The sequence below is a fragment of the Monodon monoceros genome, unplaced genomic scaffold (assembly GCF_005190385.1).
Source record: "Monodon monoceros isolate NGI ecotype Baffin Bay Population unplaced genomic scaffold, NGI_Narwhal_1 Super_Scaffold_3, whole genome shotgun sequence".
Taxonomy (NCBI): Eukaryota; Metazoa; Chordata; class Mammalia; order Artiodactyla; family Monodontidae; genus Monodon; species Monodon monoceros.
Window position 1 is genome coordinate 27,029,519 of NW_021703780.1, and position 72,089 is coordinate 27,101,607.

Here is a 72,089-nt window from a genome sequence, read left to right on the forward strand (position 1 = left end):
TGTGGGAAGGAAGGAAGTTAGAAGGAATGGATGAGGGTTGAGCCTGAAGTTTTACCTGTGGAAATTAACAGAACATTTTGTGATGGGTGAGTGGAAAGAGATGGTTTAGAAAACAGGTTGTGTAAATGTATTTAAAATATCTGTCTGTGTTTAGTGTTATCTTTGGCATAAATAGGCAGTGAGATTTTACTCAGTTACTCATCTTCATTGTTTCTCAACCTAGATTTCCAGGATCCTACAAGAATTCAGGATGTCTGTGAACCTTCTGGAATTGAATGGCAGGTTTTTCTTGTAAGTTTATTTTGCCCCCATCACAGAACCCATAGTATTCACCAGATTCTCAAGGAGATGAATGTAACTGATGCATATAGGTCTAGCTTGTTGACCTGCACACAAACATTCAAGCTAGTATATATCTTGGCACCTCTTCAAAGGAGTCTAAAACGTCTGTATAGAGTGCATATTTATAGCGGGGGTGGGAAGAAAGGCTCAGAAGTCTTTAGAAAGCCTCCAAAGCTGTGCTTACATGGTTTCTGGGTTATATAGACAAAGGTGATGCTTACCAGTGGAACAAGACACAGATGAATACAGACACACATTACAGAGTACACCTGAATATATGTAACATGTTTACCCTGAGGACAATTCCATCGAGGACTTCCTGGTCTGGAAACTTTATTTACAGGAACGCTTTATTAAGCTACCCCTAAATGTATGATCATAAAATGTTAAAACATTTTCTAGAGTTAAAGCTTCCATCTTCGTTACCTTTCTGACTTTGTCAGTAAAAGCTAGGGATTGAATATCTGATACCTCAAATTCACATCTCAATCATTTCCTTGAAAATAATAAGAAAAACAAATGGGAATTTAGTGCACATAGGATTTATTTTCTATTTGTTCAGCAAGCATTTGTAGAACACGTAGCATTTTCTAGCAACTGAGTTTGTGGCTGGGAGTACAAAGGGGAACACGACACAATCTCTGTCTTTATGGAGCTCCTAGATTAATGAGTCTGGGGGTTGAAGGACACAGTGTCTACTGTTTTATATCAAACTCTCTTATCAACCCATGTTCGAGATTGGAATGTAAACAAGCCTGTTTACAGTGGAAGGTAAACACGTCTGACAGTGTTCAATCGGTGGGTATTTTAGTGATTTGCAGCCTTTGGTGCCCACTAAATTACCCTGTAGCATTTAAAATATACAATTGCCTGGGGCTGCATGTAGACCTAATGAATCAATAGTCCTGGGGATGGGGTCCTGGTGTGTACATTTTGAAGAGCTCCACAGTGTTTCTGATGTGCCCTAGATTGAGATCCTCTGAAGTTTTATGAAGTGTTTATTATTTGATCAGAAATATGCATCCATCACATCAGTATTTAACAAGTCAGCCCAGTTACTGCGAGCCACAAGCCAGTTAGACTTTTGTCCTCTCCCAGTATCCTGCATATTGTTATGTGTGTTAAACCTTAGATCAGGAACAGACATGCATTTATGGTAGTTTTGTAGCTAAACTTTGTTTATCTGAGCTGATTATATTGTACCTGGTTACCAGAATCCCGTTTACTCTAAAGGGAAAATAAACTGTGTCAACTGTTAGAAAGTCATTAAAATAGACCTCGAGGAATAAAGTCCTCACAGAAAATTGACACCTGTTTTGTACAGCAATCCCAAGTCGACCTCATCCATTTTCTTTATTTTTTTTCTCTCTTGTTCTTGGAAGATGATTTCCATGAAAATGAGATCTTTACTTCTTGAGAGTTCATCTGTTCCTGTTGCTCAGAGGGAAAAAAAATGCTTAAAATTTAAGCTCGATGAGTTGAATTAGAATGCTTCTCGGCATTTTCCACAAGGATCCGTAGCTTTTTGTGGTCTACCCGGAATTCAAGCCTCCTGCTTACCAGCTGCTGTTGGGATGATGGCTTGCTGGTGCTGTTTTCTTGTGGACGTGTTGGTCTCAAGAAGCTCCTATGACTGCAATTGGGGAAAAGCTTATACTCCCTTCAGTCTCTGTCCTTAAACTTTACCCTCATTCCATAATCGGGTGATACGTGTGTCTGATAAAAGCTTTACCCTAGCATTAAGTTCCAGGTGATGGACATAAGTTTATAAGCTTGAGCTTCTTTTGATAATTCTTTTTATGTCACTTTCCCCTTTATTTTATATCCCTTTCTAACTACAAAGTAAGTACAATTGCATGGAAAAGGAACAGAACTTTTATAATTAGTCACTGTCCTAGTTTGGCATTCGCACAGGTACTGACTAACATTTAACTGTTTTCTTCTTGGATTCAGTATACGAATGGCTGAAAAAGCCATGCACTACTTGCTCTGACATTCTAAGTTCACTTAGTATGTGACAGGAGGGACGAAAAGGGCTATGCTTATGTAAATTGTAATTTATCCCTTGGGATTTGAATGGAATTGGTGATACATAGATTAATTTCTTTAACAAAGGCACGTGAGATTCTAGAAATCACATGTAATGGTTGTATTTTAATAGAATTATTATTTTAAAAGAATTTCGAGTACCAGAGAAGTTATGGAACACAGCAAAAAAATGAAGGATAGTATAGTCCTATCTTTAACATCTCCCACATACTTAATCATTGTCTTCGCCCATGTGGAATTTATAATAAAGTATTATCAAAAATGGAAGTCATCATTCAAGTTACGTTATGAATTTTCTTTAGTTAATAAAATAATATAATGAAGATATATGTTCTGTTTTACAATTTTATTAGTGAGGAGAAAATCCATTTTTCTAATTTATATAGCTAAGGTCCTGAGACAAGTTGGAGAGAAACTTGTAAAAAAGCACCTGATCTTTGGAACCCTCCTGAATCTCCATCTTGCATTATTTATTCCTTTGCTATAGCTGACACTGATGGTTACATGCCCCAAAGCCCTTCTTCTCTGTCTTTTCCCATTGGCCAAACACAACTACTAGGAGAGAAGATGAAAATACCAGATATTTACTATCCTGATTTCCTTCCAGCTAAGGAAGACCATGTGACCTAGAACTGGTCAATGACACATGAAGGGAATTATGCTGGGAGCTTCTGGTAGAATACTACTCCTTAATAAAGGAGAAAAGTAGGATGTATGAATGGTAGACCCTGTCTTCCCTTAATGACTTTGCAAATGCATTGTGTGAAGATGTAATATTTGGAGTTGCTGCAACCATTCTGGAACCATGAGGAGACATCACCAACTTCTTGAGGATGGCAGAGCAGAAGGACAGGAGGATCCTGGGTATTTGATGACATAATGGAGCCACGAAATCGACCCTGAACTGTCTACCTCAGCATTTTTGTCATGTGAAATGGTAATAAGTACCTAATGCCTGAGTCGTGTTCACTTAGATATGCTATCCCTTTCAGTCAAAAGTATCTTAACTGATAACTGGCAAATGCTGCAAGACTTACAAAGGAGGTTAGATCTGTACATTTAAGAGAAGACTCAAGATTTGAAAATCCTCTGGTTTTATTGAATCTATTAATAATAAAACTAGATAAACCATGAAGGAAAACTCAGATGATAGCTGGAAATTCTGCAACCAACAATTGCAGTACCTAAAATAGGTTAGAAGACCATATCAGTCAAATTTGAATAAGAATAAATATTACATCAAGTGTGGTAGTTCACCCCTGGTATAAATACTTGTAGTCAGAAAAGCCAGAATCTCATAATATGAAAGATCAAGGGGAAATGGCATGTTAGACACTTAATGGAAAAGATAAATTGAGGACTATGTGCTTTATTAGGAAATTAATTCAGCCAGTATTTGTTTTCCAGCTTATTGGAATGGAAGAAGAATGAAAACCTGGTAAGGACAAAGGACACTTGATAGATTACACAGGTGGGCAATGCAGTTCAGTTTGAAAAAGTTTTAAAATTTGCAACTTTTTAAAGCCAGGATTAAAGTACATTCAATGTGATGTAAAATGTGATTTTTCAAAGGCATGATGCTTTTACATGAGTAGGGAAGCCAGGGAACGCACTTGACCAAAATTGAACTGGAAACCTACATAACAATACACGTATTTGAAACTACAAGTAAATCTGTGGACTCTGATAGAATTATATGTGGTTGTCAATAGACAAGAAGAACTTGACACTAGACAGAGTCATTCAAGTAATTTAGAAAAGAAAAACCTATACAAACTGAATGAAATATGAGGCCAGAAGTGAAGCTGAGAGGCATTATTTAGGGTATAGTCTAAGTTACTATAAGGGAGATACACAAATACAGTGGCTTAAACAATTTAGAAGCATTATTTCTTTCTCACATAACAGAACAGTTAGGTAGTCTAAGCCCGGCAAAGTCTTTGTCAATTTCACAATATGTCTTCTATCCCAGGATCCAATTCTTGCAAAGGTAGATAGAGAGGACAGAGGAAGTTCATTCTTTTTAAGGGCACAACCTGGAAGTGATAAACATCAATTCTCTTCCTATCTCCCAGACAGAAGTAAATCACATGGCCACATCTAATTGCAGTGGGTGCTGGGAAATGTACCCTGTAGCTGAGCGGCACGTGCCTTTGTAAAACTCAAGAGCGCTCTTTTTAAAGGGATGGAGAATGAGTATTGGGGGACAATAGTCGTCTCTGATCCAGGAGGAGTCACAGGGTTGGAAAGGATAGTGGGGCTCTAAAGCCTTAGCTTTTAACCCTGATGTTCACCTTCCCTTTGGGGAAATCTTCCTGATTACATCTGTGGTTTTAGAATTGGTCTTAATTGTGCCTCATTTTTAATGCTCTGGTGCCAATGTGGACCCCGAAGATACCAGATTGGGACACTTTTGTCTTTATTTTAGCAATTTTAAAAGCTATCAAAGTAGTACAAAAATAATTCTTACACATGGTTAAAAAAGATCATAGAAGACAGATGGACTTATAGGGAAAATTGTAAGTCTCTTGCTCCACGGTGCCATTCAGAAAAGGGGACACCTATTAAAATTCCTGTAACTGTGTCTTCTAACTATAATTCCTATCCAAAACACTATCATGTCTATGTGCTTATGTTATTAATTTTAGACATGGTCTGTTGAGTTTTATCTCACTTACTAGTAATGGCATACCTCTCAATAGAATTATATTAAAATTTTAGTTCCTCTACTCAGTGTCTCTATAATTTTAAGTAATATGTTTACATATTCATTTCTTATTTGGTCAATTATAGACAGTATTCCTTGATTCTCTACTTTGAAGGTGAAGATATTAGCACTTCTAACATTTCTTTCAGCTTTCATCTTCCATTCTAACCCAAACTTTTGTCTTCTTTATTTTTCTAAGTCAAACTTGATAACATTACATTGTATTCATTAACCATAATTATTTTATAATTTGTTAGAGGATGTTTCTAACCACTGAAAAATTAACAAATATTGTTTATATTATTGTGGGTAGTTCAGAGGAAATAGATTAGCACTGGTTTGTATGCTATCCTTCCTACCCTGGGGACACTGTGGTGGGGGAGGGAATTGAGGGAAGGAAGGAAGAAGTAAAGCATTTTGATGGAAAACTTGGAATTTATAGATTTATGAACCAAGGCCTGTTGGAAAATTCAGTGTCAGCTATGTCACAGTTAGAGTATGAAAAGAGAGACATTTTATGATGGAAAGGGCTCCCTTTGAGTAGGTGACGCATTACTTTGAGATCCCATATGTTAAATCCAAGCCAGGATATTTCCTAATGTTGCAGGGAAGGAACCAGGCCGATTTTTTGGTGGTCCCAGACTTCTTCGTGTAGCTCTGTGTTTCATAGTTATCAATATTCTTAGAATTAATACTAAAAATTGATACTAGGTAAGTTAAGATGTCTGTTCCTTGAGAGTCTCATCTGACAACCCAACAATGTTTACTCTCATCTATTTCTTTTTTTTTTTTTTAATTTATTTATTTTTGGCTGCATTGGGTCTTCATTGCTGTGCACGGGCTTTCTCTAGGTGCGGTGAGAGGGGGCTACCCTTCGTTGCGGTGTGCAGGCTTCTCATTGTGGTGGCTTCTCTTGTTGAGGAGCATGGGCTCTAGGTGCTCGGGCTTCAGTAGTTGTGGCTCGTGGATTCTAGAGAGCAGGCTCAGTAGTTGTGGTGCACGGGCTTAGTTGCTCCATGGCATGTGGGATCTTCCCAGACAAGGACTCGAACCCATGTCCCCTGCATTGGCAAGCAGATTCTTCACTGCGCCACCAGGGAAGTCCCTACTCTCATCTATTTCTTACAGATCATTACAAAAACAGACAGTATGCCGTGAATTTTTTCTTTTTTTTGGCTGGCCATATAGCATGTGGGATCTTAGTTCCCCAACCAGGGATTAACCAGTGCCCCCTGCAGTGGAAGCACCGAGTCTTAACCACCGGACCACCAGGGAAGTTCCACTATATTTTCTTTTTCATTGACACTTTTTTCCCCTGGAGTTTCTGTGTGCCTACTTTTTCATTCTATATATTATATATATTATTAATTTCAAAATATCATTATATTTTTAAAGTCATATACTCATTTCTCTGCAGTATGCCTTCTTAAGAAATGTTGAACGGAAAGTACATTTTTTTGGGTCCTCGGATACCTAAAAGGATCTGTATTGATTTCTCACATTTGATTGATCAATTGTCTGCTGTAGAATTCTAGCAAAAACAAGAACTTTCCCTTAGAACTATGAAGGCATTATCACACATTTTAATATTCGATATCAAGTCTGAGGCCACATTCTGTATCACTTTGCCAAAGGTCAGTAGTACATCTCCTTAGTACATTTCACAAATGACTTTATTTTAGAAACTTGATTTCTGTTAGCTCTTTCTGAATGAGGTCAAGAATTGCCTGGGAGTCATCTGAAATTATGCAAATCCCTACACCTTTTCGTATCTCAGTTTTCTCATCTAAAATTGGGGCCTGGAAAAATCTTTACGTTTCCTTCCAGTTCTATCAATGATAATAATAACAAATACTACTTTTTCAAAGAGATTTTGTATCTATTTTTTATTGTCCTAATTTGTTGTCACAGATATCTGAATAGTAGATAGGCTCATTTTATTATTCCATTTTCTTGCTGAAAAAAAACCATAACAAAGTACAAAGGCATTAACTAACCTGCTAAAGGTAGAAACAGCTTTGTTTTATTTAAAATATTATTTTAAATATTGTTTAAAAGATGCTTAAGATACAACTTGGTTTAAAATGAAGTGTCCTGTGTTAGGATTTTGCCAAAAATATTTTCTTATGAACATAGTCCTCTAAGGACTTTTCTCTCATATCATAAAACAGTAATTGTGCCCTCTATCCACTGAGGAGGTTTTTAAAATTGTAAGCCACTGATGGATTTATGAGGATGAACTATGTGATCAAAACACATACACACACACTCACACACCACCAAGGATCATGGTTTAATGCTGTAGAATAAAGCAGAGGTTTTGACAAGGTTTTACTGAGAAATACAGAAAAAGGAAAGATCAACATTTTGTATCTTTGGTACCTTATAGTGGGCTTTCAAATTATACTTAAATCAGATTTTTGTTGTAATGATTTCATGTCATAGAATATTTGAAGTGTATTTGTTTGTGTTTACCTATCATAGGTGTATGCAAAGCAATAGAAGGCTAGTTACTTGGTGCATAGCAAAGAAAAGAGATCATGTAAGATAGGAGTTTTTATTTTTGTCTTTTAAATGAGCTAAAATTTAATTAGATTGCAACATGTACTAGGCATTGAAGAGATGATGGAGTTACATTTAATCCCTGGGTGAGGCTTAAAGGCGGAAGTAAGCCTGTAGAGAGGTAAAATGAGAATTATCTTCTCTTTCTGTTAATAATAAATTTTTTCTTGATTTTTATGGTATATTTATGTGTATTATAGAAAATTTTAAATTACAAAAAAGAAGAAGACAATATATCACCCAGAGATGTAGCTAATATATGTCACATTTACTTTATTCTTTTGTCAAACTTCATTTTTATTGACAGAAAATAAACACTTATTCCAGTTTCAAAGTTGTTAAAGTTGTTAATAAAAAATGAAGGTAAAATAGCCACTTAATAAGAATAATAAAAATGTTTAATTCAATAATGAAATTTAAAGTAACCACTTAATAACATCCTGTTTTGACTAATACCATGAAACTGTGGCTTAAACAAAGGTATTCAGTACCACTGACTCATACATAGGTCTTTCAGAATTTTTTCTTAAAAGTTTCGAGAACTTTCCTGTCTGCAAAGTACAGGAATCGCTGGGCTACATGTCCCCTCTCTGGGACAATCCATGAGAAGTGAAGCAGTCATTTATAAAGGGAGTCCGTGTGCATTCAGCATGGTACCTTGGAGATACACCCATCCCATCCTCTCCCCTGTAGGAACATGCTTCTAAGGTATGAAGAGTCAGGCTGTTATTTGCTGTTAGAATTGTTCTTTCCAGCTACTAGTAAATCTCTGGCATAGATGCTAGTGATCCTTTATGTCCTGTGATTTTAGGAAGTTCTGTAAATAGTTTGGATTTTGTTCAATTTATTCAGAAATCAAACACGTTTAGTTCACTACTCTGCCAGTGTAAATGTCTGCTGGTTCAGTATACTTGTAAGAGCTATAGATAACATATGTAGGTGAACCATAGTCTGAAAGCATCCTTAGAAGACTGCATTGTTTAACCCCAAATCTATTTTAACAAAATGTCTATAGTTAGAAGCAGCTGGTGAAACTATATCCAAAGTTAGGACAAGGAAGACTCACTTTCACTAGAGCTGGTTTACTTAGAGAACTTAAAAAAGCATGTGCTCATCCAGCTGTTCAAGGAGAGGTAAGGAAGATCATCACCTCATTCTTCACTGTATGATTCCAGCTGGGGTTGGCCAGCTATTAGCATTTCTAAATATTTCAGAAAAGTCCAAAGAAGTGTTAAATTAAAAAGTCTTTTATGCAAAAGAATGTCTGTCTACATCAGTGGGCAGTAGTGTGCTTCAGAATTTCCTGCAACACAAGGACAAAGGCAAGTCCATGCACTTGATCAGCTGTCAAAGGAACGAGAGGTGGACCATTAGGTCAACCCTTAGTCGGAGCTTCTGCTATCTTTTTTACTGTATATACTGTTCAACAATGTAAGTAAAGTGTACATTGGGAGAGAACAGTGTTTGGTGGCCAGGACCTCTTTTGGGCATTTCTTCTTAAGTAGAATACACAACAGATAAGGGAATAGGGGAGGTAACACAGGGATACTACTTGTTCCAGCTCAGAAAGTGTTGATGAAGCCCATATATGTGTTCACGAAGCCCATGGGATCCTCTAGCTGTGGGCCATGGCTAATGTGGTTTTTCCGAATGGACACTATGGACTGCAGCCATGCAGTCCTGTACAGCTCCAAAAACTCTGGATAGGGATTTCTGGGATCCCTTTTCTAGGTAAGTATACACTTTCACCTCCCAAGTTGAATTCTTATTTTATACTTTTTTTTTTTTTTTTGCAGTACGCGGGCCTCTCACTGCTGTGGCCTCTCCCGTTGCGGAGCGCAGGCTCCAGACGCGCAGGCCCAGCGGCCATGGCTCACGGGCACGGCCGCTCCGCGGCATGTGGGATCTTCCCGTACCGGGGCACAAACCCGTGTCCCCTGCATCAGCAGGCGGACTCTCAACCACTGCGCCACCAGGGAAGCCCTATACTTTGTTTTTTGAATATAATATTATACAGTGAATACTTTCCAATGTTACTAAATGTTCTTTAGAAACATGATTTAATGGATTATATACTATTTTATTATATGGAATAAAAAACTTCTTCATTGTTTACATTTAGTTTGTTTCTAAATCTTTATTGTAACTAATGCTATAACAAATACCTTCACCCAGAATAAATCTTTGCACTCATCTCAGGTCATTTTGTCAGGTATTTTATGTAAAAGCAGAATTACTGTGCTAAAAGTATTGACATTTAAGAACTTTGATATTGCCGGAGAGACTTTCAGGAAAGCTATTAGCATGTTTTTTTTATGAGAGGGTCCAACAGTGTGTGGCCAGCTCTGTGTTGCTCTATCACCACCAGCATCAAGCGCTGTGATTTCAGTAAGAATTTGTCAACTTGACAACCAGTAATTTGTCTATGTTTGTTTCTTTGGTCATTGATTGAGCTTCCATTTTTCACATGTATTTACCGATTGATTTATTTTTATCTGTGAGCTGTTACTTCACATTTTTTCTCTACTTTTTTCAGTGAGGGTGATTTTAGAACAACTCTTCACACATTTAGGAAAAGATTACTTATATTTGTGATAGAAAGTTTTCTAGAATGTCATTTGCCTTTCATTTATTTATGGTGTCTTTTGACATATGGAAGTTTTAAATTGTTAGGTAATCATATCTGAGGATCTTTTCCATTGTGGTTTCTTCCATTGCTTTTACATGTAATGATCTTTATCCCTAGAACAAGACTGCTAGACTGTAAAGATTGTGGACACAGCATATTAAATAAGGTGTCCTTGGTGTACTTGGTGTCTCCTTGATCTTACAGGTAGAGGGATCTTTAAAATGCAACAGTGAGCATGTTACTGCCCTGCTTACAACCCTTGAATGGCTTCCCATTGCTGTAAATTTAAGTTATAACATCCTTCTCTAATTCTCTACAGTCCCATAGTGATAGATTCCATTTCACCATGGATGAGAGATGATCTGTTGGAGTCTGTTGTAGCATCGCTGGTGAGAAATGACTGGTCTGCAGCAGCTTTTGCAAGAGATGCTTACTCTGTATCTCCTGTACCCGGTAAGCACTGGAGAGAAGAATGACGAAGTGGGTGTGGATGCAGTGTGGTTTGCAGATTCCAAGGTAGAAAATAAAGGGGTTTCCATCTAGTAGCTGCTTCCCCCCCACCCCTGCTTTTATCTAGTCAAGGATCCAGCAAGCTCAGCTTTTCTTTTCTCCTACATAATGGTGTCTTTCACTCTCCCAGATCATTGCCATCAACCTGTAAAGCTACTCTAAACAAAAAAAAAAGATGCAACTTAAAAACTTTCTACTACATTTTTCATTTTACAAAGCAAAAATGCTACTTTACAAAAACAATAATTTTACGTAAAAATGCTACTTAAAAATTTCTACTATATTTTTTCATTTTTTGAGATTTTATTTGATTCTTTTAAATATCAGTCTATTTTCTTAATTATCTCTCTTTGAGATTTTATTCTCTCCTGTAGCTCTTTGAACAGTTTAAACACCCTTATTTTAAAGGGCCTTTTAGACTGTTCTGATTATACAAGATCATTTATGTGGTTATTCAAGTTCCTTTGCCTGACCAAGCCCTGCATCATTACCCAGTTCTGAATTGGTTTTACTTATGTCTGTGTCTCTGCTCAGGGTTTCAAGTTCTGCACTGTGTGGGGAGTGGAAATTTGGACCCCGTGTCTATTTGTGGTTGAATTCCAGATTCTCATCCTTCCACTCTTGATTTGGGAAAAGCAGTAAGATGCTGTAGTCCTATGCCAGGGAGTAAAGATTTTTCCTGGTGCCTATTCTTTAGACTATGATTTCCTAGTAGAAAATTACCTCTTAAAAAGCAAAACAAAGCAAAGCAAAACAAAACAAAACAGGCTATAGTCTGAGTCTCCCGGGTTGGGGCCATATTCACGGCAGAAGCAAAGCAAGGATCAGACTTAGTTTTGTTTATCTATAATTTGCCCATAATGGAAAGAAAACCACTTCTGTTTTTTTTTTTTTAATTAAAAAAAATCTTTTTTAACATCTTTATTGGAGTATAATTGCTTTACAATGTTGTGTTAGTTTCTGCTGTATAACAAAGTGAATCAGCTATACGTGTACATATATCCCCATATCCCCTCCCTCTTGCAGTCTCCCTCCCATCCTCCTTATCCCACCCCTCTAGGTGGTCACAAAGTACTGAGCTGATCTCCCTGTGCTATGCGGCTGCTTCCCACTAGCTAGCTATTTTACATTTGAAAACCACTTCTTTAAGGTTTTGGTTTTCAGTGTCGTCCCTGGAGCAGCATAGGAGGGGCCTATACCAGGCCGACTGGCTAAGAACCTACATTTCAGCAACATCCCCTTGGTAATTTGTATGCACTTTCAAGCTTGAGAGGCACTGCTTTGAGGCCTCTGAGACTAAGTTCCAAGAAACCCATTTAAAATTTTTAAATTTCTTGCTCTATTCATCCATTTTTAAGTAAAAACAAGCTATGCAACAGTCATGTCATGGTCAAAGCAAGAGATAACAATGCACTTTCTTCCTGATCTAGAATACATAAATTAAGATGAGGAATCTTAATTAAGATGAACTATAACGTAGTTCTGACCCCAAGAATAAAATCACCCTTTGGTATTGCCATGTTCTGTTTAATAATACTCTATTCCTCTTGTATTTTCATGTTGCTTTTGAAGTTTCCTTACCTCTAGAAGAGTGGTCTGTGAGAGGACATCCTTTTTCCCTCAGTGGGTTCATGTAGGTCTTCATTGTTTCCATGGTAGATTCTATTCTTCACATCTTTAGAGATGATTATCTCTACTATGGGATATATATATATCTGGTAAAATACCATCAACATGTGACTAGTCACCCAGGCAAACAACGTGCCCTTTTAGAAAAGGATACATCTCTTGAGGCAAATGCTAGCTCATGTTACAAATGCCAAACCAAGTTGAATCTTCTCATGGGGAGGAAACTGGGTGACTGAGCCCCATGGCCCTTCCAATGATTTACAAGCAATGTTTTCCTTGAAGAGAGAAAAAGAGAGGCTAAACTGTTTCAAAATCTTAAGTAGGAGAAAAAGTTTTCTTTAAATCTAGCTCTTTTTAAAGGCATATAATATTAAAACATATGAAAAGTCCATACGTTAAGGTTTTTAACTTTAGGATTCCATAGGCTTACCATGCAATATTATTAATAGTAATTAAGGACTAGCATTTACTGAGGTTGTCCTAAGCACTGAGTATGGGATCTGGCTTGATTCTTACGTGGGAGGCAGACACTATTTTTTTCATCATTATACAAAGTAGGAAGCAGAGGCCCAGGACTAACTCCTTCACAGTCTCCCGGCTGGGAAGGAGTTTTCAGTGAGGCCTGAACCCAGGCAGTATGGTTTCAGAGCTCTGGATTGGAGCCACCGTGTCATACCAGAGAGGTTTTTGGTCCTGAGGACACAACTTGAAAGTCTTCCTCCGGCCAAACATGGGACAATTTGAGCATCAGTAAGGATAATAACGTCAATAGATTTAAGCACATTAAGTGTGTTTAAATCAATTGTGTTTAAATCCATGTGTTGTTTGTATATACCAGAAAAATTTGTCATCATTAGAGGGTGTAGTATTTTAAGAGTTGATAAAGGATAGAACTGAGCATTTATTTTGCCTATTCTATACTGAGAAAGTGAATGGTAGATGAAGGGATATTTCTCTTTATAGAAGTATGTTACCTAATAAATGAAGAAGGAATAATAAAATTAAAATATCCATATTTTGTAACGTCAATGAATTCATGGATCTAGTGGTTGAATTCATGGTATGTTAGTGGTTACTAACATCAGAAAAAGAGACAACCAGATATCACAAGACCCTTAATAGAGAGAAGAATCATCTACTAGGAAATATCCTTGCCAAAGATATCCTTCCTAAATCTAATCAAACCTTGAGTTTTAACTACAAATTTGCAAGAAATGTAGAAGTCAGGGGGACAATTTTTAAGAAAAAGAAAACAAAACCAGAATTTCATGGGGATGCAATCAGAAAACTCCAGACTCTGGGAAAATCCAGAACAAGTACCTCATTTTTTCAGCAGATGGATATAAATGAGATGGAGAAGGAAAACTATAGACTAAAGGAAACTCAAGAGGCATATTATCCAATTGTTTTATGTGGATCTTATTTAGATGCCGATTCAAAGAAGTAATTAAAAAAAGAAACTTTTATAACATGATGGGACATTTGAGCATTAACTGGGTTTTTAAAAATATTAATGCATTATTGTTTTTAGGTATTATAATATTTTGGTGGTTATGTGGTTTTATTTTTGAGCAGCATTTAAAACTTTTTTTTAATTTTAATTTTTATTGAAGTATAGTTGATTTACAATGTTGTGTTAATTTCTGCTGTACTGCAAAGTGATTCAGTTATACATATATATACATTCTTTTTTATATTCTTTTCCATTATGGTTATCACAGGATATTGAATATAGTTCCCTGTTCTATACAGTAGGACCTTGTTGTTTATCCATTCTCTATACAATAGTTTGCATCTACTAATCTCAAACTCCCAGTCCATCCTTCCCCCATCCACCTCCCCCTTGTTTTCAAAAAAAATTTTTTTGAGGAACATTTTTATCTTTTGGAGATACATGCTAAAATAACTGCAGGTGAAGTGATATATTGTCTGGGATATGCCCCATAATAATATGAGAGAGAGAGGAAGTGTATGAAACAAGACTTTCCATGAATTGATAATATTTGAATCTAGGTGATGGGCAAATTTTCTTTTTAAAAATATAAATTGTACTGATATTCTGTCTACTTTTATACTGAGCAATTAAGACTTAGCTTAGAATGAGAAAGCAAAAATCTTCCTGGCTGTTCATTTTGTTGAGGTAACAGACCCAGGTAATGCCAGCTGTACAGTTATCAAGAAACAATTTTTCTCCCAAGGACATGCTGCAGCTCTTCTTAAAAAAAAAAGCCTATGAAGTTGTTACCATTACTACCTCAGAGGAGGAAACTCCCTAAGACAGAGGGAGATAAAGTGAATTGCCCAAGATCATACACTATGGTTTGCCATAGAGATGGCTTCCATATTCAGGCACTCTGGATTCAAGGGTCTATACATGAAAATGTATATCCCTGGGCTGAGATTTTCACTGGGGTGTTGTGACCCAACATAATTGGCAAAGTTTTCTTCATATGGAACTTACAAGTAACTCTGTGGCTTATCTGAAGTGTGCAAATTCAAAATTAGGTCTAGGCCAAAAAATAAGGCCATGTGAAAGCCAAGAATCAAGACCGTGTGACAGTGATGCCAATGCCTTGTGTCTCCAGATTCCCAGTACTTACGAGTTGAACTTTTTTGGTATATGGAAACATGTAGGAATGATTACAACTCTTCCATAGGGAATGAGAGTAGGAATTTTGGAGATGGTAGGTATGGTAATCATTTTATTGTTCCTTTCATCAATATGCAAAATAGGGAATGAAAATATTCCCTTTAGTGGTTGAGAAATGCTCTCTGTTTCTAAGAGTGAGAATTGAGAAAATATTTTTTCCATTGCCTTGGCTATAGTAAAATTATTCAATATTTTCAAGCAAGATAACTGACTCATAAGAATGAATATAAAAAGAACCCCAGCATATTAAAAATCTTCCCTATGCTAATGTGTTCGGATATTAGAAACAAATTGATTACATCTGTACAATAAAGAAAGAAAGGAAAAAAAAGATACCCTCCAGGATGCAACAGGGAGAATTTAATAAGCTGCCTTAAATCACTCAACCTACAACACATCTAAAAGGTTAATTAAGCATCTTTTTTTTTTTTTATCCTCACCTCTGCTCTGTTGGCTTTAGTAAAATCCTGTCTGCCAGCATTACTCTCTACAGGTACCTCCAATTCTGTTTGAAGTTGATGATCTGGGCTTGGCTCATAACATTCACAGTAGATTTACCAGAAAGATCAATAAAAGCATGTTCAAAGCTAGATTGGCTTCATAGAGCCCAGGATTTTTATTAATTCATATAAACTTCCTAAAACTTTCACTGTAGAGAAAAAAGAAGGAAACTTGAGAATATTCACATTGTAAGAAATTGAATTGGTATCACGGAGTCGCAGAATTGGTTTGGAGCCCGTGATCCGCCTCACATGTCAGAATTTGTGGAGGCACCAAATGCTGAGTCTTAAATCTAGGAGGTCTTAGAATCGTCAGTCACATCAAAAAGTGTTTGATAAGCACCAACCTCTTTGTCCTGGATGCTGTGCAAGGTTAGTAACATGGATTTTTGCCCTCCGTGAACAGACGTCACTGAGCTCGTTAGACGATGTGTGTCTAGGTGTTAACTACATATTTTACTAATTCTGTGGAAGAGTTGGAGAGCGTAGAGTGAAGAAGAAGCTGAATCAGTTAAAGAAGGTATGCAGATGCCATGTGGAAAATTGGAAGAGACTGGGTCCTTGGACCTGGGAAAAGAAGGGAAGGTAATATTTCAGGAGGCATCTAGTAATGGAGTGAAATAAAGTGGGCGTACTGGAGCCAGATACAAACCTGGCTGGAGTGGTCTCGCACATTTTCTATCTCCTTGAAACTCAGTTTCTGTATGTTAGTCAAGAATAAGAAAAAAATAACTGTGTGATTTAAAGGAAGGAATCTGTTTTCTCATTTGTAGAATTAAGGATTTTGAAAAACTATTCTGAAATAATCCCTCTTGAATTATGATTATATACCTTAAACAGTGGGAGGTGCTTGAAGGGGAGAGTTTTATAACATATTCTGGGGTTGGGAGAGTCTTTCATGGAAATAGTGGTATTTTTGCAGCTCAGTGTCTAATGTAAGGGTTCTTGGCAAGTGAAGAAAACAGGGAGTTCCAGCCACAGGGCATGGAGTGGGATAATTAATGTGTAATTTGACTAGCATTTATCATTTCCTGGAAAAGTGATCTTATATAGAGACAATTGTTGTCTTCTCTTTGTTGGGGAGAGGTAATACTCTTATTTTTTCAAATTTAGATTTTTTTTTAAAGAAGGTATGTTTTGACTAAGAATGTGAAATTAGGACCTAGAAACTAATCAACCAGCAGAGAAGCTTTGATCTTTAAAATGCTGGAATTATCTTTAATCAGAGGAGATTTAAATTGGCTAAATAGTGGAATTAAAGCAAAATTATCATCATTTTGTTCACTAAAATGTTGATTCTTTTTCTACTAATGGAAACAATTCTCTGAGTAAAAACACAGTTTTCTTTTTTAATTAAATGATCCATTGCTTTCTAATTAGTTCAGTTTTTAAAATTATTTTATCCGCTTAACAGTTTTAATATCCGTATCCAAAATGATGACCTAAGATTTTGTTATACTCACCAATGTTTCAACTCTTTTCTTCTAAGGAATACTGCCTGTAATTTATGTGAAGAAATTTTTTGATCACCACTGTTTATTCCTCTAGAGAAACATCCTGTTATCTGAGCATGGATTTCACCATTTATTCTGTAGGATCCTTGTAAGGGACTCCATGAAAAGTTGATTTGAAATTTATTTTTTACTTATATTTTAAAAATCTGTAACAAAAACAGTATGTATGCTCAGTATTGTCACATAACATATTTTACTGCCAGTACGTTAACATATATTATGAGGTTAATTAATTTTGTGATGATCGTAGAGATTAGAGTCTCCTGATATATGCATATATTTGGTCGTCTTGTAAGTGTGTCATTGATTATTCATTCATTAAATGATCACTGATCAGATTGCAGCTGGGTTTTATAGGAGCTGGATATGTGTGTTGGTGTCCCTAATTTCAGGGTAGTGTTTTTTCTCACGCTGGCCCCCATACACAGACAGCGAGGGGAGACCAAAGAAAGAGGGAGACCGCTCTGGATTGGTAGGTGACAGGTTTAATAATAAGAAGGGAACTTGCATACCAGGCTTGTCTCTGGCTGCAAAACAAGTACATCTTTGAACCCACCTGCCAGCATCTTAAAAGTTTATACAGTATAGAGGCCTTACCTGGGTTCAGTCACATATGCTGTCCAGATGGTCTCAATAACACCTTACTCTCCCAAGACTGCATCCTTGGGACAGCTTCTAGCATGGGGAAGGCAAGCAAAACACACATTCCAAGTCAGGGGAGTGGTGAGAAGCCTCCAACTGCCAGGGGCCAGCCCTCAGGTCAACCACAGTCACATTGTCTTAATGACTCCCTCCAACAGGGAGGAAATTTTATTGTCTATTTATACGCTTGTTAAATTTATCTTTTTAAACGAATGCTGCTATCCATCTCTCAGGTGATAATTCATTAGACATTTATTGAGAAACTTCTTTGTGCCAGATCCTAGAATTGCAATAGTGGACAACACAGTGACCCTATTCTTAGAGAACTTGCAGCTAGTGGGAAAGACTTAAATGATAAGCACACAAACAAACAAACAGTTATGTATTGAACACTTGCTATGAAGGAAATGACGTTAGAGCATTAGGAGAGTAGAATGGGCAACTTAATTTAGAAATGAGGGCCAGGGGAGATGCTCTTTCTAAAGGGGGGTTTAGACTACAGCATGGAGGCTGATGAAGAATTAGGCAGGTGAAGTGCAGCTCTGCACAGAGGATCTGAGAGGGCCAGCTTCTGGACTACTGGAGGACCTAAAGAAGGCCAGCATGGCTGAGCGAAGCAGGTGAGGGTGACAGGGGACAAAGATGGGTGAAGAGGTAGGTAGGGCCTGATCATGAAAGGTCTCAAAGGCACTGACAAGGAACTTAGATTCCATCCAGGATCTGTGAGAATCTATTTACAAGTTCAAGTAGGAGAGTGAGAGTGTATTTAAAAGATGACTTTAGTAGTTATGGAGGATGAATTTGAGTTGGACAAGAATGGTATTAGGGAGACCTGTTATGAGGCTAGTATGAGTCCAGATAAAAACTGATGGTGAAATAGACCAGGATGGGGCCAGTGGAAGTGGAGAGAAGTGGGCTGGGTTAAAATCTATTTTGAGTATGAAATTGACATACTTGATAATGGGTATGAGTGTGTGAAGTGTGATTCCTTGGTTACTGGTGTGAGCACCTGGGTGGCGGGTGGTCAGAGACAGAGGACAATAGAGAAGGACATATTGTGGGGAAAGATAAAAGAATTCTTCTTACCTTTAGTATGATACTCATTACATTTAGCACTTGCCATCTTTAGAAGGGCATCAAGCAAAGCCTTTTACTTTTTTTAATTCACCTCCCAAATCTGTCATAAAATGCAGGTGTTGTTACTTGAAATATAGTACAAGCTCCTTTAGGCCAGGAACTGTGTAGCACACATATTTGTAGTCAGTGCTTGGCTCAGCAAAGTATCTTACAAAATGTTTTGGAAATAATGTTCATTTGTTTCATTTGATTTGACATTTTGCTCTGGAGCTCCATGTACCTTATGGGAGATGAAGAGCTATTTCTAAAAATAAAAATAACTTGATCTTTTTTGACTTAAGACAGTGTCTTACAGATAAATACTTAGTTTTATTTGGGTAGGTTCTCAGTCAATGTAAAGTTCACACATACTGAAAGCTGTTTCTCTCTAAGGGAAACTTCCTTTCCTGTCTTCCTCCTCAGCATGGTGTCTGGCACAGAGGGAGTTAATATACCCTGGGTCCAGGGGCATAATCCACATACATCTTTCTCTTCCTTGGTGTCAGTTAAGGTGAGGCCACTTTCGGATGGTTAGTCTTGCCTTGTCTCTGGGCTTCTGACACTAGTGTTCAATAATGGGTGGCTGATGTCACTAGTTTCTCTTGGACATTGTCCCCACCCTTGTTGCTAAAGCACACAGTGGCTGTCCTAGTCTCTGGTTGCAAGGTTTCTGAGAGCTAATAGCTTGGGATCTACCCTGATCCTTGACTTGTTCGTGGACTCTGATTCTCCTAGACTTGCCCTGCCCCTCTCAAGACTGTTACCTCTGCATCACTCTGGAGTTTCGAGGTTCAGCAAGGCTCACCTACCTAAGCAACTACCTCATTTGTTTGTAATTTTCACCTGCTGCCATGGTGGCTATGGCATCATGCCCAGTGCTTGCCTTCTCAAAGATGTTTGCTGTCTTCCCTATGCCATGTCCATGGGACCCTGTCACTCATGATCTCAGATTTTCCCCAGATCCACTTGGATGTTTTCATATCCTTAACATCTATTCTCCTTACAGATGCTCATGATGGATCTCTTGTCTCAGCTTTCTTCTGTCTCCTTTCCATATCTCCACTGGAACCAGAATGCCTTTCATCATCTTCTGTCTCTATTCTTTAACATTTATTCTTCCAGTCTTATGGTAGTTACCTGTTTAGATTTTTAAGGAACTGCCAAACTGGTTTCCAGAGGGGCTGTACCCTCTTGCATTCTCACCTGCAGACTATTCTACTCTTATCCTGTTCTGATGGTGGCAACTCCGGATAGAGATTCTATAAAAATGGGGTTCTGCTCCAGGTTTGCTCATTAACTCATTATAATAAATTTCTTCAATGACACCGTTTTTTCCAACTCCAGTTTTCCTCATTTATATAATGGATGTGAAGAGACCTACTGTCCTTTGACTTTTGTGAATGAACAATGAGATAGTATATCTAAAATATAAACCACTGTTTATATGTTTTTATAAAACATAAAACCTCTCATGTTTAAATAGGATTTTATGTTCCAAAAAGCTTTTGAGAATTTATCTCAATTAAAGTAAAAGAGTGATCTACAATCGAAAAGTGTCTATTTTTTTTTTTTTTTTTGAGTTCCACAGTGTGAAAGTCATTGGGAAATGGGCTAAATCTAACATAAAAAATAATGTCAAATTACCTCATAATTTGCTTCACATATTTTTAATAATCTTTTCATTTTGAGACCGCAGTAGATTCACAGGCAGTTGTAAGAAATAATATAGAAACATTCCATGTATGCTTTGCCCAGTTTATGCCTATGGTAATATCTTGTGAAACTATAGTGCACTATCACAAATGGTGTAGTGACTTTGATAGAGTCAAGATATAGAACACTGCCATACTGCAAGGATCTCTCATGTGGTCCTTTTGTGGTCACACCTACTTGCCTATCCCCACCCCCTCCTCATCATTAACCCCTGGCAACCACTCTTATCTATAATTTTGTTATTTTACAAATAATATATAAATGGAATCATACAATATGCAACCCTTTGGGGTTGGCTTTTTTCACTAAGCATAATTCTCTAGATATTCATCTAAGCTGCTGCATGTTTCAATAGTTTGTTCTTTTTTATTGCAGAATAGTATTCCATGGTATGGATGTACCACAGTTTGTTTAACAATTCAACCACTGACGGATATGTTGTTTCCAGTTTAGGGCTGTTAGTTATGTTATTTTCTTTGCCTTTAGATTTGAGAAGTTTGACTATGACGTGCCTTGGTGTGGATTTCTTTGAGCTTATCCTGTGTGGGAGTTGCTTAGTTGAATCTATAAGATTATGCCTTTATTCAAGTACTTCTCCACCTGCCCTCTTTTGTTCTTCAGTGACATGAATGTTAGATCTTTTGTTATAGTCCAACTGCCTGAGGCTCTGTCCCTTTGTTTGTCTGTTTGTTTCTTCAAGTATATTTTCTCTCTCTTTCTCACATTGGGTAATTTTTATCTTTCTATCTTCAAGATCACAGATTCTTTTTTCTGTCCCTTCCATCCTGCTGTTAAGACCTTTCATTGACTTTAAAAAAAAATTGCAGTTGTATTTTTCAGTTCTAAACACTTCCATTTCTTTATATCTTTTTCTTCTTGTTTTTAATTGAGACTTTCTATTTTTTCATTTATTTCATACATATTCATAATTGTTTGTCAAAACCTTTTTCTCATGGCTACTTTAAATCTTTGTTAAATAATTCTTATGTCTTTTTCATCTTGATTTTGTTCTCTATTGATTATCTTTTTTTCATTCAAGTTGAAATCTTGGTTTTTGGTGCAAAGAGTGATTTTCATTCGACACATGACATTTTGAGCATCATGAGACTCTGGATCTTATTTAAACCTGTTGTTTTAGCTGCTTCCACTGTCACTGCTCTGGCAGGGCTAGGGTTGGAGTGCTGCTGTGTTATTGACATTTAAGAATGGAAGTCCAGTTCCCCCACTAAGCGTCTTTTGACACAGATGGGGAGGGAGCAAGCAGGTCTCCTCATTACTCCCCTATTAGGCCTCCACTGTCATCATTCTGGATGGGAGGGCTAAGACTATTTGTTATTACTCACACGTTGCCCTGCTGATACCACAGAGGGTGGCCTCATTATGGCTTGATGGTGGTGAAAATCTTGACTCTTTACTAGGCCTTCTCTGACACCACTCGGGCAAGGAGGGTGGGCTGCCTGATTATTAGGGGCTGGAGTGGAAGTCCACATCCTCACCTGGTCCTCACTGAAGGAACTCTGCTGTGGGAGAGGCTTCTTAGCGCTCAGAGTTGATGAACATCCTGGATCCCTACTCAGCCTTCCCTAAGACCACCCCATTAGGGTGGGGTGTGTGTGTGTGCATGTGTGGTGTGTTGTGGGGAGCTTTGGCACACCTCATGATAGGCTGGTAAGGGTAGAAGACCAGGGTCTCTACTAGACCTTTGCTGGTATGGGCAGAAGTGGGACCACAGTGTTTTCCATACTGTTTAGATGTAGTAAAGTGGTTAATGTCTAAAAGTTTTCTGTTTTGCTATGCTGCCTTTTCCTTTGGTTAGAGAGATTGGGCTTTTGTTGGAGATTTTTTGGTCTGCATACTTTGACCTTTCTCAGTTACCAGCATATTTAACTCCACCTTTTGTCTGTTTTTTTGGTCCTGAGATCCCTAGCTAGTCTGCCTTCTTTTTGTCACCTTTCAGAATTTTCTTATGTTTGTTTCTTATGTTCAAGGTTTTTAGTTGTACTTAGGAGGACTGGGGAAAAGTGTATCAATTCCATCTTCCCAGAAGGAGAATTTTGATTTTTTTTTTTTTTAAAGAAAACATTGCAATTTGGAATCTCCCTATGAATCCTCTCTGGCCTCATTCCCTTCTCTCCGGTTTTTAATTTCTATTTCTCTATGTATTTTTGCATATGTAATTATACTCTGGTGATTCTTGTCCCTTGATTTGTTAATTTGCTCCAAAATGGTTTTGAAATCTATCCATGCTAACACATGAAGTCTAAGCTCATTCAGATTGATAGCTACTTGGGGTTTTGGATAACAGAATAGGAAATTGTTTGATGCTGGGTTGACACATAAGGGTCAGTGAAGTGGGTTTTGTATGTGGCCAGGAAATAGCTTTGACATTAATTAACAGGAGTTGCTGTGAGAAGAGGAGGCTATGCCTGGTGGATCTGGGAGAGAGGGCTGGATTGTCTCCCAGGACTGCATTGTCAGGCCCACAGCAGCACCACCACTGGGTTTTGTTTTTTTTGGGTTTTTTTGAGGTACGCGGGCCCCTCACTGTTGTGGCCTCTCCCGCTGCGGAGCACAGGCTCCGGACGTGCAGGCTCAGCAGCCATGGCTCACGGGCGCAGCCGCTCTGCAGCATGTGGGATCCTCCCGGACCGGGGCACGTCCCCTGCATCGGCAGGCGGATTCTCAACCACTGCGCCACAAGGGAAGCCCTACCACTGGGTTTTGTTTTGTTATTTATTTATGTATTATTATTATTTTTAAACATTTATTTTATTTATTTATTTTGGCTGCACCGGGTCTTAGTTGCAGTGCACGGGATCTTTGTTGCAGCATGCGGGATCTTTTAGTTGTGACATGCAGACTTCTTAGTTGCGGCATGCATGTGGGCTCTGTTCCCCTGCTAGGGATCAAACCCAAGCCCCCTACACTGGGAGCGTGGAGTCTCACCCACTGGACCACCAGGGAAGTCCCACCACTGGGTTTTGGCACATCTTCCTGGGCTCATGAGGTCTTCTAAGTGTGGGTTGAAAGATCTGCAAATGTGTGCTCAGGGTTATAGGAAGGCACAGGATTTCCTCTCTAGGTGATCTCATCAATCGACTACAGCAGGGAGGCGGAGCTTAGTCCCCAGAGCACATTACAATGGCTTCTTTATGAAACTATTGGTGTATGCCTCCTCAAGAGTGGTTAGATAATAAGAATTAAAAATATACTTCACTTCCCTCAATGCCAATTAATGTAGGTGACCAGGGTCTCTTGAATTCTTTGTGTTTTTCTGGGCTTTTTCTTGGTTTCCCGGAGGCCAGTTTGGACTGAACTGAAAGATGGTGAGATACTCCTGGCCTTCTGGGAAACTCAGTGACATTTAAAGACTGCTGAGACCTAGCTTGTGCATATCTCAACTAATTAAAATCAAACAATTATTGTAGTACTTTGCTCTATAGAATTCTAATCAGCCTTGAAGCTAATGAACCGTTTAAAAAAGTTCTGTGTTGAAACTTTCTTCACAAATGAGAATTGTATTTTTTTCCATCTGGGCTTATTCCCAGACTTCTTTGGGATCTTAAGTATCATGATTTTGTGTGATAAACTCTTATTGAGGGTGGCAAAATATCACAATGAAAATCTTGTTATATTTTCACTTATATTTTTCTAGCCATTTCTTATTTCTATAATATGATGGCCAGGGTTTCTCTACTGTTTTTCTTCTTCTCTTTCATTTTATATTTTCATTTTGCTAAGTTTACATTTAGGTACATTTGAGCAAAAGTATTATTTGAGCCATATGACTGAGCTAACATTACATTTAGACGTTATTTTATTAGGCTGCACTTTAAGTTTATTCCATTTGGCCTCATTAAACAACTGTTTGTCCCCTCAGGCATTTTAGAGCTAACTTTCTGACTCTATATTGGTTCCCAGGCTGTAAAATTTTAAGCTTATTTGAATTTTTTTGTTTTTTCTCCCTAGGACTCTTTTAAAAATACACACGAGAAAATCAACTTGAGAAATTCTAAATATTTTGTATGTATACCTGTTTTGGTATTTGTTTCACACTCAAGGGATAATACCCACAAATGATAAGGGTAATCTTTGAGTAAATTATTTTCTCTAACTAAAAGGGATATGTGTATATACATAGATATATGTGTTTGTGTGCATGTGTGTGTATATAAAAATATATTTCCCTAAAAGGGATGCATGTGTATATACATATCTATATTTATGTATATACAATGTGTATATTACAGTGAATATTTTCTGGCTAGGATGAGGTGAAGTCAGTGTGCCCCTGTGGTGTTCAAACACCATCGTTAAGCTCCCTCCCCCCACCATCCCTCTGTCCTTTTCTTCCATTTCTTCTTCCCCTTCTGCAGTTCTTCACTGGAGAAACTGAAAGCAACAGGAGTAGGGATGCAGAACTAAGGAGAAGATGGTGTGAGCCATTCTTACAACCCTGCATTGAGGACCTGCATTTCCCACTGTGCTCCAGTTGTACGTTTCCACTGCTCCCCTCCACCCTTCTCCGGGTGGCAGAGAATCAAGACACCCGGGTCCTGCCAGCTTGAAATTAATTGTCACAAATTCTGATTGCATAGAAGTTATTCCATCTCTTTGGATTTCTTGTGCAGGCATTTAACAACCTCTTTAAATTCAGGGATGGATCTTGTTCTTTAGCATCCTTTTCTAGATTTAAATCTGTAATTTATTTTTAATTTTCTTTTTATCAGCCTCTCTGTACCTTAGACTTTCTCATTTCCTATATCAGACTTCTTCCTCTCCCAGAATTTTTTTCCTATGAAACTATTGTGGTGGAGATCAAGATCAGGACCATACAAGTAGCTGAAAAGGTTTTTACCAGTAACAAAGGAGAAAAGTTTCCTTTCTGTTGTCCAAGCTATTCAGAATTCTTTGTTCTCTTTATTAATGCCATATTCATGATGTGTTAACTTGTATTATTAGTTTTGTACATTTTCTTTTTATTCTTCTTCACTGGAAAGGCAATATCAGTAGGGGTGGAAGACAATTTCATTAACTAAATTCACAAATAACAAAACCCTCACTTCCAACAGAATCAATTATTTGTCAACTAGAGGAAAAAACAACTATGTGATCATGAATTTTATAACTTGACTTCAATTTGATATATTCTTTGGTTGCTACTGAATTTTTAGTTTGGAAAATCCTACTAATTAAGAAAATGTTCATAGTGTAATAAATTTCTCAGCCATGTGATTGAGAAAAGGAAAGAATGGAAAGTGACCTCGTTGAAGACCTACTGTGTGTCAGATACTTGACTGGGAGTAACACAAATGTAAACTCTAAGTAAAGGTTGGTACAGAAGATGTAAAAGCTGAATAACTGCTTAATTATTCCTGAATAGTTACAATATAGTTCTGCCCAAGGGTAGAAAGTTCCTTAATCAAATTTTAGGATTTCTAGTGTTCCAACACCTTAAACATTTTGAACCCCATCGTAGACAGCAATATGATAAAGTAATGTGAGGTAATGTGTTAATGGTGAAAATGTACATTTCATGGCCAAGCAGGCTAATTTATTGGAAAGAAAACTCCTCATGGCTATTCTCCATTATAATTATGTGACCTCGGGATCATCTTGAAGAAGTCTGAAGCTCCAAAGCTCATCTGCAAAATGGCGAAGCAGTGGTATATACACAGTGGTTATATAGGTTATATACTAATTGCTTTCTTATCTACAGGACAAAGATCATGGGCAAAAGTAATTGTTCAGATATTCTTCGAATTTACTATTATTGCCACCAACTAATCTGGCTTATGCTTCTCTTTCAAGTAGAAGATTTGGCTCTCTGATAATTTTCTGGAAAAAATTATCCTAAAAGGTTCATATATGGAACAAAAGCCTTGACTGCATTAAAAAAAATGGCAATATGAAAGAACTTTACTTTTGTTTTTATGTGTGGGAGAACACACTTTTATTATGTTCTAGAAAAAGAGGAGCTGAGACTGTCACTCAAATAGCGTTCAAGTCCTGATTGTATCGTATGGATGTCATTTAACCTCTCAATTTCCTTGCCTCAAAGCAATGGTGTTAATACATACCTGCCTTGCCTAATTCATGGTGACATCATTAGGATTAAATTGATTTACATTCAGCGTTTTTTCTCATAACACTGGATGAGATCATTTTGATGTAGAAGAGTTGGCGGGTTGCTCTACTATGTGAAACATTGCTTCTGAGTGTAGTTTTTTTTTTTTCTTCTTAAGATTAGCATCTATCAGTTACAAGTTTTGAAAATTTACTGTATCTTACAGAACACCTACTTGCTTTATTACTTCTAACTCTAGACTCAAGTTCTTTTTTTTTAAACAAGTAAAATATGTGTAAAAAGTGTGAGGATATTTAGTTTGTTCCAGAATGACATTCTGATGCATAGGACTAGAAAAATAAGAGTGATTTGGTTGGGGCTGACAGAATTTTATGTTTTTTCCTTTATTCACAAATGTTAATGAAACTTTCAAAAATGTCAGTTTTCCAAGATAAAAATGGATAGTTTAATTCCATCTCATTCCAAATCTTGTTTTTGAACATTTTCGTATTTGTTAAACTGAAGTGTCTGTCAGTAAATAATATTCAACCATGCTTCTTGCTCCTTCTTTTTAATGTTTTGAAAAATTTGACTCAGAAGGAAAAATACTGATTAACTATTCCAAAACTATTTTGATCATATTCCAAGACCCAAGTGGTACATGAATAAGTTCTTTAAGTTTTATATTTTAAAAATAATTGGATCTTTCTAACCCTAAGTGTCTGTATCCCATGTGTTAGCTGGCACGGAACTAAGTAAATAACCCTTTTTGGTATTTGCATTTTAATTTCCCTTTAACGGTTTTGCAATCTATGTTTTCATACAGAGAATACGCCTGCATTATAAATAGATGTCACTTGAGCTGTCATTTCAAAGATCTATGGTAGGAATCTGAAAGTCTAGAGATGATGTTTAAAGGGGCAAATTTATTTAGAGTTTTTGAAACATTTTTAAACCATGTTCCTTAAGATGGAAATGTATATAGCCCTCTAATTGATAATCACAACTTGTGGCATGCTGTTTATTTATATGAATTACATGTATGCATCAGTTTGAGTTAAAGTTTACAAGATAGTTTTTAAACAAAATTATACATACAGCATAAAGCTGGATTATTAACACACCTCCCTTTGATTGTGTGCATACATAATACATACATACATAAAATCTCATAAACACATTCATTCAATACAGATAGAGTTCTCCCAAATATATGTCCCTCTTCTAGTAAAAATTAAAGACCTTTGATGAAATTCAAAAGATACATTAAATAAATGTAGTAAGTCTCTGGGATGTTTATTTATAATAAATGCTTGAATTAACTGTGACCATGGTGAATGTTTCCTATGAATTGTATTTTTCAATGGCTTGTATCTTTTCATGAATTATATTTTTAAATGATATTATATTGTTCCTGTTCCTTGTTGAAGTATACTTTGCAGTGGGAAATATTTTAAACTAAATACTTCCCATCTGGCCCTGCCAAGGTGAATGTTTCCCTCACAGGCTTGACTTGCAGTTGAAGCTGATGTAAGAGTATGTCATGGTTGTTTTGACAGTCCGGTCCTCCTAATCCAGGGATCCGATCCCTGTGGTTTGTCAATTATCCTGCTAACCCTACAGCGAGAGCAACACTCAAGGCACTGAACTGTCAACCAATAACCAAGAAATAATGTCAGGAGCCAGAGAGGCAGAATTGAGAGGGGGGATGCTTTTGACAACAGAAGTCAGTGTATCATTCAGCATTTATTTTATTTGTGGGGGCTTGTAACAAATTAATTACTGGAAATCACATGATGAAATGTCATCCATCACTTTGGACACTTCTTTGTGTCTAAATTTGAAAAGCAAGGATTTGACTGCTTGTGTAAGTTTTGCTAACATAGGATTTTGGAACATATCTCTATGCGGAAAATGGCTAGACCACCTGAGCTTAATTTGATTGTTAGTGATTTTTTTTCATGTTTACTGTAATATTTTAGGGGAAAAAATAATGCACCTGGGGACTATGTGTGCACTCATAGAAATAATTTTGAAAGTTACTAGGAGTAACTAGTAACTAGGGAAATCAGCATAAATATGGGTGTGTGTGTGAAATTGCGCCTGTATACAACAAAAAATGCATTCAAAACTAAAAATTTCAAAGGGAAATTTGTTTTTGAACAATTCATGATTGTTAATAGTTTAAGGGAAAAAATAGAAGGGACTTTTACGTTGCATGGTGCCTGTCTTAAAATGAGAAAATGACAACAAGGCTTTAAATCTGTTACTGCTCTTGATTGTGGCTCAGTGGAACTCTTAGTGACGTCAGCTAAAATCTACATAGGCTTTTATTCTGCTCTAGTTCATAGTCTGTGTTTCATGTGTGTGTACCAATTCAAATATTTGCTATATACATAAACTAAGTGATGGCCCATAATTAGCAAATACACAAGCTTGGGATCTTCAAATAAGCACTCTCTGGTTATACCCAAATGAGACTTTTTACTTACAGGTGCTTACCCAGGAAAAAGTTGAATGATCCAAACTTCCAGCTTTGTAAAGTGCAAAACAAAAATTGAAATTTAAATGCATTTTGTGAAATTCCAATAAATCAAACGGCTCCTGGGGCTTAATGAAAACAAAACATATTTTTCCTGGTTTGAGAAACTATAAAGTCACTTGTATATTAATGCCTATTTATTTTGGGCAATGCCCCCCAAGATAAAGAAGAAAGATATAAACATAACACATTCATAGATGTTTACTTTTAGAATATATATATAATACATCACATTATATAGATATAGATATTTAGTGTTTTGTTCCCAACTTTTTCATTTAATGAAAACTCTCATATCATAGCAAATTTTGTAAAAATATAATTTTATGACACTATAATATTTTAATATATAAATATACCATAACTCACTTAAGTAATACTCTAATGTTGGATTTCATATTAATTAAATTTGAAAAGATAGTAAATGACTCTGCAAGGAATAACTCTTATCTCTGAGTTATTTGAGATTTATTTCTGATTTTTATTTTAGGATGAATTTGTTTTAGGTAAAATTACTAAGTCAAAGGGTATCAATAATTTTGATCATCTGGGAGAACTTCAAATCTTATTTAAACTTAATAATCAGCATTAGAAATTTCCTTAGCTCCTTAATATATTGCTAATTTCTCTTTTTTTTTTTAAGGCTCTTGCAAGGGTAGTAGACCTGTACTTGTTAGTCATTAAGTTTTCTAAAAAGCAGGAACATGTCATGTTGGGGTGAAAAAATATTTATGTTTTGGTCTAAGCATTGTTTTCCAGTTCTAGTGGCTTAATCAAAAACTAATATGGTGGATTACAGATTCCAATTTTGTGGGTTTAGACCCCACTTTTAATTCATGCTGTACTCTCAGACAGAATACTTAACCTCTGTGTTTTAATTTCTCCTTCTATCAAATGAAGGTGATATTATTGCTCCCATCTTTGGGTCATGGAGAGGATTAAATGAGGTAATGTACATCATCTATGTCATGCAGTGCTTGGCACATCGTGAGCCTCCAGTAAATGTTAGCTGCTGCTATTACTTAATTACAGCCATTAGCAAATAAAAATGTATTAGGGTTTTACAAGCATTGCATTTCTTGTGAGGAAGTAAGGAATGGAAAATATTTTCATTATGCACATAATGCCTGGTTAAACAAACTTTTAATGTAGCAATAGAAACTTCTAAAAAGGTGTAGTGCAATATAGTAGTAATTATTCTTGCCTACTGGGAACAACAGAGAGGTAAGATACTAGTGTCTCTGTTTGGGTTGTGCGTTATGTGTTATTAGCAGTACATGTAAGGATGCTACCTTGGCATTATGTGCTGTAGCCCAGAGTTTCTCAAACTTTAATGTGCGTATGAATCATCTGGGGATCTTATTAAAAGGCAGTCTGATCTGGTATGTCTGGGGTGGGGCCTGAGATTCTGTGTTTCTACCAGATCCCAGGTGTGCTGATTGTTGAATGGCTGCATTGAGTAGCAAGGGTTTAGAATAAAAAATGAAGCTATTGGATTTTAATAGTGAGTTTTTAAATTATTTTTTTTTCCTCTTTAGCACTTTGCTTTGGGCATTTAGTGTATTTGCACATTATGAATTTGAGTCTCCTCAGTGTTCTGCAAATTGGGAAGTCAACAAATTTATATAAAGTTAATATTGTCAAACAACTGGCAGGTAGGAGGAGGATAGAATAAAAGACAGAAACAAAAACCTCTCTATCTTTGGCTGTCTCTGAGAATGTGACATGAATATTTGGAGCCAGGTTGGAGCTGCTTCTCAATGCCATGATCACTACACAAAGGTCTGTGCTGCTCCTTTCATCTGGCTGCCACCAAGGCACAGAGGCAGGAATCAGGTCCCACCAATGTTGTTTGATGATGACCATGGTAAGGACACATCCCTCCATCAGAATCTATAATATACTCTGACTGCTTTTCTCAGTGAGCCTCACCTGATTATCCCAGACTGGGTATGCAGCCAAAGGGTATATAAAGTATTGGACAAGTTTTCCAAGTCTTTTTAGAGCATCCATTTTATTCAAAGACTTGGAAAATTCCATTAACACAAACATGGATCATTTATAGCATTTATAACTTAACGTTTGTATGCATTTAATAAAATAATATAAGAGCTTATAATAGGCCACCTGTGGCTATATTCCTATACCCCATTATTTTGCCATTAAGGCTTATTTCAAGGGGAACAGATGAAAGCTCTTGGAAGTGAAAAGAGCAAGAGAAGAAACCCAGGGAGGCACTATAAGAAAATTGACATAAGTCAAAACACTTAATTTCTAGTCCTTGCTCTGCCACTCCTGTCCTTTATAACTCTTTATCTCTCTGGTCTCCCTCAGTTTTCTCATTTAAAAAATGAAACAGACTGATTTTGAGGTCCCTCCAAGCTCTGACATTTTATGATTTTATGATTGTATTATTCTTTTCTTCTGAGAATTTTACCCTAACTCATAGGTGGTCAGTTGACTATTTTGTATGGTAGAGCCTTCCCCAGCCCTGGGTCCTATGGTAGTCCCCATCTGTGACCAGAGCTGTCAATCATTCTGTGATTATTTCCATTGTTTTACAGAGTCAAAGACCTTACCCTAGAGACGGAGTTTTATTTGAAATACAATGCAGTGCACATGGTGCTGAAAAAATGTGTCACCCCACATGCTATGGGGTAAGTCTTTAAAGAATTTACCCCCAAATGTAGGGTATCAATGAGGCAATGTAAACCACCAGAACAGCTACTTGACAATTTGTCACTCAACTTCAGCAAAACTGTAGAGGAACAGCACAATGAATTAATGAATAGCAACAAATCCCCATGACAACATGTTAGTTCATTAAAATTTTATCAGCATTCTTCCTAAGGAAAGTGTGCCTTCTGTTCTATGTTGAGTTTCTTCAACATTGTTTTACAGCCAATTCACAGCATTCTGGTGCTTCAAAATTAGTTCCTGTGGAGAGTGAGATACACATAGACTCTATACTGTGTCACACATGGGTCTCCTGGGTGTCACAATGAAATATTGCCTGCTTTTTTGTGTATCTTATGGCTTAAACATTAACAAGTATTTCTCTACTGCCTTTTTTGGAGAGTAGGTTAATTAAGTGAAAATCCATCTCTGTGTTAATTTTTAGCAAATGTATTAAATTGCATTTCATAAATGTCTAATATTCAACAAAAAGGCATCAAATAGAGGGAAAACAGCAAAATATTTTTGCTTGCTGCCACAGTGGCATGTTCCCTCTGGATTTGGAAAACAATAATAACACACAAGCCTTGACATTTTCCTTGGATTGTGTTCTCTCCTTGAAAAAAAATGTTTTAATGTGTAACCCAAATGCCAGGGGTCTGGGTTTTCCCAACTCTTCCAGCATAATAGCGACACACTTCCCTTTTATAATTTAAAAAAAGTCTCATAATCCCATCCTACAAACAATAGGAAAACCAGCATGGTCCCCAATGTTTTTGAGGATTTTTGAGGGGATTACATTCTTTCTATTCAGTGTCTGCTATTGGGTCTGCTTCTACTGAATTCTAAGTCATACTTATGCCTTTCCTTTTATAAAAGTACCTAAATGGACATCTATATGGGAGTCAGCCCTTTTTATATTTTATTGACTTGAAATAGCACACATTCCCCAATTAGAGCAGTTTAGCAACCTCTCATTTAGCCCCACAAATTGAGGATTATGATCTCGCTAAAGATCACAGACTTAGACCTTTCGTCCATATATACCTTGATCTTTATTTTTCTGGCACAGAAATTGGAGAAGTGATTTTCAGCATGCCATTAAATGTGTTTACAATGGACACTATGAATTTGTTAATTAGTGTAACTTTTTATTGTGAAATTTAGCAAAGGATATCAAATAATATTGCATATATCCCTTGACCTGAAAACTGTTTCTAGGATATGTGAAAAATTATCAGACATTTGTACTAAAATTTATGCATAAGAATATTCATGACCACATTGCTTATAGTAGCAAGAAAAATGGAGTTAATCTAAATATTTGATAAGAGATTAATATAATTTGTTAAATCCATAAATTTAATACTAGTTAGTCATTAAAAACAATGAGGTAAATCTTCATTTACTGACATAGTGGATTATTCACAATAAATTGTTAAATTACAGGAAAGTATAACATGATTGGTTTTTTTGTCCTACAGTGTCTATACCAATGTGAATATTTGTGTGAGATGAAATCTATAAGAAAAGACACCAGAAAGTTAATAGTATTTATCACTAGATTATGGGATTTAAGGTGACTTTTTTTCTTCATGCTTGTGTTTTTAAATTTTTCTGTGATAACCATGTAATATTTTGTAACTTCTTAATACAAGCAAAATGTTTTTAATCATAAACTTTAGACAAACCAATTGTAAGAATTACTTTTATAAGATAATTAAATGCGTAAAATCAAATTAGTTGCATTATTTATAGCAGGATTTCTCAACAGCTTCACTACAGACATCTTGGGCTGAATAATTCTTTGTTGTGGGGACCTGTCCTTTGTATTGTGTGTAGACTGTGAGATATTTAATAGCATCCCTGGCCTCTACCCACTTGATGCAAGTAATATCCCCCAGTGGTGACAACCAAAAATATCTCCAGACATTGTCAAATGTCTCCTGGGGGACGCAAAATGAACACCCAGATGAGAACCTCTGATTTATAGATATCACTTAATTGATTGATACCATGTACCATGATTCTTAATTCAAACGTGGAACATTTACCTTCTCTCACATGTTCATCCTTCTTGTAATATTTCCTTTTTTCCTGTCTCCATCTTGAAGGAGAAGTTGTATTGTCTGCTCTTCAGAGGAAGCACCAATTCAGAGATTGGAATAGAAAAATTGACAAGTTGTGACTGGCTTAAGCCAATGAGTCTGAAAGGATTATCTGTTAATGTGGTCACCATGACTAATTGATCAAATAAAAGCTAACAAGGGAAGACTTGGGCCCCCAAATCCACAGGCCCTAAACCTTATGTCTACCTGAACAACAACAACAGAATATTTAGTTAGATCATTCCTTAAGTCCCACATTTAAAAAATAATTAGTCTAAATATAGATATATTCATATTTTCAGTAATTAGGCTGAGTCTGGAAAAACATATGATTCCTAAGACCAGAAGATGTGACTTTGAGCTCTGAGCCTGCCACTTGCCTGCTAACGTGACCCTGGACAAGTCTTTTAACCTCTTTAAGCTGAAGTTTTGTCCTTTAGAAAATAAGGATAATATCAACAGTCCGACTTAATTACTTGATTGTAATAAATAATGAGTGCTTTTATGGCTTGAAAGTGCTGTGTAAACTGCCAAGGCCTCCGTTCCCATTGGGAATTCATTTCTCATGGAGGTTATTGGTGGCCAGGGTTGCTATGGCAACGTTCTGGCTTGTAATGTTCCCAACACAATGCCTAATACATACCTGCCATCTATTTACATCTAGAAAGCAAATAGAAATAATTAAGGAATTTAAATTTGTGTTTTTAAACATGTTTTCTGAATGTCTCAGTTCCTTTTGTCAGTGTTTCAGTACACATAGTAGAAATTAAATAAATCTTAGATGCTGGTGAATATGAAATATAAAACTAAAGAAGATAAAAGGAAGAGAAGTAAAATAAGGTGAATTCTTAAAAAAATAAGAACATCACAGAAATTAGGAAACACAGGTTTGAGCTCATTTCAAGAATTACCAGTGTGAGATTTCCTCTGATAGTTGTTTTCTCAGCTTTATTCAACACTGTTAAAATGAATCAACCAATGGGGCTTCTGCCATATCCCCCAGGAACCTCTGCTACACTGTAATATAACTAAACATTAGAATATCTTTTTCTGATTAGCTGTCTCACAGCTTCTCTCCAAAACCTCCCCTGTGGATTTCAGAAAATTATTGCAAACTAGCACCTGAACAAGAATGGAAGATATGCCAACTCCTTTGCCTGATAACAACTATCCCTGCTAAGTTCAAGATTGTACGTTGACAACTCCAAGAAAGCAATAATAAAATGGATTAAAAGGCACACACTAACCAACCACTTGATTTGACTTTCATTTATTCTCACTTTCAGTTCTTCAAAGTTCAGATATAAGGTCAGACTTAGATATGATGCCTGAACAGAAGATGACAATAAATACTTGAGTGAAATATGGGGTGAGTGTGTGTGTGTGTGTGTGTGTGTGTGTGTGTGTGTGTGTGTATGTGTATGTATGTGTATGCATTGAACAATCTCTGAAAAAGGACAAAGTGGTGTGGATAGCCCAAACTTGGAAGACATGTACAAGCTAATATTAATTTGCTGTCCACCATGTGGAAAGATAATATTACAAAACCTCTGATTAGCAAGAAATGTATTTCAAATTATTTTCTAAGAACTTGGAATAGATTTGGGATTAGCTTCTTTTGTTTAGGTTTGTTCAGTCTTCATGGGGAGTGGACACATTTGAGAAATGAATGCTCTGTGTAGGCTTAGATCAAGGAACAGCTTTAAGAGAGTTAGCCATAAACTTATAGATATATAGACCTGGAAGGGAGTTAATGTGATTAACGAGATGAGAGAAATGGTATGAGAAAACTCAGTTTGTCTGGGGAAATGATTGGATCCATTCTGGATAGCTGTAATATGAGCAGGATATGCATATACCTATGTAGTCATTCAGCAGTTAGTGGAATTGACACTATCATGTCCAGGAAATAAATTTATGGTAAAAATAGATATGAACTTGATTACTCACACTAGTTGGAAGTTAGAAGAGTGGATGAGATGACAAAGGTCAAGGAGCAGATGCATGAAATTGTTAAATGTCACAATTGGTTATTTAACTTTTAAAAAATGTATTGTCTGTCTTTCACACTAGACCTTAAGCTCTGTGAAAGCAAAATCTCCAATAATCTTGTTTACCATCATATTCTATCCTAGCAGAATGCCTGGGACATGGTGTCACTGAATGAATGCACAACAGTAGAGTTTATTTGTAAGCACAGAAATGAATTTGTATTTTATTGTTGTTGTTATTGATTTTTAACTGGAGCAATGTCATCAAGAAAAGGATTTTAAGGTAATTTTCCACTCCCCTCACATAGGCTTCTGTATTCTTTACTTGTGGATTGGTGAGTGGTATTCGGGTCAGGAGGAGGAAATTAAACATATTTCTCTGTTTCAGGCTGGGTAGGGGTTGTCTGTCACGAAGACACGCTTCTTTGTTTGAAGGGTCTGTGTTCCAGCAGGGATTATATAGATTGGATTGACTTGGAAGAAATCATTTGTTAACGGTGTCTCACCCATATCTAATTCTAGAGGATTTTCTTTTATCTAGTCTTTCCAAAGATTCAACTTTCAAAAAAAAAAACCTTCTTTTCTTTTTACTCATATTTCATTAGTATATGCAATATTTAATAGCATTTTGTAATTACAATAAATTTGAGATGAAACACTGATGACTGTTGATAATAAAATTGTTAAACTAGACAGGTCACATTCAGTGTGTATGGTTACCAGTAACTATGCGTTACTGAGGGCATGAAGAGTATCAGTTAAAGTGGAAAACTGGTAACGTACAGATCAGCCAAGATAACTCATAACATAGCTCCACCGGCTGGCTTGGTTTTACATGCCCATCCTTGACATAATCACTGTGGCCAAAGGAATATATTACAGATAACCTTAGATGGTTCCTCCAAAGTGATTTTCAGCAACCTCTATTTCCCTTGGCTTTGTTGACCTGAAACAAATAGACTGCCAGATGATATTTCTCCAGCAAAGATGAATTTGGGATCAGCAGACACTTGCAATTTGAGGTCTGCAAATGTGGGGGGCCACATGCAAGTCCCCACATGGCAAGGGAAGGAGAACATTTTTGGAAGGGGAGAAAGAAGTTGGAAGAACTGTAGTAAACAAAGAGTCCTTGGCTTTTTATTGGCTGAGTCCTTGCAGGGAAAGCAGAGGAGTATGTCTTCTTCCTGTTGGGCTCTGCTATCATCACAGGGTGTGAGAGCGGCCCCTTCTGGTCTCCCAACTCTATTTAATTGAGGTTTCTGTTTATTAATATTTTCCAGCATCTTCACCTTCTTCCCACCATACAAGCAGAATAAGCCAGACACTTGATTTTCTATTCCTTATTGTAACTAAGGATAGCCATGTGACCTAGCTGTAACTATTTGGTAGTCTTCTGGGGAATTTCTGGGGTAAGATTTCTCTCCCTGATAAAAGGTGAATGAGTATGAGAAGACTGGCTTTCTCTTTCTACCGTGACATGCACCTTTCCCCCACTTCTTGCTTGTGGATGCAGTCATGTGACTATGAGGGAAAAGCAAAGAGAATCTTAGGGAGGTCTACCCCGCAGCTTGAAATTATGGAGCTGCTGAAATAACTTGAAATTGGTTATTTAATTATGACTAGTCACTTTTAGTTGGTTTCCTCTTACCTATAAATGAATGCTTCCTTACTGATGGAGAATGAAATCTCACTCCCAGGGATAGGGTGTGTATGTGTTGAACAGTCATGGACTGAGGATGGGGGAGGGTGGTTTACCCAAAGGAAACAAAGGCACTGTTATTAAGAGAAAGTAGAATATTACTCAGCCATAAAAAAGAATGAAATAATGCCATTTGCAGCTACATGGATGGCCCTAGAGATTGTCACACTGAGTGAAGTAAGTCAGACACAGAAAGACAAATATCATAGGATATTGCTTATATGTGGAATCTAAAAAATGGTACAAATGAACTTACTTACAAAACAAAAATAGACTTACATCTGGTTACCAAGGAGGAAAGGGGGGGGAGGGATAAATTGGGAGATTCAGGTTGACATATACACACTACTATATATAAAATAGACAACTAAAAAGGACCTACTGTATAGCACAGGGAACTTTACTCAATACTCTGTAATGACCTATATGGGAAAAGAATCTTAAAAAGTGTGGATATATGTATATGGATGACTGATTCATTTTGCTGTACAGCAGAAACTAACACAAGATTGTAAATCAACTATACTCCAATAAAAATTAGTTTAAAAAAAGAAAGCAGAAAATGAATCTTGGACAAAAACAAGACGAGTCCATCTTATGTGGGCATCAAAAACACTCCATATTTTCTATATGGATCTAAAGTAAAAATGCAGATGTTAGATGTTGTTTCTAGAGAAAACTAAGTGCTAAACTCTACCGCTCTGCTTTTCTAAGCCCTGCTAACGTTTCCTTTCCCCTCTTCTCCTAAGATGTTAGTCACTGTTAAATTAGAATTCCATGTGGAGTAGGCAGCTAAGTTGACTTGAGCTAGAGTCAAATGAAACTGTCAAAAGAAGAATGCCAGTCACTTTAAGCTGCTGTCTGAAGTCTGCCTGCCTGTCTCTTTCCTGTAGTCTCTGTAAGACAGCTCTTGTTAAAGGTGTATGTCATGTCAGTCAAACACCATAGGAGGTGTTTGGAATTTGAGGTATTGACAATAGGTATTTGCTTTTGTCTTACATAATCCCATCTCAAAGGTGTGTGGTAGGTACAGATAACTCTTGAAAGAAAGGGGACAAAAACGATGGATGAAAAATTGTAGATAGATGGTAGCAGGTACTATCTATTATTCCCTGACTTATCAAATGGATACTACATTTAACAACATTTTTTCCCTTTATTTGAGCACATGATCATTCTCATGATGGATTTTATAAAAAATAGTAGCTTAGTAGAAAAATGCATGGTTTGCATAAGCCTCAATTCAATAAAAGTTACTGAGAGTCTGCTAATTTTAGGGTATAGTTTATGACATTGCAAAGGATAATATAAAAATTAGAAGACACAAATTCCCACCTTTAAGTGATTTACAATGAGGGTGGAGGTTGGGGAAGAGGAAGGCAAGGTAATTATATAATTATAATTCAAGGAAATTAATTAAGCAGTAGAGTAGAGCTACAAAATATAGGTGTTCTGAATTGACATCTGGTTATAGGGTCAGGGAGTAATCAAGATGAGGATGATAGTCAATATAATATTGTTTTTCTGGACTGTGAAAATGAATTCTATGTTAAGATAGGAACACCTGTGTGTTAGGCTCAGACCTTTAGTAAACTAGAAAAATCTTACCTTTATTAATTTTTGGAAAATTAATACCTGGACAAAATTTACCTTTATTAATTCAGATTCATCTATAAGATGAAGTGTTTTATTAGTGATAATATTAGCCTGGAATATTTATGTTTCTTTTTTATCTAGGGAATTGATTAAATTATTACATAATATGTATGTAAGTATAATACTTTAAATACAAAAGGGTAATAGAGTGGTAGGCACTTTTATAATTAATACTTTTATAATTAATTTACCTTGATGAGCCTGAGTCATGAAAAACCGCCAGTCATTAGAGAAGTATTGTTTGTCCATTCTATTCTTACTTCAATGGAAAATTGAACTAATATATTTTTGGAAAATCTTTGACAAGAGTTCAAACAAAATGATTTTTCCTGTTAATCTGGAATTAAGTAGAAATTAAATTAACCATAGCTCTGCATTCCTTGAAAATTCAAGCTTTTGCAAATTTTTCTGTGAATATAAGTATTTAGATACTTATTGTTCTCTCCCTCATACAATGTATTCAGTTCCACCAACAAAAATTCCTATTAAATGCAATATTATGATAGAATATATAGAAGAGAACATATCCTTTGCTGTTAAGTCAAAATGCCCAATTCACATTTGCTACATTTTTAATTGTTTTAAGTCCAAGGAATTTTCAGTATGACAGTGATTTTGTATTTTTAATGACGATATGATTTATTTATTGAGCACGTACTATTTGCTGGAAAAAATACATACAATCTAATCATTTTAATACTCTAACCAGGAAATGCCTACCTTCAACTATGAGAGAACTGAGTTTCAAAAGTCTTCAGTCAATTATCAATGTTCTATATATAATTGATATCATTCGAAGCCAAGACTGGGATCAGCCTCTGTCCACTGAATTATACTTTTGCACAGAGACCCTTGAAAAGAAAGTTCCACTGCCTTTCTTCATTAGGCAAATTATCTCCTTGGGCAACACAGCTAAGGGATGTGTTTTCTTATGATCAACTTAACTGTTCTTGAATTTTTTGGAGGGGTGGTATTCGAGCAATCATACTGTCAACTGAGGCTTTGATAATTTTCTATGTCCTGCATAGCAGGTCATATAAGAGTGATGAATGTAAAATTTTTCCTTACACTACACATTTGGTCTCTTTGCTCTGCTGAGTTTTTTTTTTTTTTTTTTAGGAGGTGTAACAACTGAAACTTTAATAGTAAAAATAGATCTCATTCCCTTAGGAATTCAGGAGAATAAGTCTGAAACCTAGTCTGGAATTGGCACTTCACAGAGACTTCGTAGCCAGTTGTCTAATTCTACCTAAGTAGGTTTTAACTTCTGATGTAGTATTAACATATCTGTAACAGGATCTATTGACCACTACAAATATGTCTCATCTTTCTATTAGTATCTGATCTAACATCATTGTTTAAAATTTAATAGTTAAGAGAGGAGTCCTTGAAAATGTAAAGTTGCAGTTACCAGCAGACATTGTTTTGAGAATGGCTAGTGGCATCCCGAGTCTGACATAGCTCAGAAATTCAGGTTCAACAACATAGGAATGCAGGGACTTCCCTGGCGGTCCGGTGGTTAAGACTTCTCCTTCCAATGCAGGCGGTGCCAGTTTGATCCCTAGTCGGGGAGCTAAGAGCCCACATGCCTCGCGGCTCTCATCACCCTCTTGGGCATCAGCACAAGGTGGGAATCAGCTGCATTCTTTATTTATCCCTCTGATTTTTCTGGAACCTTTCCTTCTAGAAGAAATCTCTGGGCTCTGCGGGAACTGTGAGTGATAACCATCAGGTAAATCTGAGACCAGACCAAATTCAACCAAAGTAGTTTTCAGAGACAGTCTATGCCAAGAAAGGTAGGCACTGGGAACACGAATTCATGACCTGCCCCCCAACTCACTAAAAGCAGAAATATCAATAACAACAAAACAGAACTCTACCTTGATGATGTAGGAAGCGCTGGAAACATTATCTATTCACTCAGGAAAAAGAAATTCTAATATAAAAGAGTAGGCTGCTTAAAGAGTCCCTGGAATGAGATCTGCAAAGGAGGGGAGGAGGGAGAGAGAGCTATTGGACATATTTACATCTTATTTTGGCACACATTCAACTAGTGTTGCAAATAGGTTCCCCTAGTCTCACTGCTCCTCCTTCCACTTGTTTTTGTCATTTCACTAGCATCAAAATGTGTTTATAGGGGCTTCCCTGGTGGCGCAGTGGTTGAGAGTCCGCCTGCCGATGCAGGGGACACGGGTTCGTGCCCCAGTCTGGGAAGATCCCACGTGCCGCGGAGCGGCTGGGCCCGTGAGCCATGGCCGCTGAGCCTGTGCGTCCGGAGCCTGTGCTCCGCAACGGGAGAGGCCACAGCAGTGAGAGGCCCGCGTACCGCAAAAAATAAATAAATAAATAAAATAAATGTGTTTATCATTGCTGAAACATTCAAAGGAGTTTGGATTTGGAATATGGAAGAAAGTCTGGGACAAGGATATGGGGTTTTGAGGAGATTATATAGGGATGTAAAGTGAAGTTGTGGAAATGAGAAGACCATGAAAGAAAAACTGAAAAGTAGACTAAGAAGAGTTGACATAGGAAGTAGTCTGAGTATAGTCTGCATTATTTCTGATCCAGAAGTGGGTGCTTCTTCCTCCTTGTGTTGGGAATGCTTCAAAGGGTGTATCTCTCCTTGAAAGTGAAGAGCTTCTATTGTGTCCTGGTAGAAGGCTATTCTTAGTATTTTCTGAAATGATAGCTTATGTATTAGTAAAAAGCAATGCTAGCTGCTATAAATCTTTGGGGCTTAAGACAATAGAAGTTTCTTTCTCTCTCATGTAACATCTAAAATGGGTTCATGATTGATGAGTGCTCAAAAAAAGTGAGTCTTTTTTGAGCAGTGATGAAGGTATCTAGCCTCCTTCCATCTTGTAGTTTTGCCTTTTCAACTCCTCGCTTTCAAGACCACTCTGCTATCTGCCTTACATCAGGGGATGGAGGATGGTGATCATGCATGAGATTTGTGACCAGGCTTGAAAGTGGTGTACACTACTTCCATCCTGTCCACACCTGACTGTAAGGTTACTGTGAGCTTTGCAGGAAGAAAAACCTGTCTTGGTGAAAGAATCTGTCAAATTCAGGGAAAACTTTCAAGTAAGTATTCCAGTGTCCTCACTGATGTCTGATATTCTACTCTAAAGCATCTTTCAATTGGTTCTTATCTCTGTTGACATATAAATTACAGAAGTAGGAGTTTGGGACATTGATGGATATTTAGTCTTTATTATAAATTGTTGCTTTTTAATTTGTGAGCATAACCCATTAGCAGGTTTTGACATCAATTTAATAAGTCAAGTGGTGACCTGCTTTTAACAAAAATGAAAAAGAACAGAATAGAATAAAAAATGTCTCAGTGCATTACATAAAGTACAGGAAAGTATTTTTGTATAACTTTTGTTTCAATTGTATATATATTTTTCCTTTATTTTATTTAAATTTTTTTCCAATTTTATGTATATTAAATACATACATTACATTATATATGCAGTATATAATTTCATATAACATATAAAATACCCACTAATATATAATTGAAACAAAAGTTATATGCTGTCTATCTATACATGTATATGTGGATTATTGTCTGCTGTAATGTTTTTCTTCCTAGGGTTGCATAAAAAATGTAAAATAGTAGTGTAACTAGTTTACCATACCTTTTCATACAAAGGTAGGACTTAGTGTGGATTTGGGGAATAAAATAAACCTATCCTATTTCACAGTTTTGCTTGGGGTTGTACAGAGGGAGTGAAATAGAGTGCCTACATAAGTTCCAATATAACCTGAATTTTCTTTTTTCTGTAGATAACAATGACAGGGCAGGAGATTTGTGAAATATCCTAAGAAATTATCACATTTCTACACAAGGCAAAGGATGAGTCAGTAGCAGAATTACAAACTTAACTCCCAATCTGTTTGCCTTCTGTCAGTTTTGGATAGATATTTGTTTTTAAAATCGTCATTTCAAGAAGTATCAATATACATGCATAATATCAGTCCTGTCATCTGAAGTTCTTTATATAAGCAGGTGGTTTTGGACCTTGCCTGCAGCAATAGCCTTTGATCATTTAGGGGCTACTGATGTACCCTAGGCAGCTCCAGTTAAACAGTTGTTTGTAGTAATTTAGTTATATACCTTTACACTATAGCTTTAATCTTTTTGCACTTATAATAGGCTCACAGTATGAGAATATTTGAAAAGATTTTCCCCCCACAGTTACACTTCACCTTTTTTTCCTGGGGACATACGTAGTAGTTCTTTTCCTGTATGAATGTAATTGAGATTATACATAAGGATGAATAGTTGATATATACAATTATAGATAAGGCTAGTAAAATCATCTGAGATGGTTTTTTATTAGAAACTAAATTCAACTAACTGTTTTTATTTGGATCTAACTTTTGAACCTAAAATCTAGAGTTCTTCAGGAATCCCAGAACGATAATGATATTTATTTCACTCCATGTATGGTTCAGAAAAAATGGAATATAATATAAAAAGTGGCTAAGGAGGAGGAGGATACAAAACCAAAGGACTGGGCTTCGCTGGTGGCGCAGTGGTTGAGAGTCCGCCTGCTGATGCAGGGGACACGGGTTCGTGCCCCGGTCCGGGAAGATCCCACATGCCGCGGAGCGGCTGGGCCCGTGAGCCATGGCCGCTGAGCCTGCGCGTCCGGAGCCTGCGCTCCACAGCGGGAGAGGCCACAGCAGTGAGAGGCCCGTGTACTGCAAAAAAAAAAACAAAAACAAAAAACCAAAGGACTGGTCAGTTTGGTCTCTACTCTTTTTTTGACATTAAATCTCAGATATTCCTAGTTTTTAGGGATGGGACAGCTATAAAACTACTGATGCTACAATGAATTCCCATGTGGTATCTGAATGAAGGGTGGGTCTCAAATACACAGCTGATTCTGGTGGAGGATGCAGGGTGAGTTCAACAAGAAATTCTAATCTAGTGGCTGCATGAATTTGGAGAAAAACATATCAGTTTTGGATGCAAAGAGAAATGCTCTTGAACCCTGGCTCTGCCATTTATTCTAGTTGTGACTGTAGGCTAATTATTTAACTTGTCTATGCTTAGGCCTTCTCATTTATAAAATAGGAATGATGATACTTTATCAGTCAGGAATGTTTATTGTGAGTGACAGAGATCCCAGTTCAGACTGACTTAAATGAAAAGAGAATTTTGGCAAGGGGATGGGGGGCACCTAATAGAAAACCCAGAGACATACAGCATCAGGGGAACTGTTTGATTTAGGGTCATGTGTCTTTAAGGTTCCAGCTCTTTCTCTGCATCTCTCACAGTTTTGCTGTTACGTACTTTTGAGCTTGGACATCATACAAGATGTATTAATGGTAGCAAAAGTGACTGGAAAACATCTAGGCCACACAATTACATCCTAAATGAAGCAGGGAGAAAAGAGCACATTTTAGAAAATAGTTTCTGTAGAAAAGTCAAAAACTTTCTTACCTAGAAATCTCCCATAAAAAGCTCTTCTTGCCATAAATTTGATCATATGACAGTCTCTGAAACAATCACTGCAGCCATAAGAGTGGGATAAACTATTAGGGTCCAACCCTGAAATAGAGGGTCAGTATATCTGCAAATAAATTCTGGCTGACATGGGTCTCCCAAAGAAATCTAGGTTTTGTTTAGGAGAAAAAAGATGCTGGGGAGGCAAGTATCTGCTACCCGCTGCTTGACTACCCTACATCCATATGCATTCTTCTTCCCATCAAGATATGCTGAGGCTTATGTACCTGCCCCGTCTCCTTTCCAAGGAGACCCTCCAAACTCGCTTCCCTGAGTGGGAAAGAGTTAACACACCAGGCCTGGTCGTTCAACATTAGCATAGTATCAGGAGGGCCTGCTGTGTGACTGAGCCTTGGCCAACTCCTGGAGACATGGCCCTTGGAATGTTCCCTCTGTTATTAATTAATTAGGTTGTTTTATATGCCTGAGACACCCAACTGTACTAGACCAACTTGTCCAGATAGTTTATGCCGACACTGTGATTTCCGGTGGACACTGGTTTCCTTCTGGGGTTCTGGAGATGAGGAAATCATGGCTGGCCACGCAGGTGAATGTGCTGACTGTAACCAGCCCTCAGTAAGAGTCCTGCAGTCTGAGATGCAGGTGTGCTTCCTTGGGTGGAAACACTTTGCCCGTGCTACGGATCATTGTTGGAGGAACGGCGCATCCTGTGTGACTTCCATGAAGGAGGGCTTTAGAAACCTGTGTCTATTTCCCAACAGACTCCACTAGGTGCATCTTTTCCCCTTGCTGATCCTGCTTTGTATCCTTTTTGCTGTAATAAATATTAGCCTGAGTATAACTGTTTCTGAGTTTAGCAAGTCCTAGGGAATCATCGAAAGTGCGTGTGGTTGTGCTACCCCTGAAACAATCACACTGCTGCACCCAGAGCCAGAACTAGGATTCTCTAGGTTAGGGGTAGACAACTATTTTTTTTAAAGGGCCAGATCTTAAAACACTTTATGCTTTGTGAGTCATAATGCCTCTGTGGCAATTAGTTAAGCCTGCTAGCTATAGTAATGCAGTGTGAAAGCAGCCACTTAGACAACTCATAAACAAATGGGTGTGGCTGAGCTTCAGTACAATTTTAGTCACAAATGCAAGTGGCGGAAAGGACAGGTTTGGTCCACACTGTAGTTTGTTGGCTCTTGTTCTAGGTAGTGAGCCAGATTCTTGGTTTTATCCAAATGTAGCTTCCTGTGGTGTGATGATCTGACCGAATTTAACTGGGAAGTGTTAACTTCTTACAGTAAAATCAATATACAGTGGCGGGTAACAAATAAAAATATATATTAATCAATGGTCTGTAAGACACATATTTCCTGCTGCACCAGAGTAACACAGCCTCCTTGACCTGGGAGCAAAGTAAGTTCCTAGCGGATCTGGTGCTTCTACATCCCCTTGGAAGTTATCTCTTATCTACTGGCACTGTGATCACAGCTTAGATAGGAATTTGGGTGGAATTTACCTTTGGGGCTTCAGGCAGTACTCGTTCTCTTGGTCTGGGGCCTGAGAATTGCCTTGGGAATAGAGTCATCAACAACCTTAATTCCTCATTAACTGGAAACTCAAACTGTTTCCTTAATACTTTAATTGAATTTTAAGCAGACTTTAAACTACTTTTATTGAACTTCAAGGGATAGTAAACAAAGCCAGGGATGTTATTAGATCATAGACTTTGAGTTTATAACATGCCCAGAGAAAGTTGTTTCTCAGAAATAGGTGTTCACTTAATGGCCTCTGCCTTGTTCTCTTCTAGGGAGCAATTCAGAACAATAGGCTGATGGAGTGGGGTTTGGGGGAGTCACTCATCTGCATCTTTGCAATGTGAGGTGATGGCCCCCTTTTCCCGTACTGAATACACAAGACGTTATTTGGGAGGTGCCCAGGCAATAAAACTTGTCTCAGGCTCTAATTTTATCACTTGATAATTTTTCTCCTCTATGATTTTTATTACAACTGATTTTAGCATGGGGCTGGATAATTCAGTTTTTTTTCTACCTGTGCAAAGACATCTCCTAGTCAACTTTAATTACTTGGAACACATCGAAAGAATCACTCTGAGAAAAGTGGATGTTCTTTCTTTGGCCCAGATTTTCCTATTTTCTATAGGTCTGGTTTCTCCTATTTTCTTCTATAGAAGACTACTTCAGTTTCCTCATCAGTAAAATGGAGATCATAATTTAATACCTGTGCCAGGTATTAAATGAGCTAATACAAGTAAATTGTTAGTATAATGCCTGGTGCATAGTAAATAGTTAATATATGATGGCAAAAAAAGGCTGTAAGAGGCAGCTAACACATAAATATCTTAAAAATTTCCTACTAAATCTTTTAATGCTTCAGATTCAATACACGGTCTGAGCCTAAAGCTGCAAGTGCTATTTTTTGTTTGTTTTTGTTTTGTTTTTCTGGATCTTAGGTGCATTTATTCTTATACAATCATTACAAAATCAGGTCTGGGGTAGTTGCATGCCCTCACCTCCACCCCAGTGTGCAATGGCTCACTGCTAGCGGCCTTCTCCAGGAAGGCCTCCAATCTTCACCTCCAGGCTCCAGAAGAGCAGGGTGCAAACACACCCCACTGAGGGCCAGCAATAAAGTGCCTGATGTAGAGTGAGGGGATAGAACCCGGGCCACACAGATCCTGGCTGGCCCCCTAGACCTTCTCAGGCCCAGTTTGGGGGAGACTCTTGGACAACTCCTGCAGCTGCAGACAAAGGTGCTGCAGGAAATCCCAGACTAGCTTGGATCCCCCACTTTCTCAGCCCCCAAATTTCCTCCAGCAGGTGGAAAACCTCATTGCTGGATGGCCAAAAAGGGGCCTGGCTCTTTAAAATCCCAGCTAATGGCAGCTGAGGGGAGGGGCTAAGGAAAGAGCTGAAGGTTTGTCCCTTCTTATCAGAGTCCCCCAAACCAAACCCTGGGGGAGTCTATGAAAAAAAATAGCCTCAAGTTTCTAGGAGGAGGTTGGGAAGGTTGCCTCAGACCCTCAGGGAGCTGAGCCCCCCAGCAAGGAGTGGTGTGGCTGGAGGGCCCAGTCTTATGGAGGACAGACCCAAGGTGGTTGGTGGGAGAGGTGGGAGGGTTCTCAGACATTAGAACCTGACACAGGCAGAAGGATGCTCGGAGAGGGGGCAAGGGGTTTGTCCAAGGCCACTCAGGGAAGAGCCAAGCCCCAAACACCAGCCTCCCACCCCTGGGCCCTCCAACCCCACAAATGTCCCAACCTGGCCTCCAGATAGCTCCCACCTCCACAAAACCTCTTTCTGGCTCTGGGAAGGGAGGGGGCAACACAAAGTTCCCAGCTTCTTGGAACAGGACCCCACTGTCCCAGCCAACGGGAAGTAATTTGGGGTCCATCCTGGGGCTCTGGAAAAAGAAATCATGGGAAAGGACATGTCCTTAGCCTCAGATTACTCAGAAATAACCTGTCTATGCTCAGACCCTGACTGGACAAGAAATACCCACAACACCCGATTAACCACATAGAAGCCCAAATCCCTGATTTGGCCAAAAGATACCCCCAGGCCCTGAATGGCTGGAGGATTCACCCACTTCAAGGCCCAGATTGACCAAAAAACACTCGGACCAGCCTTGATTAGCCAGACATGGCCCTTGGTCGAGAGGCTGGGTGGAGAGCCACTTCTCCTGTGTCCCTTGTGAGGGTCCCACAGGCAGGGTGACCTAGGTCCAGGAGGGGTGTGGGAGAAGGTGATTCTGTACAGCTGGGCCCAGGATGAGAAGACCCTCTTCTCTGTGATGAGCCTGTGATGCCCTTGCTGCTAGGCCCATTCCAGATGTAGGTGATACTCGTCCAGCCCCTTGGGCTCGTAGTAGCCGTAGGGCATGCACTGCAGGCGGGGCTGCTGGCTGCAATAGTTGGGGACGGGGTGCAGGGCGACCATGCTATAGACGTGCAATCGCCGTGGCGAACCAACCCGTGCTCGACCGCGAACGGGACTTTTCCCTGACCTTGCCTCTTTCAACCCGGAAGAGGTCCACAAATTGGCGCATGCGTCCGAGAGGGAGCGCACGGGACTCGGTGCTGGGCACGCCAGGCCTGCGCACTGGGTGACGCGCGCCAGGCTTCCCTGGGGTTCCTGGATCCTGTTTGGGGGACCCCAGAAGATGAACAGAGTTTCGGGGCCCGGCTGGCGAACTCCGGGGGCCTCCGCAGCACACAGTATACCCTGGAACGGGCCGTCACGCGGAAGGGGGTTTCGTTGCCCGCGTCGGCCGAGGAGCCCCAGGTGGGTGCCTCGTTTGCGCGGATTGTGCTCGCTGGATCTGGGGCCCAGCTTGGTGCCTAGCAGGTGGCTGAAGATGGTGACAGTCACATACTTGTGGCACCGGGAAAGCCTCGTTTTGTTGCCAAGAGTGGGGCTGGAGCCATCGGTGATGCTCCACTTCTACAGGCTGACGGATGCGGCCCGGGAGCGTTAATGAAAGACCCCACTGGCACCGTTGGGAGTTTGTTGCTACTGAGGGGCAGGGGACAGAGTCCTGCTGGCAGCCCAGGGGCAGGGGTGTGGGGCTACACTGGCTGAGGGGCCTCCGGAAGTCATGTGACGTCTCTGAGCCTCCGTTTCCTCATCTGCCCCGGGGAGCGCCTGGCCCCTTGTAGCCCCCAAGCCCCCTCACAAGGCGCGGGGAGCCGAGGGCCAGAGTTCGCGCCGCGCCGCTCGGGCCGCCCAGGCTCCGCCGCAGCCTCCGCCCTCCAGGTCCTAGCGCCGCCGCTCACCTCCAGCGCCCAGGCCTGGGCGGTGGACCAACTGTTACTGTGTTAACAAGGAGTTTTCATACCCTGTAACAAAGGTTGCCAGTTTTCTCAGCTCCAGATGACAGAGTCCTCATGACCTTTTTCCCTACTTCAATGTAGACAATTCTGCATAAGTTAAATCTTTTTCAATACCCCATTTCTGGTTCTAAGCGCTATGTGAATAAGAATCATTTAGTTGACAGAGATGGAAAATCCCAATCAAGATGGCTTAACCCAAAAGAAGGTATATTGGCTGAGTTAACATAGCAGTTCAAGGAAGACGGGATTCAGGCATGGCTTGATCTAGAGGTGCGTGATGTCATTGGAGCTCTAGTTATATATTTCTCTATGAAGTCCCTGGCTCTGCTCTTCTTCATTGATCCGTGTCATTTTCAGGCTGTCTCCCTTCAAGACGGTGAAATGGCTGAGAGAAGTTAAAGACTCACCTGTACTTACTACACTATTCAGAGAGTAAATCCATTCCAGTTGCTCCTGTTACAAGGATAAACTGAGGCATATTACAGTATTTAGGAGTTCATTTGAGCAAAAACGAATTTGACTTGGGCAGCACCAAAACGGAAGTGGTTAGTGCTCTATGGACAGGGAGAGACTTTTCTAGAGAAAGGGCAGAAGCAAAGTAAGGAAATTATTGATTGGCTGCAGCTCTAAGCCTAGTTGGCTATTTGTGATTGGTGGTGCTTGGCATTTTGATATTGTAACCTTGAGGCATTTACAGGCTTAGATTTTGGTTTGCTTATGAAGGCTGCCATGGTAATAGAGTCGCCTCCATCTAATGGCCTCCTCGTTTAATTAGTTTGTCACTCATTAGGAGGAGAGGAGTCTCCTTAAGAGGACAGAGACTCAATGTCACAGAAGACAGAGATTTCATCTACCCAGTTGACTGCTTGTGACAGATACTGCAGACTGGATGCAAAAGCTCCATTCTTATTCCTCTGTAATATCCTTCACTTCACTTGTGAGACAGGGACATTTAAAACAGTTTCTAAACTTCTTTTCAGATGATGTATTTATGCCAACAAAGCCATCCATGTAAGATTTGCAAGGTGGAAGGAAGCCAGTCTCTACTGTATTGCTTCAACGAGTTCTGAAGGTAAGCACAGTTGTGGAGATTTTGGTCTTCCTTTGTTTGCTTTTTCTTCATCAATGTTATTAGAGTTTCCAGTGTCCAATCTTGTGCCAGGAGGCAGGGCATAGGGCTTGAATTGTAGTCAAGGTGATGTGATCTTAGGGCCAACAGCTGGCTTCCTCTTGCTGGGATCTTGAAGGAAACAGTGTGATACTTGAGTCAGCAATTGAACCAGCAGCTTCCTGATTACCCAGCTTTCTGGTAACAGGGAAGACAGCTGCCTTATTAGGCTAATTCCTTTATGGTGTTCTGGGAATCATTTCTAAAGACTGAGGCTTGGTCTGGCTCCTTCAGCTCCTCCAATGATTTTGTAAGCTAAGGACCCTGTACTAAATGCCTTTCGGCTTAAACTATCTAGAATAGCTTCTGTCGTCTGCAGCTGAATCAATGCCCCCCTATATTCTAAGTGTCTAGAACTATTGTTGATACATTGTACATATACAAAAATTATTTGTCACCTGGCTGATTTTTATCCCCAGAAACATCTACCCCCAAATTTCCTGTTTTTTTTTTTAATTGAATGAAATAAGATACCAGTTACTGCCTCAAATTTTAGGACCTGGGTGATGGACTACACTGAACCCTGGAACTGAGGGTAGAGCATAGTAGACCATATGGCTGAGACTGAAGGAAGAAAAATTCCCTAAAGCAATTGAGGTATTTTTTGTGGAGAGCAGGAAATACTACCAGTGGAGGCAAACAATGAGTATGTACTAGAGAAGTCTGCTTTTAAATAATTGTGTGCATTCCAGGAGATGATACTTGTTTACCTCAGCCAATTCTGTTTGTGAGACAAAAATACCACAGAGGGAATACTGAGAGAACAATAAAAACAAATTGTTTGAGACAATGCTATTTACACACCCTCTTTCCCCATTAGCCACTCACCCCTTCTTCAGTAGTGTCAGAATCTCGATTTTTAGCCTGGCATATTGCTGCCCAAGTTAAAGATTTATTTCCTAATTTTCTTAGCAGCTAGGTACAAACAGGTGACTAAGTAAGGCCAATGAAATGTAAGCAGAAGTTTCGTGTGTGGCTTCCGCAAGAATTCCTTACAAGGGAAGAGGCAAACAGCATTTTGTCCCTTCCACTTTTTCACTTTGCTGGCCTGCAGATGTGATGGTTAGAATTCTGGCAGCCATTTTGGACGATGAGGTGTCCTTGATGGTACAATGGAAAGAGTGGGTCATGATCTCATTATAATTTTGGAGCCACTGTGACAATTCTGGGCAGCGGGTTTTCAAAATCCTTTTGTGATCGATAGGAAAACTTCTAACTTGTTTAAACCAGTGCTGTTTTGGAGGTTTTCTGTTCAATGCAGATGAACTCAATCATATCCAATACCTAAGGAATAGGGATGTGACTTTAAATTCTGTAGGGGGATGCACATTATAGACTTAGGAAAGAAGACAGAAATGGAAGAATTGAGCAAAATCAGAGATAAGAGGTGAAGAATGTAGGACAGTTTTCACAGTGGCAAACATTAATATCATCTTGTTGTTAATATTTATCTTTACAACTCTCTTTATAGCATCTGAATCTCCTTCCATTTTGTGAGTGTACTATACAGTCATCTAGGCTGAGCCAATCAGACCACTCACCCTGGATCTTAAATCAAAAGCAAATGATACCAGGAAGGGAGAGCAGTAGAAACTTCTTGGTTGTGCCAGTCGAAAGTGGTGTCACCCAGCGTCCAGTGCCAATAATGTGGGAGGGTGCGATATGGGATTAAGAGATTCGTGGTGGCAGCAACAGGGTTCCGCTTGGCAGTAGCTCTCCGGTTGGAGTTTGGCTGTGGTTCGGGCTGTGTCGTTGCTACATGATTCCTTCTCTTCTCCAGGCTCCTTAGTGATTCAAATCTGGGTCCTCCCCTTATAACATCTTTTAAAAACTCCTTTTTATTTGCTTACATCAGCCAGAGTCAGTTTGCGTCGATAGCTAAAGTGAACTCCGTCTGGTACACATCTTCTAATAATCATGCCGTATGTAATACTGCAAAGACAAACCTTGATTTAAATAAGAAATTTCAACCTGTCTTTTTTTTCTGAATTGATTTTAAATAACATCCATATGTTTCTCCAGGGGTGAGAAGGCTTAGGCGCTTCTTTGATTAGTCTTTCTGCCTTTCTAAATTCATGTTTCAAAACCAATTCATTTAAACTTGAAAAAGATGAATTTGGATTGAAAGAATGAACCCATATGTTTCAAATGGATTTTGAATTTACCAAGAATAAGACTCCTTAAATCCACACTTGATAAATACCCATCTAAACCTGTTACAAATGTGACATTAATGTGTGTGTATTAAAGGAATGCAGAATAACTAGGACATAGTATCTGTATTGTCAGTCTTTCCAAAATTTTGTCCATTTATCAAGGAAACTTCTATTAAGTGCCTGGCTCATAGTTGATCCTTAATAAATGTTATTGATAATTGAATTTGGTAAGAATAATAGGATGACTTTTCTGGGATTCTGTTTATGTAGAATTCTTGTAGCTTAGAAAGATGGAAATAATTTAGCAGCAGGAGGGTCGACAGCAGTAGAAAATGATATGTGAGCTGTAAAATTTATTACGCTGATTACATGATGGCTAGTAGATGTTTTAAACAGAGCACAATTCTGCTTTCTGGTTATTTAACATTTCAGTGTTCATTTCCAAGTGCACACCACCTCCTTCTCACTGCCAGAGTCAATAAGTATTTACTAAATAGGCATACGTGCAAGTTACCTTATCAGGTATACATTCATAGTTTGTACCAAGCATACTGTATTTCATCCCTTGAAGGACCATGCTTCCTGACTGCTGTAGGTGAGGTATCATTATTTATTGAATGTCATGATTCATCTCCCTCATATACCTATAGCTTGTTATGTGGATTAAAATTTGTTCTTCGTTTCTTTCAGACATACAGGTTGTCCATGGTTATAATAAAATGTCCGAATGTATAACAAAATAAGGTTTGAGAATCACTGTTTTGAGTGCTTTGTTACTGAACAATCATTTTACATATTTTTTAACATTTAAAAATATTTTTATTTTCTTTTACATTCTTTTTAACAAAACTCCTTTCATCTTTACCCCTCCCCCATTGTTATTAAAGGAAAAATCTGTACTTTTTGCTGTGTTTACTTGTTGGTGTTCCCTCCAAGACTGGGTGCTTCTCAAGGTCAGGGCTCATGGCATTTTTCTTTCATTATCATCTTGTCTGCAATATATTTGTAATATAATTGCCACTTAATAAAACTGTATTGTGTAGATATAACAGATGGAAATGGGCTTGAAGCTTTTTACTATGTGAGACAGTGCACTTAGGTGGAAAGAACTCAGACTTTGGGACCAGAAACATAGTTTCAAATTATTCCTTTATTAATTATGAAATAAATTATACTACTTTATTACTTATGTAACGAGTAATATTACTGGCTCTTACACTCCTAGTCTTCAGTTAGAAAAAAGAAATGATGGGGGATTGAGAAGATTAATGGAAATTATTGTATAATTTATTTAGCTCAGTGCCAAATGTACTATAGGCACACAGTAATGTTTGCTCCCTTTTTTTTTTTTTTTTTGCGGTATGCGGGCCTCTCACTGTTGTGGCCTCTCCCGTTGCAGAGCACAGGCTCCGGACGCGCAGGCTCAGCGGCCATGGCTCACAGGCCCAGCCGCTCCGCGGCTTGTGGGATATTCCCGGACCGGGGCACGAACCCGCATCCCCTGCATCGGCAAGCAGACTCTCAACCACTGCGCCACCAGGGAAGCCCTGCTCCCTTTTTTATTGGCATTAATTCCAGGCAGTGTTAGGTATACCATTTTACTTAAGTAGAGAAAGCACTAGGTAGACAGTTGAGAAAACTGAGTTCTGAAATTCATTTTGACCTTGCATGAGTTTGGATAAAGCCCCTAAACATTCTGGGTCTCAGTTTCTTCCGTCTAAAATGAGAATAACATCAGTCAAAGGATAGAAGTTATTAAAGTTAATAAGATGAAAAGCCTTGGAAAAATTTCAGTAACTACACACATAAAAGGTGTTACTATTTTTGTTTCTGTTTTAATTGTTCACAGCTCAGTAAATTATCATTTGTTAAAATTAAATTATATATATACATGTATATTTCTTTTGAGGCTAAGAAGATGTTACTAGTAGGTCCCTGAGGGTTCACAGAAAATGTTGATTTAAAACATTGAAAAGTAATCTTAAGGAAGAAAGTACTGTGGTGAAACAAGAGATTTGAAAGATGATTTTAGCTGTAAGATTTTGGACAGATTGAAGAGAGAGCTAAGACAGGTGGTGAGGAATGGGTTTTGGAATACCAAGTGTGAAATGACAAGGACAGGGACAGAGATTTAACCGTGGAAAAATAATAAGTCCTAGAAATGTATAACTGATTTTCCAAAAGAAAACTGTTCAACTTGTCTTTGGGTGTAGAATTTTGCAATAGGGTCTTTTATATACAACTAACCCTTGACTACTAAAGCGGGGAGCAACGTGTTTATTATTTTTCTTCATCTGGTAATAAACCTGTTGTGTTTTGCTCCATTGCAGCCAAACTCTCAAAGTTCTCCATCCAGTGTTTCCAATTCTTCACTGCCACTCTTCAAGACATTCTTTTTAGTAAGTGTTTCACACAAGAAAATTCTGTAAATGTTTGAAGAGGAAATCTTTATTTGTAAGAAGCATATTAACGACTGTTCATTAGACTTTATGTTTAGAAGTAAAAACTCAGGCAGAGAGACATCCAAGGAAAACGAAAAGTTCCAATTTGTGGGGTTTACACCCTAAGTACTTAAATACCTGCAAGCCTCATTGTCATTTTTTAAAGGAAAGTGCAGGGTATTAGGGCTGTCAACACACACTCTCTTTCAATCATGTTGATAATTTTGAAAAATGGACATTAACTTCTCAGTTTCTTTTCTGGGAACTTCTGCCCACCTCTTAAAGGTTGGAATTCACCAAGGGTTTTTCTAGAGCCCCTTATTTCGTGCTCATATTCTGTCTGAGTGATCCTGGCTGTTCTCATTATCTCTAACCTTTACTAAAGACTTCCAAGTTGATGTCTCTAATCTGGGCCTCTACAGTATAGTTACACAGCCCTTTGCTAACTAGACCTCTCCACAGGATGCCTTATAGGCATCTCTCTCAATACTTCTGAATATGAGCACTTTTGTTTCCTCTTAAGAATTTTCCCTCACCCTGTATTTTCTATCTTACCTGCTGATATTACTTTCCATCCAGCAGCCACACAAGAAATCGCTGCAGACCCCACCTTTCTTGCACACCCTACCATACATACCATAAAGTATTGCCAACTTTCCCACCTCAATAGCCCTGGGACAGATTCTTTTCTCTTTGTCCTTATAACAAGGTTTTGGTTTAACCCTCATCATCTCACGCAGGAGATTCCAAACTCAACTGCCTGCCTCCGGTCTTATCCCATTATGACTAATTCTTCATCCTGCCACCAGAGTGATCTTCTTAAAACTCACATTTGGCCATGTCACAGATTGGTGTGTAACCCTTTAAAAGAGTCCTAACTTTTACAGGCTAAATATCAAACCCTTTAATATATATGCTGATATCAATATATAGCATATAAGGAACTCTATCATTTAGCACCCGCCAATGCCACCCTCACACCCTTTTCTGGTAGTCACTTGCCTAGAATGCCATTTCTACTTTCTTAGCCTACTGGTCTATGTGGAATTCCTGCTAATGTTATGAAATTCAGTTCAGATCGCCTTCTCCAGGAAGCCTTCCGGACTCTCCTACTTGCTCTCACTGTGTTCCTCAGGAAATACTTTGCTCTGAGCTTTTCTCACAGTTTTGCACATCTGTCATTGCCTTCACTGCGTTGCATTTTGATGACCTCTTTGTGACAACCTTCCAGGCTTGGTTGTGGGTGACTTGAGGACAGGAATCATAGCTTGTTCTTTACCTCCAACATGCTTAGCACCAAGAGTGTACAGAATAACAAACTGTGTTTTTTTCAATGGATATATTGAAGGGCAATGAAATTATAAAAAGAGGAACAACATCTTTAAGACATTTCATCTATGTTTTCCTGTTTGTTCTTCCTCAATTTTACTAATATTGTGATAGATAATTCACAGTGAACATAGGCTGTCTAAGGGGAAAAGAAAGGAGATGGCCTTTTAAGCTGAGAGGTCATTTCCTTGCATTTCTCTAGATCTGAGATCTAATTAGATCTCTGAAGTTTAAGCCTAAGTCAGGGTAATTTGAAAGATAGTGTATCTCTTTCTTACCTTTTCATTTTAATGGTCTTACTATTGGTTGAACAGTTCCAAATCACTGTTGAAGTCTTTCTAAAAATATTTAGGTCATAATCATTTGAAGACAATTCTGATCTATTCTGTGGATCTGAGGATAGATGGCCTTATTGCCTTTCTATATTTTTTGCTTTGTATTATTTGTTTTTTCTCCAGCAAGTTAATTTGCTGTACTTAATTCTATATTTAAAAATAGAAGATAAGTTTAAGTTGTCAGTCTAAGTATAATATATTTAATGAAATAAACACAAATATTAAAATAAGTAGTCAGATGCCACCTTCTGGCTCTTGAAGAAAAGAGGAACGTAAATCAATTGTTGTACACAAACTGGCATAGTGAAGGTGACTGTCGGTTCCTTTGGGTTGATTTTGTCCCCCACTTGTAAACACATACGGTGTATCATGCCGTATCTTCAGGCTGTGTCAGCTACACATAATATAGCAATGGTAAGGAAGAAACACAAAATGCAAGACTTTGACCTTCAAAGTTACCTAATTTGCCTTTGCTCAAAAGCAGTTGTTAGAGCTGCAGAGTTAAAAAGTCTTCTAAAGAATGTAAATGGCCGTCTGTGCAACTTCAGTGTCAGGCATAAATCCAGAGAGCCAGGAAACACTGTCACCATAAATCCAAGTGGCAACATAGGTCCACAGGGAGAGGAGAGAATCGTATTTCTTTGGTAACTAGAGTTTAAGCTAGTTTCCCCCTAAGAGGAGGAAAGACTCTTTTACTTTCCTTCTGCTTCTTTTCAGACTCTGGGTACTACAAGCCCCTATCTTCAGGAAGGTGATTAAAAGTTATTTATATAAGGTGATAGAAGAGTTGCATTTGAAATCTGTGCTTTATGTATTCTCATCCAATTGATAATACAGCTAAGTAATGAATAGATTTTGTCAACAAAATGGGTTTTTGATGGTTGGGGAACAACTCTAGGATACCAGAATTTTTTGTCTGTGCCTATAGTTGTTATCAACTGATGTTTCAGAAAGATAAAAATAAGACTCAGGACATGTAGGATCTTGCCGTAGACAGCTGGAGGCAACCTTCCTAAGAATTTGTAAACCAATTTCAAAGAGCCCTCAGTTGTTTTGCTGTTAAATGTTGGAAATTTAAAGTCAACAATCCTTTGTTTAGCAAATCATCTTCATGAATTTCTGAGTGTGCAAACATGAGCCTGGACATTATTTGGCTAGTGGGTGGAGAGCTGAACTGCACTGCATAAGAAATTACTGGATAAGGCCAGACACTATAAAACTCTTAGAGGAAAACATAGGCAGAACACTTTATGACATAAATCACAGCAAGATCCTTTTGGACCCACCTCCTAGAGAAATGGAAATAAAAACAAAAATAAACAAATGGGACCTAATGAAACTTAAAAGCTTTTGCACAGCAAAGGAAAACATAAAGAAGACGAAAAGACAACCCTCAGAATGGGAGAAAATATTTGCAAATGAAGCAACTGACAAAGGATTAATCTCCAAAATTTACAAGCAGCTCATGCAGCCCAATATCAAAAAACAACCAACACAATCCAAAAATGGGCAGAAGACCTAAACAGACATTTCTCCAAAGAAGATATACAGACTGCCAACAAACACATGAAAGGATGCTCAACATCACTAATCATTAGAGAAATGCAAACCAAAACTACAATGAGGTATCATCTCACACCAGTCAGAATGGCCATCATCAAAAAATCTAGAAACAATAAATGCTGGAGAGGGTGTGGAGAAAAGGGAACCCTCGTGCATTGTTGGTGGGAATGTAAATTGATACAGTCACTATGGAGAAGGAGGTTCCTTAAAAAACTAAAAACAGAACTACCATACAACTTAGCAATCCCACTACTGGGCATATACCCAGAGAAAACCATAATTCAAAAAGAGTCATGTACCACAATGTTCATTGCAGCTCTATTTACAATAGCCAGCACATGGAAGCAACCTAAGTGTCCATCGACAGACGAATGGATACAAAAGATGTGGCACATATATACAATGGAATATTACTCAGCTATAAAAAGAAACGAAATTGAGTTATTTGTAGTGAGGTGGATGGACCTAGAGTCTGTCATACAGAGTGAAGTAAGTCAGAAAGAGAAAAACAAATACCGTATGCTAACACACATATATGGAATCTAAAAAAAAAAAAAAAGTTCTGAAGAACTTAGGGGCAGGACAGGAATAAAGACGCAGACGTAGAGAATGGACTTGAGGACACAGGGAAAGGGAAGGGGAAGCTGGGATGAAGTGAGAGAGTGACATGGACATATATACACTACGAAATGTAAAACAGATAACTAGTGGGAAGCAGCAGCATAGCACAGGGAGATCAGCTTGGTGCTTTGTGACCACCTAGAGGGGTGGGTTAGGGAGGGTGGGAGGGAGACGCAAGAGGGAGGAGATATGGGAATATATGTATATGTATAGCTGATTCACTTTGTTATAAAGCAGAAACTAACACACCATTGTAAAGCAATTATACTCCAATAAAGATGTTTAAAAAAAAATTACTGGAGTAGTGAGTTGGAGACTATCTGGTAGAGACAGGAGAAGAACACAGAAAGTTGGGTCCAAAGTAGGCCATGATTGATGAGAAATTCCTCAAGGTAGGAAATGCTCAGTTGAATGTAGGGGAATGGTATCTAATAATCAATTTTAAGATTTTAAAAACAATTATATAGTTGGGACTTCCCTGGTGGCGCAGTGGATATGACTCTGCGCTCCCAATGCTGGGGGCCCAGGTTTGATCCCTGGCCAGGGAACTAGATCCCATATGCCTGCTGCAACTAAGAGTTAGCATGCCACAACTAAGAATCCTGAGAGCCACAACTAAGGAGCCCACGTGCTGCAACTAAGGAGCTGGCAAGCCGCAACTAAGAAGCCTGCAAGCCGCAACTAAGACCCAGCACAACAAAGTAAATAAATACATATTAAAAAAAAATTGTATAGGAAACTTGGCACCCTTTGTTGCTTAAAACCTTCGGTAAAAATAGGCTCTCTGTAGATAATACAGCCTTGAGTTAGGCATTTTAGAGAAATGAGAGAAATCAGAGGAATGTTGCATGTGATTTGAAGTAATGTAGAAGAGGAACAGGATAAAGTGAAACTAAACTTTTGACTGACTCAGGAAAAAGGAGTCAGTCTTAACTAGAAAAAACATAAGGGCTTCCCTGGTGGTGCAGTGGTTGAGAGTCAGCCTGCCAACATGGGGGACACGGGTTCGTGCCCCAGTCCAGGAGGATCCCACATACCGTGGAGCGGCTGGGCCTGTGAGCCATGGCCGCTGAGCCTGTGCGTCCGGAGCCTGTGCTCCAAAATGGGAGAGGCCACAACAGTGAGAGGCCCACGTACCAAAAAAACATAAGAATGCCTGGAGAAATTAATGAACCAGGTTAAAGCCTTTTTATTAAAAATTTAAATGACTGGTTAAGCCCAGGAGGTGGGAGAACTTTCAATTTCAGGTAACTCTATGGAAACTTACAATCTCACATGTAAACAAACCCTTTAAAATATTTTATGTAATTCATGAGTGGTACTGCTTTCACAATAGTAACATCTAATGAAGCCTGGACAAATGAAAAATAGATCCACTTGGATTTGCATTTTCTTCTATACAGTATATGTGCTTTGAGAATAATTGTTTTTAAATTTAAAAATCCTGCATTTTGTCCTCTGGCATTACTTTTGCTCACCCAACTTCACCAATCCTCTCAGCCCCAAGTGTCCAGCCTTATGTCTCATCCAGCTGTGGGTGTAGATGTGGTCAATCCAGGGTGCATCACAGCCCCTGAACTAAAAATCAACAAGACACAGGCATCCCAAAGTTTAGGGCTGCTCTTTACAAGAACCTCGACTTTGGTACACCTTATATATCCCAGGAAAGAGGAAAATGGATAAAGAAGTTGTGGTACTTTTGTGCTCTGTCCCCCATTCTCTCTCTGCTCTGCCTCCTGAAAGCCTGTAACTCATTCAAAATTCCTTCAGCATTGCTTCTCCTATAACCACAAACTAACCCCCCATAGCTGCTCTAAAAGGGAATGCTACTCACTCATTCTTTTAATAAGCACTTATCTTTGGTTTTGGCCTTGCTGCGCAGCTTGTGGGATCATAGTTCCCTGACGTGGGATCTTAGTTCCCTGACGAGGGATCAAACCCGGGCCCCCTGCAATGAAAGTACCTGAGTCCTAACCACTGGACCACCAGGGAAGTCCCTTAATAAGTACTTTTGAAGAGCTTCTCGTGTGATCAGTTTCAAGCAATGCAGATGGTACTTGTAAAATCATGTTATGGAAAAAACTGAATTAAATTGAAATATTGAAAAAGAAAATCTGAGCAACATTCCATCATAGAACACTTCACGGAAGCCTAAATGTTATAGAAAATCAAGGTGATCTAAATGCCAATGCAGACTAGAGTTAGATTAGAAAAGATTCATAGAGTTAGAAGGAACACCTAACAAGGAGTCAGAATGAATTTACCAAGAGCAAAATGTGTTGGGCCATCTCATTTCAAAGTTTTGTCATTGTTATTGAAATGAGAGGTCCAAAAAATGATGTAGACATACTGTACTTGGAATTTTGAAGGCATTTTACAAGGTATCTGACAATTTTCTTATGGATAAATAAACTATAAAATGTATATGATTACAGCTTGGTAAACTTATTAAATGACAGAACCCAAAGGATACTGATGATGGGTCTGTATAGGGAAAGTTCTATGCTTCTCCCCTCTTCCCTTTTATATTTTATCGTTTTAGTTATTGACTCAAAGGGACACATAAAAAGCAAGCTTATTAAATAAATGTGAAGATAACACAAAGCTGGGAGGATCCCTCCACCCCAAAGGTATGAATCTCCTGGACTAATAAATCAGATACAAAAAAAGATAAAAAATTGAATATTTATTATTATAGTGGTCTATACTATTGACTGTAGGCCAACTGCCCAAATAAAGGGTGGAAGTGAGGGGCTTACCAGCAGCAAATTGTGAAAAGGCATGGTTTCCAGGATCCACTGAGTTCAAGATTAGTTAGCAGTGTAACGCAGCTCCCAAACCCAGTTAATTCTAGTTTATTGCCAAGGATTGAACTATGTCTCCCCTTCCCCCCTCATTCTTATGGTGAAGTCCTAACCCTCAGTGTGATAGTGTTTGGAGATGAGGTCATGAGGGTAGAGCTCTCATTATAGGATTGTGCCCTTATAAGAAGAGATACCGGAGAGCTTGCTCTCTCTCTTTCCCTGCTTTGTATGGGCACATGGCGAAGGTCATCTGCCAGTCAGGAAGAGAATCCTAACCAGAACCTGGTGATGCCGGCACCCTGATCTTGGACTTCCACCCTCCAGGACTCAAACAAAATTTCTGTTGTTTTAGCCACCCAGTCTTTGCTATGTTTTCATGGTACCCTGGACTCATACAATTAACCTGCACAAATAATATTCTTTGATCTTAAAAAATTTTTTTTTGTTTTGAAAGCATCTGATTACATTTAATCTATTCATTTTATTTTTGATACATTCTTAGTTGTTCATGGCTCATAACGTCCTTCTGAAATTGAGCCCCTAGGGGAACTCAAGTCACTAATTATGTAGCAAGCTCGCCCTCAGACTTACTCTCTGGAGATGAGAGTACAGATTTTTAAAGGGGCACAAGTTAGACCAAATAACTTGACCTTAATGTGCAGGTCTAATATGTCCTGGTAAGCACATTTATACTATTCATAGTTGACAAAAAATTTGTTTTCTTAGCCATGAAATAGAATATAGACGCCTCTCGAGTCACAGTCAAACGGGTACTGGGGGATAGGGGTTGAGGTTAAAGTTGCACGTGGAAACAATGGAGAGTTTTCATGGATGCAGGGTCAATCTAATGGTTTGAGTTTGGGACCCACATGTTAAGAACTTGAACTTTTTCTTCAACATACGCACTTGGACTGTGATCTTCTGTAACAGCGAATGAACCAAATAAGTTGAAGAACTATTTCTGAAATCCATCTTCATATTCATTTCTTCAACACTTGTGAGAATGTTGCTCATGGCACTTGATGAATTTCTGCGAATTCCCTTTTTTAATACCTTAGTAAGGAAGTGTGGAAGAAACCATGATGAAATTAATGCTAAAACATTTCCATAGGCTAGAAAAAAATCTGCCTAGAGATTAGGCCTGGAGGAGGAACAAGCAGCCCAATGTGAACTTTTGGTTGCTGTTGAGTGTTTTTGTTTTTCTAAATGTGGGCCTGCGAAGGAGAGGTGAGAGCCGTGGTCTCTAAGGAAATCCTGTGCTTCTTGCTATCTTGGCGCTGGAGTTTGGTAAATTGCTAGAGGTGGTATACAACATACGGAAGAGGAATGGATGTGATGAGACAGACATAATTTATCTGTCTTTCTCATTTCTCTGCTATTTTCCCACTCCTTCCTATTTATAAATATTGTCAAATTTCATCTACTTCCCCTCTCTTTCCTTCTGGATTTGATAACATTGATGTCTCCTAATCCTTATTAATTCTGATTTGATTTTTAAATTTAGTTTGCTTTTGAGGAAAGAGGAAAGGAAGCAAACAGGTGCACTAAAAACCATAGAAGTTGATATAAACATTAATGCAATGGAATAGTGGGGTTTAGACTGCACTCAAGCTAAAGAGAGCCAGAGATAAATGGAAAGGAGAGAAAAAGCATCAAGGTAGTGGGTCTTCTCATCAGATTAACCTCCAGCTATGGTTCACATTTCTCAGTTAAGATTCTAGAGTTAACACATGCAAGAGGACATTTTCGGCTATATGGAGATGCACAAAAAGGCTTCCTCTGGCACATTCTCTGAAACCTTTATCCCACCGTAGGGAATTTGACCCAAAGAGCATCTGATCCACAGAACAGGTGACCTGTAGGGTTTCTGCAAAGACTCACATAACAGAGATGGAGGGTTGATTTCCCCAGTGCTTTAGAGAACCTCTGGTGACTGGCAACAAAAAACCAATAGTTTAGCCAATGTTGGATATTCTTACCCTAAATTCAAAATATTTCTGTGCCTTATTCATTTAATATTTGAGACATGTACCACACATTCTTCAAGGAAAGCCCCGAAATGTTTTCGCGTGCCCATTTGTAGTTAATTACTGCTCCCACCCACAACTCAAGGCATCAGCTGACCTGCTTTCTGTTTCTATAAATTTACGTTTTCTGGGCATTTCATATAAATAGAGGTAGGCAATATGTAGTCTTTTGTGTCTGGTTTCATTCACTTAGCATAATGTTTTTGGAGGTCCATCCACGTGTGGATAGTTCATTTTTCTTATTGAATAGTATTTCATTATGCAGGTATCCCACATTATGTTTATCCATTCACCAGAGGGTGGACATCTGGATTTCTACAATTTGGGTTATTGTGAATAATGGTGCTATGAACATTTAAGTCTTTGAACGGACGTATGTTTTCATTTTTGGGGGGGTAGCTTTCTAAGTGTGGAATTGCCAGATCATATGGTAAGTTTTCTTTTTTTTTTTTTTTAACAGCTGAATTGTTCACATTTTTTCTCAGTTTTTTCGAGGTATAATTGACCTACATATTACCATTTTTATCTCAGGAAAGCAAGCATTTTATTTCATCTAAAAAAATAATTGACATAACAGCACTGTGTAAGTTTAAGGTGCACAGAATAATGATGTGGCTTACATGTATCTTGAAATAATTACCACAGTAAGTTTAGTTAACAGCCATCATCTCATAGAGGCAAAAAAAGGAAAAAAATGGTTGTTTTTTTCCTTTTGATGAAAACTCTTAGGATCTACTCTCTCAACAGCTTTCAAATATACCATATCGTGGTGTTAGTCATCATGTATGACAGCCCCAGTGCTTGTTTATCTTTTTTTTTTTAACAAGTGTTGCCTTGATTTTATTTATTTATTTATTTATTTAAATTTTTATTGGAGTAAAGTTGATTTACAATGTTGTGTTAGTTTCTGCCGTGCAGCAAAGTGGATTAGTTATACATATACATATATCCACTCTTTTTTAGATTCTTTTCCCATATAGGTCATTACAGAGTATTGAGAAGAGTTCCCTGTGCTATACAGTAGGTCCTTATTAGTTATCTGTTTTATATATAGTAGTGTGTATATGTCAATCTCAATCTCCGAATTTATCCCTGCCCCCTCCATGGTAAGTTTTTGTTTTACTTTTGAAGAAACTGCCCAACTCTTTTCCAGAGCGGCCATACCATTTTACATTCCCACCAGCTGTGTAGGAGAGATCCAACTTATCTACATCTTTGCCAATACATGGTTTTGTCTTTTTATCGCAGCCATCTTAGTGGGTGTGAAGTATCTTATTTTGCATTTATGGATATAATTTTTTTTGTGTGTGTGTGTGGTACGCGGGCCTCTCACTGTTGTGGCCTCTCCCGTTGCGGAGCGCAGGCTCAGCAGCCATGGCTCACGGGCCCAGTCGCTTCGCGGCATGTGGGATCTTCCCGGACCAGGGCATGAACCCGTGTCCCCTGTATCGGCAGGCGGGCTCTCAACCACTGCGTCACCAGGGAAGCCCTCAGATGCTTTTATATCTGCCACATTCACTCTTATATTTGCCAGTCCAACTACACAGCCAGGAAGATTCTAAGACCTGACCCTGATACATATTCCCAGAGAATCTGCATTAAACATGCTTTTGAGATACAGGGTTCTCAGAAAGAGAACAGGTATATTTTAATGGGCCATCTTTAAATATTTTCTGAATGATAGAAAAACAAAACCTTGTGAAATATAAAGGTTTAGTATAAATTTGAGTAGGTTGGAAAGTAATATAATGTACACCTTGACTAGCTTCCTGGTAATAGAAATGCAATAGTAAATGGGAACATGAATTTGTTGGACTTAAACTCTATAAAACAACTTGTATAGTATCAACCTACAGAGATGTGAGTAATTTAAAAATTGTGTATTTTCTGTTGATTCCTTTATCCTATACTGCTTTACTCACAGTCTTCTATTTTCACTTCCCTAAAGCTAAACAACTGGTGAAATAAATATGATTAGAATTTATTACTATTTGGTATAAAAAAATTATTCCCTAGGTTTTAAGGGATAACCTAAATGACAATGGAATGTGGTGACAATCATTAGGAATTAAAGATACTGTTTTAAAAATTTTAGTGTTTCCTTAGAGCTCTAAACTTTCATTATTGTATTTCCAATGTATTAAATTAGGTATTTTATTTTCAGAATAAAATTTCACAACACCGTGTTTGCAAGTATGTCTTATATCAGCACATGTTCATCATCAACATCAATCAAATTATCTCGAATTTAAAAAATGCTTAAAACATGATACTAGTATTCATACCTTATAAGAAACTCCATAAAGTTGTGAAGAAGACAAACCTTTGGAGTCAGATCTGAGACTGAGCCTTAGTCATTCCACTTGCTTGCTGTCTCACAAGAGTTTTATAAATATTAAATGGGATAACCTATATGAAAGCTACTAGCTTAGTGACAGGAGTTCTTGTAGATGCTCAAAATAATTTTCTTTCCTTTTTCATTCCTATTTTCATTTCTCTTTTTTTCTATTCCTTATTATCTCTCCCCCTCCTTTCTCTTCCATTTTTAAAAATCATTTTTCTTATAATTTCTTGCTTCTCTCAGATTAGCCTTTTCTGTCTTTTGTTCTTTTGTAACTCATTTGAGAGCTTCAAGCTCACGTCCTTAAAGATATAAGTACAGTAGAAAAGAGCCTTTCTCTACGGAAGTTCCTCTCACAAGTTCAAGGATTCACTCTGATTGGACACTTGGTGTCTACTCCTAAGACAATCAGTGCTTCCAAGCGATGTGGAGTGCTGACCGATACAACCTGTGTCATCTAGTGCAGCAGTGAGAATGTGTGGGAAAAACAGGGGATAGAATGATTCCTTAAAGGAAATTTCAGGTATTTCTATCAGAAGAAAATGATTGGAAGCTCGGTAATTAAAACCCAACAAGCATTCATTACATTTTCATCCTTTACGGAGCTCACAGTTTAGTTGAAGTGACAAAATGCATCATATATACATCATTCTTCAGTTCTTTTCTGAGCCACTTTCTTTTCCCAGTCTGTATAGTTCCTCACCTTCTCCTGTGACTCCAAATATAATGCATGAGCTAATGGCTTCCAATCTATATTTCCAATACAATTCTCTCCTGAGACAAAAATCTTTATATACATCTGCCAACACCTCCAATCAGATACCTAGAGGGAATTAAAAATCTCAACACATGTAAAATGGAACCATTTATCTTCCCCAACAAACCGTTGCCTCCTCATGTGTTCATTACCATCTACTCAGATGCTGATCCCAAATTGGGTTTTCATCCTTATTTCCGCTATATCCCTAATTTTCTAAATGTCTTGGGTCTTTCCACCTAACTACCCTAGTGCCATAACCTTGTCCTGGCTGACATCTTTCCCCCTCTGGATTCCTATAATTGCCTCCTAAATGATCATTCTGACTCCAGGCTTGTTCCTCTTTAATCCATTATACGGAGCTTTTAAAAATCATCCTCCAAATGACCAAATGTGGTTATACTACATCTCTGCCTGAAGGTATTCAATGGCCCCAACTGCCCTCAAGGGAAGCCCAGATTGTTACAGGCCTTCATTATGTGCTTTCTGCTTTCATCTTTAGTCCCAATTTTATATTACTTCCTCTCCCTTACCCTGGTTTTCTCCACTAAACCCTATTCTGCCCTCCAGGCTTTTATACCTGTTGATCCCCTCTCCAGATTATTTTTCTTCCCTCTTTTTGTTGTATTGACACCATTAAATCATTCATTCTTTGATTTTCTCTACTCCTTTGTTTCCATTTTACTAAACTCACTAGATTTTCCACATGCTTCAGGTACCAATTTTGTCTCCTTTAAGGGCTCTTTATCTTCTAAGATCAAGCATGTTGTTGTCCTGTCCTGGAATAATCAGTAGGAACCTCAAGATTTCCCAGCTAAAGGTCTGCATCATCTTCCCCATGCACTTCATTCTCCTTGGCAGTCTCCATTTCAATTGATGACCTTTCACCCACTCAGATGTCTGTATTAAATTCTGGGAATTATCCCTGATTCTTCTTTCTTTGTTAGACGCACATCCAATGAATCTCCAGAGTTTCCTAATTCTACTACCTAAATATTCCTCAAATGTCATCATGTTTCCTCCCATTCCTACTACTGCTGCCTTAGTTTAGATCCTCATTATGTCTGATAACAAAAATAGCTAATGTTCATTTTTGTGGCCAGCACTCTTTTAAGTGTTTCCATAAATTATCTTAGTTAATTCTCATAGAAAATTCCTTTGAAATAAAGAGTACTGTGATTGTCTCTACACAGTTGAGGAACTGGAAGGTTGAAGAAGTTTGGCAACTTGTCTAAACACACACAGCTGCTGTAGGGTTCTTGCATTTTTATAGGGGCTCTAAAATACAAAGGCTAATGGAGTCCTTGATCTTGTAATAGTTCCTCTTAAAATCAGATACTTGTTTTTAAACACTTTCTTGAACTGTAGTCATAATATGTCGCATGGCTTGCCCCAAATCCTGCGTTTTATATTGAAATCATTAAAAATATTTTCTGTGACTCTTTCATGCTGACATTGAGGCTACCTTTCCAAGTGAATTTGGGTCAAAAGAGTAATAATCAGAAACAGCTACTGAAGGCAGAACACTTTCTTCTCTCTCTTCCCTTTCTACAGTGACATAAGCTTCCTTAGAGCTTTTAATCCTCAAACTCTGGAAGGGCTTCAGCAGACTTAATATTTTGTTTTTTAACCTACCTAAAGGAAAACTCAAACAGTGCTTCTCCAAATAACCACGTTCTCATTTTCCACCTTATCCTTGCTAGCTCATTAGATGTCCACTCCTCTCCTCCCAAGCAGCTTTCCTAATTATGTCAGTGGTGCACAGCTTGCCTTCTTAAAGACTGTGTTTTGTACTCCATTCATGCCATTTCACTGGAGAGGAAATCTGCATCCATGCTCCAGTGGAAGCCATAGGTCACCACGTGAAAACTTGGAGGGCAAAAAGTGTTGTCAGTAATGAGATCTTAGGCATTTGGAAAGTTCACAGGGTCCTTTGTACAACACGGAAAAATCCCTCTGTTTCCTCTGGTGCTGTTTCATGCTAATTTCAGAACATCAGCCAGTATAAGGCATCTCAACTGAAACTTCAGTTCACAGTGGAGCCCCTTTTATCCTTTTTTGCAGCTAGGCAGTTAGATTTATCTTGTTGATCTTTGGAAAAAGGGGAAAAAAGAAAAAAGAAACACAGTCACATGAATATAACAGATGGAACAAATTGAGGGGTTTGCTCCTAACACTTTTCTCCTGATTAAAATGAAAAGGGAAAATTGTTTTTCAGTGGGGTACACATCATTAGGGTTATTTAATATTTGAAAATTATGTGACATGCTAAAGCTCTAAAAGTTGCTGATAAAGGCTGAAACAACAAATAGATTATGTCACAATTACAGGGATTTTCATCACTTTGCCATTGATTTTTGCCCTGTGACTCCTCTGGTTATATCCAGTGAGGGAGCAGAAGGCCAAATTCACCTAAATTTCCCTATTTGTGACCTGTTTGATCCTACCACAGAAGAGAAAGAAATAGAGATGGAGTAAAGGAAATAATTGACTCTCTGACCTCCTACTGTGTACTATGTTGCCACTGCATCACATTTAAACTGTGAAATTTGATTTGAAAACAGATATGCTTGGGAAATTCTGGAATTACTCCCAGAGAGTTGCCTCATTATATTTTGCATTGTCCTAGTTCTAAAACGTTGTGATTACACTTCTAGGAATGTGCTTTCACGGTACAGGAAAGAAAGAACACAGGTAAACTTCATATTAGATTGGACTCTAACTCCCCAGCCCCAAGTATTTGCATTGTAGAATCAAAGAAATTCTAGCAAAATTATCTAGTTTAATTCCCCACCTGTAGGCTGAAGAGTAACTAAGATTCTTGCTCTCTGCTCGTTCTTCATTAGTCTTTTTTAAAAAGTGTTTTCTATTGAGAAATGAGTCCTAAATTTGCCAGTCTTACAAGTGGGGAATGAACACCAATCCTGTGTCCCCCATGCTCTTACATAAGGCAGTCAGCGAAAGATCCTTTGAAATTGAGAAATTGTTTTATAGAGCACAAACCATGGAATCCACTGTACCGTGTTATGATTTAGCAGTTATGTTGGTTTAAAACACCAAATCATCTATTTTTCAACCTTGTTGATGTCATCCTATAGACAGGGCGTTAGTATAAAACCATTTGTGAAATACTGGCATATAAAGGGTAGTATAAATCATAGCTTGAATAAGTGGTGATTTTTATTTAAGGATCAAGATTTTACCTAGTTTCTTATTTACTTATGTCATTTTCACTATTATTGGACAAGGTTAAATGCTGTACTTCTCCTCACTTCCTCCTCTTCTTACCTAACTACCTACCTAACTTTTCATGTTTCCAGTGTGGCCTTATATATTATTTTTTTGGAGAAACTTTATCTGACTTGTCCCCTGATCCCCACCATGTCCTGCTGATACCATTTTACATTGCATATTGTGCTTTCCTTTGTAGCCCTTGTCAAAGGTGTAGTTATATACAGACTTGCAAATTTACTAGTATAACGTTGGTCACGCCCAGGAAACTGTGAGCCTAACCAGGGTGGAGCTGTGTTTATTTTGTTCAGTGTCATATCCTGTAGTGCTGGGCAAATCTATAAATGATTTCCGAAACTCTACTTAGCATTTGACTCAGTGCTTTAAGCAGAATTTATAACAAGAAACTCTTTCACTCAATTCTAAAAATTTGGAGGGAAGAATCACAAAGGCTACCTAGGAGAAGAAAGATGTAATCTGCAAAGGACCAAGAGTGAAATTAGCAAGATTTATTAATGGGCGCAAGAAATACTAAAAGTAAATTATGCAATATTTCAGGAGTTTTGCAGGAAAAATATTTTAAGCCTAGAATCTCATACTCAGCCAGAATTGCATTTAACTTTGAGCATAAAAGAATACATCTGGGGATATTGATAAATTCAGAAGGTTTATCATTTGCACACTTTTCCAACAAAGATTACTGGAGGATATACTTTACTAGTCCAAGGTAACTATGTACACACACATATACACCGTATGCCTTTCCTCTATGCCAACACAGTCATGCAAAAATCACTAGTAAACCTGGAAAACAGAATCTAGGATCTATACCTGGAAGGTGTTTGAACCAGACAGTGGCAGCTATGGGCATACTTGGGGATAAGGGGAGAGAGAAGTTAATAGATATTACCTCGATGTTGGTACTGTTTTAATGAGTTTGCTCAAAATTTAGTCATAACCATCGTAATGTATAGAAGGAAAATTTCTATTTCACCTCAGGAAAAAGAAAAATCTCTCAGTGTAACAAAGGGAGAAAGGGGGGGGGAAAGCACAATAGGGTGAAAGGTGTCAAGATAAGATCAAATATAGTGGTAATTAAAATATTTAAAAGAGAAGATGCAGAGAATGTGTTCAAAAAAGATACAGCTCTACAGTGTTAACAAGAGATACACCAAACTAAAAATAAATGTAAAATTTAGAAATAAAGGGGCATAAAGGAATGTATCTGGCAATGGTCAGAAAACAAAGCATATGTAGCACCTTTAATATTGAACATGGAAATTAATACAAAAAACTAAAATCTTACTAGGTGAAGGGTATATTATTTTTAAAAGATGTAATTTACCATGATGTGAATCTTGATTCTTTATATTAAAGATTGAGTCTTTATATTAACATGGTAATCTTTATATTATTTCATTAACAATCTGTATAGTAATCATGTTAATTAATAACATTAATAGGCTTTATTTGCTTCCTTATACATTTTTCATACCAAAAGAGTAAAGAACTTGGTATAAGTCGTCATGGATGGCAGAATGTGTCTGCAGGGCTCCAGAGCGGGGCTCCAGAGTAGCAGGAGCCATCTGAACCCAAACCTTCCCAAGCACCTTGCTCCCTGTTCCATGGGTCAGGGGGAAGGGTGGTCACCTTGTTGTCCACTATCAGTATCATTCTTTTTTTTTTTTTTTT

General features: G+C 38.1%; 1 pseudogene; it reads right to left on the reverse strand.

The window, feature by feature from the left end:
• Positions 1 to 1,806: 1,806 nt before the first annotated feature.
• LOC114907542 lies at positions 1,807 to 51,874 on the reverse strand (annotated as a pseudogene).
• Between the last annotated feature and the right edge of the window lie 20,215 nt (positions 51,875 to 72,089).